The following is a 70225-nucleotide window of genomic DNA, read 5'->3' on the forward strand; positions in this document are numbered from 1 at the left end:
GGTTCTCCCACCTCAGCCTCCTGAGTAGCCGGGACTACAGGCATGTGCCACCACACCCCGCTAATTTTTGTATTTTTAGTAGAGACGGGTTTCACTATGTTGGCCAGGCTGGTCTCGAACTCCTGACCTCGTGATCCACCCGCCTCGGCCTCCCAAAGTGCTGGGATTACAAGCGTAAGCCACCGCGCCCGGCCTTAGTTTGATAATTTTTTTACACACATTGTCAGCATTCATCATTTTAGCAATTCTGGTGAATGTCAGGTTTAGATTTATTTATTTATTTATTTATTTATTTATTTATTTTTGAGACAGTGTTTTGCTCTTGTTGCCCAAGCTGGAGTGCAATGGTGTGATCTCGGCTCACTGCAACCTCCGCCTCCTGGGTTCAAGTGATTCTCCTGTCTCAGCCTCCCAAGTAGCTGGGATTCCAGGTGCACGCCACCACACCCAGCTATTTTTTTGTATTTTGAATAGAAACAGGGTTTCACCATTGTAGCCAGGCTGGTCTTGAACTCCTGACCTCAGGTGATCCACCCACCTCGGCCTCCCAAAGTGCTGGGATTACAGACGTGAGCCACCTTGCCCGGCCCAAGTTTAGGTTTTTAAAATCCAGCATGCTAGCCAAGCAAAACGGAATTGTGGGACCTGCAGGCAGCCAATGTGAAAACCTCACACCTAGGAGTTTTTCATTGCCTGTACAGGTGCCCACAGCACACACACATCTGGAAGTCAGGCCTCTCCTCCACTTCTCTGAACACTCAGGTGCAGTCCCTCCAGAGGGCAGGGCTCATTGCCCTTGCAGTGGATCCCATCTCTCCAGCCCATGTCTATCCAGTTTCAATATTCCCAAATTATCAATCACACAAGGTGATGGTGTGTATTAGGTTATTGTTATCATCATCATCATCACCACCACTGTTGGGATGCACAAATGCAAAAGGTACAAAATTCGAAAGACAGAACACGATGTATGAGTTATCCGTTGCTGCCTAACAAATTACCTCAAAATGTAGTGTCTTGAAGCCTGGGCAACATAGCAAGACACTGTCTCTACAAAAAATAAAACCAGCCAGGTGTGGGGGCATGCACCTGTCATCCCAGCTACTCAGGAGGCTGAGGTGGGAGGATCACTTGAGCCCAAGACTTTGAGGCTGCAGGTGAGCCATGAATGCACCACTACATTCCATCCTGGGTGACAAAGCAAAACCCTGTCTTTAAAAAAAAAAAAACTAGTTTGTGGCTTGAAAAATACATACTTATACGGTATCACAGGGCTTCCACAGGGCAGGAGCCAGGGAATGGCCCAGCTGGATGGCTCTGCCTCTAGGTCTCCCATGAGGTTGCAGCTAAGATGCTGGTCTAAGCCACGATCACCTCAAAGCTTTCTGGGGCTGAACAGTCTTCCAAGAGTCTTCCTCACCCCCAGCAAGGGGTTGGTCACTGTTGGCTGGAGGCCTCAGTGTCTCCCATGGGCCTCTCTGGAGGGCTGCACGGACCTCTTCATGACTCAGCAGCCAGCTTCCCCTGGAGTGAGTGATCCTAGGAAGCAAGGCAGAGGCCACGATGTTCTTTATGACCTAGACCTGGAAGCCATGCTCTGTCATTTCCACAGTCTCCTGTTGGTTATAGAGGTAAATCCTATTCCATGTGGAAGAGAACTATACCAGGGCGTGAATACCACAAGGGTGCCAGGCATGGTGGCTCACACATGCAATCTCAGCACTTTGGGAGGCCGAGGCGGGCAGATAGCTTGAGCCCAAGAGTTCCAGACCAGCCTGGACAACATGGTGAAACTCTGAATCTACTAAAAATACAAAAATTAGCCAGGTGTGGTGATGTGCACCTGTAATCCCAGCTACTTGGGGGGCTGAGGTGGGAGGATTGCTTGGGCCCAGGAGGTAGAGGTTGCAGTGAGCCATGATCGTGCCACTGCACTCCAACCAAGGCAACAGAGCAAGGCTCAGTCTCAAAAACAAAAAAACCACACACACACACGCATAACAAAACAACAGCAACAACAAAACAAACAAACAAACAAACAAAAATACCACAAGGGTATACAGTAAATGGGAATCTCCCTCCCACCCATTTTCCCTTCCAGAGGCAAACCCATGACCAGTTTATTGTGAATTCTGCCAGCAATACACACACACACACACACGCACACACACACACTCACACACTCACACTATACGTCCACTTGTATACCTTACTTTTTTTTACTCAGTATATCCTAGAAATCCTTGCATTTCAGAACATAAAGACCTGCCTTATTTCCTGAAACTGTGGGAAGCCATTCCATTGTATGAACGAATCATAATTTCTTTGGCCAGCCCTTGTCAGTGGATGTTTGGGCTGCTCCCTGCATTTCCCTATTGTAAGCAATGCCACAATAAATGAGTGAGTGTTTATATCCTTTTGCACAAGGACAGGAGTATTTAAGGATAAATTCTGGAAGTGGACCAGCTGGACAAAAAAGAGCCTGTGCTTTTTTTTTTTTCTTTTTGACAGAGTCTCACTCTGTCACCCAGGGTGGAGTGCAGTGGCACGATCTTGGCTCACCGCACCCTCCATCTCCTGAGTTCAAGCAATTCTTCTGCCTCGGCCTCCCAAGTAGCTGGGACTACAGGCACCCGCCACCATGCCCACCTCATTTTTTTTTTCTTTTTAAGACGTAGTCTTGCTCTGTTGCCCAGGCTGGAGTGCAGTGGTGCGATCTCGGCTCACTGCAACCTCCGCCTCCTGAGGTCAAGCAATTCTCCTGCCTTAGCCTCCCAAGCAACTGGAATTACAGGCATGCACCACCACGCCTGGCTAATTTTTGTATTCTTAGTAGAGACAGGGTTTCACCATGTTGGCCAGGCTGGTCTCGAACTCTTGACCTCATGATCTCCCTGCCTCGGTCTCCCAAAGTGCTGGGATTACGGCATGAGCCACCACACCTGGCCCTTGCCCAGCTAATTTTTGTATTTTTAGTAGAGACGGGGTTTCGCATGTTGGCCAGGCTGGTCTCGAACTCCTGACCTCAGGTGACCCACCTGCCTCAGCCTTCTGAAGTGCTGGAATTACAGGTGTGAGCCACTGTGTCCGGCCAAGCCTGTGCATTTTAAAATGTGATCAGTGTTGCCACATTGCCCCCCATGAAGTTTGGTTGTAAAAATTTATGCTCTCACCAGCAAGAAAATGGATTTATGAAGGCTTGGGTGGTAATGGCCAAAATGTAGGGCATTCCCTGGGCAGCTCAGTAAGTAATTAAAAATGGTATATCACCTGTCCGGGTGCAGTGGCTCATGTCTGTAATCCCAGCACTTTGGGAGCCCAAGGCAGGAGGATCACTTGAGGCCAGGAGTTTGAGACCAGCCTAGGCAACATAGCAAGACCTGTATCTCAACAAAAAATTTAAAAATTAGCTGGAGTAGTGGCGTGCACCTGAAGTCCCAACGACTCAAGAGGCTGAGGCAGGAGGATTACTTGAGCCCAGGAGTTCAAGACTGCAGTGAGCTATGATTGCACCACTATAAGCCAGCCTGAGCAACGGAGTGAGTCCCTGTCTCAATAAAATAAATTTTAAAAAGAATAAACAGTAACATGGAATATCACCCATCCCTGTCCTTTGAAGCCTTTCCCAGCCCCATTCCACAACCAGAGAGCCTCCCTGGCCCTCTCTCACGCCGTGTGCTGGACTTTTTCTCTCTCTGGCTTGCTTGTTCCTGGCCCCTGGAATTTCTGTTCTTGCCTTAAATGCAGCAATTGAGGAGGTATTTGCCAGCCAGGCCCCAAAGGCTGACACTGAAATGCCAAATGGTTCTCCAAGATATGTCATCCAACCAAGACAGCTTCTCCTGCACAGACCCCTGCTCTCTACTCGGGGTGGGCAGCCTTCTCTCCTCATGGATAAATATGACGTGTTCGTGGGTTTGCCCCAATGGACTGTGAGCTCCCCAAGGGTAGCGGCAGCGCCACATTCATCCCTGGATCCACTACCTGGGGAGTGGCACAAAGAGGGATCCAGTAATTGCTGAATGAATGAATGAATGACCCAGACAGAACTTTGTCAAACCAGTGCTGTCAAAAGCCTCTTGGATGTACTCCATTGACACTAGGTGGGTCTAATACACTCAGGTTATATTGGCATGCAACATTTATTTCACACCTCGAAGGCATTTTTCAAAAAGCATTGCTTCTGTTTTATTTATTTATTTTTAGAGACAAGGTCTTGCTCTGTTGCCCAGGCTGGAATGCAGTGGTGTGACCTTGGCTCACTGCAGCCTCAAACTCCCAGGCTCAAGCCATCCTCCCTCCTCAGCCTCCTGAGTAGCTGGGACTACAAACACGCACCACCATGCCCAGCCAATTTTTGGTATTTTTGTAGAGACGGGGTTTCACCATGTTGCCCAAGCTGGTCTCGAACCCCTGGGCTGAAGTGATCCACCCACCTCAACCTCCCATAGTGCTGGGATTCCAGGTGTGAGCCACCATGCCCTGCCTGCTTCTGTTTTCTTTTATTTCTTCTTTCCTCCTTTGGCCTGGTTGGAGCCTCAAGGGGAAAATCCATGCTGGGAAACAAACACAATAATGCCCGTAAACATGAAGTGGATGTGCAGACAGCTGGAATGATAAATGCAGGGCATACACACACACACACACACACACACACACACAGAGAGAGAGAGAGAGAGAGAAAGAAGAATAAACAGGCAGACGGGCAGGGCGAGTGGGTGCGGGGGCGTCAGTGTCGTCTCATGGTTCCGTAGAGTCGAGATTATCTCAGCTTCAAATCCAAGGCCACTTCAGCAAGCCCGCCCTCAAGATTTTCTTTTGAAGTCACAGTTTGCTAAACATCTCTGGGTTTCCTCCTTTAAAACTAATCTTCTTAACCATTTCAGTAAAAATCTTTTCAAAATGCCCCACATTTTATGGCTTTGAGACTCAGTGTCTTTAGTATGTTACGGTATCTGTAAAGAAAGCAGCATTTAGGCCGGGTGCAGTGGCTCACACCTGTAGTCCCAGCACTTTGGGAGACTGAGACAGGAGGATTACTTGAACCCAGGTGTTTGAGACCAGCCTGGCCAACATAGTGAGACCTGGTCTCTAAAAAAGATTTTTAAAATTAGCTAGGTGTGATGGTGTGTGCCTTTAGTTCCAGCACTTTAGGAGGTAAAGCTGGGAGGATCACAAGGTCAGGTGTTCAAGATGAGCCTGAGCAACATAGAGAGACCCCCCCCCCGCCTCTCTCCCCTACATCTCTACCCAAAATTTAAAAAGTTAGCTGGGCGAAGTCGCATGGGCCCATAGTCCCAGTTACTCAGGAGGCTGAGGCAAGAGGATCGCTTGAGCTCAGGAGGTAGAAGCTGCAGTGAGCCATGATTGTGCCACTGCACTCCAGCCTGAGTGACAAGTAAGACCTCATCTCTAATAAATAAATAAATTGAAATGAAATAAAAATAATTTTTTAAAAAGAACACAGCATGTAGTAGTTTGGGAATCAGACAAATTTAGGGTCAGTTTCAGGATCTGCCCAATCTAAACAGTAGGACCTCTGTTTCCTTTGTTTTTCTTTAATTTGTTATCCCAATTTTTTGTTTTGAAAACTTTCAAATCAATGGAACAGTTATAAGAAAAGTTCAACGAATAGCCAGAGATCAGGGATTGGTAAACTTCAGCCCACATCCTGGTTTTGTATGAGCTAAGAATGGTTTTTAACTTTTTTAAATGGTTGGAAAAAAATTTTAAAAGAATTTTTCATAACACATGAAAATTACATGAAATTCAAATATCAGGGTCCATGACGTTAACCCTCTTGTTTAAGTATTGTTTGTGGCTGCTTTTGCTTTGCAACGGTGAAGTTCAATAGTTGCCGTAGAGATCCTGGCTCTCAAAGCCCAAAGTACTTAACATTTGGCCCTTTACAGAAAAAGATTGGAGACTCCTGACCCCAATTTACCAATTGCTAATATTCTGCCTCCTTTGTTTTCTCTCTCTCTTGCTGGAATGTTTGTGTTCATCCTATTTCAGTGCCTATTTCAGTGCCTATTTCAGTTTCTTAAACTGAAAGCTGGGAATGACAGCTTTAGTGTGGGAAGAGGTAAGATAACATAAAATGTTTAGCACACAGTGCTTGGCATGTAGACAGAACTTAATAAACGATCCAAAAAAAATTCCTGGCTTTGAGCACAGAGGTGGTTGCCAGAATCCCTAACTTGAAAATCCCGAGCCCCACTGCTTTTCTGAAACCCGGGTTCCCGCAGTCTGGAAGCCAGCTTTTCCTCCGAAAGGGCTTCTTTCCTGAGAAGTAGCAAACGCCTCGGAGAAACTTCATTCTTTCCACAGCTTTGTGGCTTGGCTGACTCAACTTCTGCCTGCCCCTGAGTCACGAGTTTTTCCTCTCTTATTTGGAGGAGCGAGGCCCTCCACCCTCCACCCAGCTGTCCCCACGCACAGCCAGCCCCGCTGGGAAGTGGATGGACAGCTGGGAGACCAGTGTGTGCTGCCTCCAGGGCGTTTCTTGGAGCGCCATTCAGATCCATAGCTGGAAGGAAGGACAGAAGAGGAGACTGAGGTCCAAGTGGGCCCTGGACCACCAGCAGGACAAGGCTAGGAGGGGTCTCCTGATTGCAGGACCAACACATCCTCCCTCTAGTTTCCCAGTCATGAAAAGGCTTCCTTCTCCCGAGCCCTCCTCTGTACGGACAAGGTGTTAGATGCCAGGACACCGTTATAAAGAGACAGCCCTGCCTTCCCAGGGGACTGGCTCCCTTCCAAGTCTCACGGCCACCTCCACCCCAGCCAGGGCCTACCCTCCATGAGAAGCAACCCCTTGCTGGGGAGGTGGCGGAGCTGGCACTGAGCAGTCATGGATCTCAGCCGTGAAGGCTCAGCTTGAAGTCCCCCTCCACCCGCTGGTGACAAGCAGTGTGTACACTGGAGATGGTGTTTCTCAGCATCCCAATGGCCCCACTGACCCTCCTGATTATTACTCAGCCTGTGAGATCTCAGACCTTGTGTTTTCTGCTCTCTGTGGTATAGAGGCCTGGCTGCCCCTTCAGGACTTGTAAACCCAAACGTATATTCATCTGGAGGTGCGAAAGTGGGTAAAGTGCCCCAAGGGGGAAACCAGAGGGAGTGTGGGGACCATAGTGGAGGAGAGAACACAGGGCCCCTCTAAAGAGGACTCGCATTCTCAAACCTTCTGATTTAAGAGCAGCTGAAGATTCTGATTTTTATGTGAACTCTCCGCATATGAAATGTTCACAGCAATGCATTTTAAAAATGTTTAAACACTTTGAAAGCAAACGGACATTATTCGGGTCTTGTGGGGTTCAGCGTTACTTACCAGGCGGTGACTTCTGTCGAATGCTCATAAAAGCTGTCCTTGCTGATGAGGGCAATGGCAGTGGGTGGGCGCCATGAGGTGGTAGTGGGAAGGGGGCTCCCCAAGGCCACAGCTGGTGGCCCTCTCACTTGCCTGTCCCCTCTCCCTCCCCCTCCCTCACCCCCTTTCCCTTCCCTTCTCAGCTGGGAGAGACCCCTCTCCAGCACTGGGCCCACCTCACAGCCTCGCTCATAGCCCTCTGCCAAGAGAGCAGGCACCTCTTCTAGCTCCAGCCCCACGGCCCCACAGCCCATCAACCCTCCTCCCGCTGCTCCCGTCTCACCTGGTCCTGGCCCAGCAGGCCTGCCCCGGCCTGAGCCACCCCTCTCAGGGTGCCCAGGCAGCGTTCTATTTGGTAAGACAACCTGCATCTATGTGACAGGTAGGGACTGCGTTCCTCCTATGCGCTGCCCATTCTCAGCACTCGGGATGCAGGGGTGAACGAGAAGAAAGTCCTGTCTGAACACGAGAAGAAATTACCGTCTGGCCCGTGGGGCTCACAGCCTGGGTGGGAAGCAAGCCACCAGCATGACTTGTTTATGAGCATTCCACAGAAGCCACAGCCTGGTAGGCAGCCCTGAATCCCACCAGTGGCCTCAGGAGAGGACTCTGGGTTGGGAGATGCTTTGCAAAATTACAAACACGGGTGACTGTGGAGGGAGATGGGGTCGAGACAGGGAACCACTTTGAGTGGCCAGGGCAGCCTCCCTGAGGAGGTGACAGTTTGAGGCCTGATGGAGGTAGAAGCAAAGGCCTGGGGCTTTAAGGAACAGGAAGAAGCCCATTTGAGAGGACCTGTGGGGACGAGGCCAGGGAGGGCCAGGAAGGCCTCCAGGCACTGAGGCCTGGGAATTTCCTTCTGAGCCGCACAGGGGTCTCTCAGGTGCGGTTGAGCCAGGGGTGACATAACTTACCGCTAGTGTTGGACCTGGGTGACGGGCACCAGGGTCTCCTGGACTATTCTCTTTCCTTCAGTTTGAAATTTTCCACTATAAAAAGCTTAAAATAGGACAGGCGCGGTGGCTCACTACTGAAATCCCAGCACTTTAGGAGGTCAAGGCGAGAGGATCGCTTGAGCTCAGGGGTTCGAGACCAGCCTGGGCAGGCTGGGTTCAAGACCAGCCCGAGACCTCCGTCTGTACAAAAATACAAAAACTAGCTGGTCCTGGTGGGCTAATTCTTCTGGGGTCAGGATGATTTCTGTGCAGGCGTCAGTGAGCCGTGACCGCGCCATTGCACTCCAGCCTGGGCGACAGAGGGAGACCCCGTCTCAAAAAAAAAAAAGGTTATAAAGTGCTGCTGCATTTTCATATTACGATTATTGACCGCTGAGGGTGACTGTGCTGTGAGGCCCGCCGGAGGCACCAGAAGGCACAAGCCTCCCACTGCCCCTTTCCCCGCCAAGCCCCGCAGGTCTCGCAGTCGCGGGCGCCCCCACCCCCACCCCTGCCCAAGGCCAGGGTCGCAGTCCCAGCGGGTGACAGCAGTCGCGCTCCGCGTGGGGCAGCGGCGAGCGGAAAGGGAAGCCGGGCGGGGCCAGGGGGGTCAAACACGGGCGCCAGTCCCGCCCAGCCCCGGACCTGCAGCGCGCACGAGCTCGGGCGCCCTCCGATAGCCGCGCCCAAGCCCCGCCCCTCCCACTTCCCGGGCTCCGATTGGCCGAGCCACCGCGGGGGCGTGTCCGGCGGAGCTGGCGGGGACCTGGGCGGAGCGGGAGGGGACCCTGGCGGCTGCGGTGCAGACTCGGGGGTTGGGCGCGGGGCCGGCGCAGGAGGTGAGTCCCCTACCGTCCCCCGGCCGGGCTGCGGGTCGCGGGGCAGACGCATGAGGCGAGTCTCCCATCACCAACCCCCGGACAAGCGAGCTCCCTCGGGCCGCGCGGTCTTGGCGGCTCCTGGGCGGGCGGGGCGCAGTGCCGCGGACTCCAGCCCAAGAAGAGGCCGGGGAAGGGCGCTCCTGGGCGGCTTGCGGGGTGAACCTGCAGGGAGCCTGGGGAGAGCGAGGGAGAGCGGTCAGGGGTCAGAGGGTCCGAGGCGGAATCCCCGGGGAAACGCGCAGGTGTAAGCTGGTGGGGGTGAGGGGGTCGCGGGCCACCCGGGACTGCAGGGGTCTCAGCGCACCCGGTCGCTGGTGGTGTTTGCGGGATCCTGGCCTCGTGTGGCCGTCGGGACCTCTCTTCTCGGTCCCAGTCTGCAGTCTGGAGGCCTGGATGGGACCACTGTCCCCCTGGGCAGGGGCGCGTCGGGGGGCGCTGGGGTTCCAGTTCCTCTGGAGCAGTTAAGTTTGTGAATCTTAGTGGGAGCTGCCAAGGGAAACAGGGTCGGGCACTGCTCCCATCTCAGAGAGGAAACTATTGAGCAGGCCCGCAGAGAGAGGCGGCCTGGAATCTCCCTCCTTTCTCGTTTCCCCAACACCTGGCGGGCCGTGTAGGGCAGAGGTGTGGTCAGCCCCTTTGCAGGTGGGAAAGCGGAGGTTCCGAGCCACCCTGAAACTTGGTCTCTGCAGCCCAAGGGGAGCACTCCTTTGGAATTTGAACACCTCTGGTATCTCCCGGCCAGAGAGGGTCAGAGGCCAAGGAGGTGGGGAGGTAGTCCCCTAATGCCCTGGGATCGTCCCTCTGCACAGCGTCGTTCCCACTGGACTGTGTGAGCCGAGATGACTCTGACTTCGGCCTGCGTCCCTGCACACGTCAGCCCTCCGGGCTGCCAAGACACAGGCCAGGCGGCCCTGGGCGAGCTAGGGGACCTGCCCAACCCAGCCCACCCCGAGGAAGGAAGGGGGATTGGCCAGTGTGGCCTGGAGGGTGGGACAGCCCAGCCAAGCTGACGGACCTGCTCGGGATGGGGTGGGCATCAGGCATTTGGAGCGCAGGCAACACCCGCTGGACTCTGACTTCTGGAATTCTGATTTGGTCTCTGGTTGAGTGCAGCTTTCCACAGCTCATGGTTATTTTGGAGCCGAGCTTCCTGATCACTCAGCAAGGACCTTGGGCAGTGACTTTGATGTGGTGGAAGTGCCTTCCCCAAGGGGGCTTTTGTGAGGATTAAGTGAAATAATGCACGTAATATGCTTAACTTTGTGCCTGGTGAGCTCTAAGTGCTCAGTCGGCGGCACTTCCAGTTTTGTTTTGCTTTGTTTTTTATTACTGGTCTCTTCCCGGAGGAGGGCCTTCCAGGAATCACAGGGGTGGACAGAGCCCAGGGGCCGCCCCTGTGGAGGGAGAGGAGGCTTGGCGCCTGATGCTGCCGTCTCAATGCACATGGAGAAAACCTCACATCCTCACGCTGGCCTGGGAGCCTGCAGGATGGCCCCTGCCGGCACTGCAACCTCATCTGTCCTCCTTGCCCCATCGCTCCTTCCTCCGCAGCCTGACTTCACCCATTCCACCTTGAGCTGCTCCCCAGGTCCTGAGCTCTGCCCCTAGATCTTTGCACAGCTGACTTCAGGCTGGAGTGAGTTCACTTCCTCCCAAGGCCTTCCTCTACCTCCACCGTCCTCCCAGCCCCTGCCCTGCTGGGCGCACCAGTCTTTTTCTTCACAGTGTTTAGCACTGGCTCTCAGAAAAGACCCTGTGAATGTACTTCTAGTCTCACTGGAAAGAAGTGTGCATTCCTGACGGGCCTGGTCTCCAGCTCCCGGCTGTAACCTCGCAGTGTCTGGCACACAGTGGGACTCATAAATATTTGGAAAATGAAATCAGGCAGCCATGGAAGCAGGGTGGGTCTGCGTGCGGCCCAGGTCCCTGCAGGGAAGGAGGAGCCCCAATCTGGAAGTCAAGGGAAAGTCCAAAGGGCTGAGCTACCCCCAGAACTCTGATTCCCTTGGTGACCCTGGCCCCGCACGCCCCTGAGCAGGTTCTCCACGTGTAACCCGAGGCAGAGCAGTTACAGCCCCCACCCCATCCCGTGCTGCTGCTCAGCTCCTACTTTCCAGGGCTACCATATTGGGGCCCCACACATCTCTCATTTATCCAAAATGCTGTGACCCGAGTAGGGGAGAGGACAGGATGACTCCCGTCAGGACAGTACCTTGTGTAGCCTGTTCAGCGCGCCCTGCAGTGTGTGCATTATACATTTTACAACCTGCCGTGCTGTAGATCAGGGGTTGGCTAACCTTTCCGGTCAAGAGCTGGTAGCAAATAGTTTAGGTTTTGCCAGCCATTCAGCCTCTGTCCCACATGGCTGTGTTTGAATAAAACTGGATTTAGAAAAGCTGGCAGTGGCCCAGATTTGGTGTAGCTCTCCAGCCCCTGCTGTTGATCACGTATCACACCTGGGCTGCCACATACAGAACCTGGCTTCACAGCTTCTGCAGCCACGCGGTGGCTCTCAGGATGTGGCTCCCAAGCCGCAGTGCTCACGTGAGCACCTCCAGCCCCTGTGCAGGCAGCAGGATTGCTGAGCCTGAGAGCCCCCACCCCTCTGAACCCTCAAAGAAAGATGCAGGTCTGTTCGTTGCCTGGTCTCCCAGGCTTACTGAGCCTGCGCCACAGTCACCCCTCTACCAGCAGCCCTGGGGCCACACTGGGGCCAATACAGGCACTCAGGGCCCAGAGGCTGCCAGGAAGCTCTGTCACCAACATCTTCCCAAGGCAGGCCGGCCCCAAATGAGTAAGGACAGGGCTCAGCTTTTTCCTCCCCCGTGCTAAGCAAGGGAGGTTCACTTCCCTGGTGAGAACAATTAAAAAAAAAAAAAAAGGATTCCCAGCTGGGCTCAGTGGCTCATACCTGCGATCCCAGCACTTTGGGAGTCTGAGGAGGGAGGATTGCTTGAGGCCAGGAGTTCAAGACCTATCTAAGCAACATAGTGAACCCTCGCCTCTAAAACAAATTTAAAAATTAGCCAGGCATGCTGGTGCATGCCTGTGGTCCCAGCTACTCAGGAGGCTGAGGCGGGAGGCTTTCTTGAGCCCTGGAGTTCGAGGCTGCAGTTAGCCCTGATTGTGCCACTGTGCTTCAGCCTGGGCAACAAAGCAAGACAATGTCTCAGAAAAAAAAAAGAAAGAAAGAAAGAAAAAAGCATTCCCCGTCTAACTCAGGGCTGCTGTATTTGCCAAGAAAAACCTACAGGCCAAGTCAAACCAGGGTGTAAAGTTGTGGTCATGTAGAGAAGGTGCGCATGCAGGGGCAGCTCCCAGGAGGATGTTGTCTGCCCCGCCCCTCGCCCAACCTGGGACCCTCTGCAGGTTCACAAAACGGGGCATGTCTGCCCCAGTCAGTGTGTGGGGTCAGCTCTCAGCCCAGCCCCTTTCATCGCCACCAGATGCCCTTCCTAGCCCTTCCTGGTCCACATTTTACCATCAGCAGCTGGACACTAGCCCTAAGAGCCTGGAGAGGGTCTGTGAGTCACGGATGGGGGCAGAGCAGCAAGGGGGTCCCATGTGGAGTGTCCTGCACCCCCTCCAAGGGCTGCAGAGACAGTGTCATGGAATCTGCCCTCTGCTGGCCGGGTCCAGGGTGGATTGGGCACCCCTGCCTGCGGCTCTCTTCTGCCTGATGCTGCTCCTTCCCTTCCTCCATGCCGTCCACTTGGCTGGCCCAGTCTCCAGAGCTCAACAAGCCCCCAGGGTTGCGGGAGGGCTACCTGCTCTCTGGGCACAAAGCCCACCTGCCTCAGCTACTGAATATGGAGGCTTTGGTCTGCAGTCTCAGGATTGGGTTTTCATCCCGTTTCACCAGCGGCCTGACTTCTCAGCACACAGGTGGGCTGGGGGCACACGTGGCCTTGCTTCTTCGGGGCTCCTGACATCCCCTGCAGGTGCCCAGGCCTGGATGCCATGTGGTCACCCTATCAGGCCCAGCCAGGCATCCCATCATGAGACATGCTCAGCGGCCCCCAGCCCATGGAGCCCAGGACTCAATCCAGACACTGGCCTGTAATTCTTTTCTTTTTGAAGACCTTAAATTAGAAGAAGCAACACGTGTTCCCATTTCTTGAAACTGGCAGACATTCGGATTTCATCATGTTTGCTGTTGCCTTTTTAAAAAAAATTTTTTTTTTAAATGAAACCTTATAGAGGAAAGTGGAATCCAATCTGAGCCCTCCATTCCTGGTCACATCTACGTCCTCTCCCCAGGCTACTTACTCCTGACTTTCTCCTTCCTATCTTTTATTTTTACCATTCTAACTATTTTCAAGTGTACAATTCAGTAGTGTTAAGTATATTCCCATTGTTGTGCAACAGATCTCCAAAACTTTTTTTTTTTTTTTTTTTTTTTCTGAGATGGAACTCACTGTGATGCCCAGGCTGGAGTGCAGTGGTGCGATCTCGTCCTAGGTTCAAGTGATTCTCCTGCCTCAGCCTCCTCAGTAGCTGGGACTATAGGTACGCGCCACCATCCCTGGCTAATTTTTGTATTTTTAGTAGAGACAGGGTTTCACCATATTGGCCAGGCTGGTCTCAAACTCCTGACCTCAAGTGATCCGCCTGCCTTGGCCTCCCAAAATGCTGGGATTACAGGCATGAGCCACCACACCTGGCCTCTAAAACGTTTTAATCATTTAAAACTGAAACTCCATACCCAGACAACCTCCCCATTCCCCTTCCGGCAGCCCCTGGCAACCACCATTCTATTTTCTGTCTCTATGAATTTGATCAGTTTGTATATCTCATATAAGTTATTATAGTATTTGTCCTTTTGTGATGGGCCTGCTTTACTTAGCATGATGTCCTCAGGGCTCATTCGTGTTGTAGTGTGAGTCAGAATTACCTTCCTTTTTGAGGCTGAATAGTATTCCATGGTACGTATGTTCCACATTTTGTTCATCCGTTCTCCCATTGATAGACGTTTGAGTTGCTTCCACCTCTTGGCTATTGTGAATGATGCTGATATGAACATGGGAAAGCAGATATTTATTTTAGTTCCTGCTTTCAGTCTGGATATATATCCAGAAGTGGCATTGCTGGATCATATGGTAGTTCTGTTTTTAACCTTTTTTTTTTTTTTTTTGAGAAGGAGTCTCACTCACTCTGTCGCCCAGGCTGGAGCACAGTGGCGCGATCTCGGCTCACTGCAAGCTTCGCCTTCCGGGTTCATGCCATTCTCCTGCCTCAGCCTCCCGAGTAGCTGGGACTACAGGCACCCGCCACCACACCAGGCTAATTTTTTGTATTTTAAGAGACAGAGTTTCACCGTGTTGGCCAGGATGGTCTAGATCTCCTGACCTCGTGATCCCCCCTCCTCGGCCTCCCAAAGTGCTGGGATTACGGGCGTGAGTATTTTTAACTTTTTAAGGAACTTCCATACTGTTTTCCTTAGGGGCTGCACCAGTTCATATTCTCATCAGCAGTGCACAGGTTCCAGTTTCTCCACACCCTCACCAACACTTATTATTTATTTTTTGTTTTGTTTTTTTCCCCTCTTTTTTTTTTTTTTTTTTTTTTTGAGATGGAATCTCACTCTGTCACACAGGCTGGAGTGCGATGGCACCATCTTGGCTCACTGCAACCTCTGCCTCCTGGGTTCAAGCGATTCTTCTGCCTCAGCCTCCCGAGTAGCTGGAATTACAGGTGTGAGACACTGTGCCTGGCCTTCCTCCTACCTATTTTTATTCATAGATACAGTTCTTGAACACTTTCAGAATGTTATGTAATTCCTGCATAAGTGGTGTCACTTTACATACAACATTCTACAGGTTGTGTTTTTCCACTCTGTGTTTGTTGTTTGCCGTCAGACCACATTGATCTGTATCTCTCATTGCGTGAGTAGCCCCGGGTTTTTATCCTTTTCCCTGCTGGTAGGCATTTTGGTTGTCTCTGCTGGGCAGTCATTGCTCTTTGTGGAATGCAGTTCTGGTTTTGTCAGATTGTCCATCAGCCAGGTACTCGGTGATCAGTCATGGCGGGACAGGTCAGGTCTGTCACTGGTAATCCCCTAGGTTTGCAGTGTACAGCCAAGATCAGCAAGCTAAAAATAGCAGTTCTTACGTAAGGCAGTGTGGGCAGCCCTTCTCAGGACACTTGTGATCTGCAAGGGCAAGTGGAACGGGACTCGAGGGCCCAGCATCTTCTGTTGTGCAATGCATCTACCCTCACACTGGGGCCCCACTCTGGCTTTCTACTGGTGGCCAGGCTCAGAACTGCTGCTCAGTGACCCAGAAACACTATGGGTGTGATCAGCTCAGCCCCAGGTGTTCCATGTGTACCGGAATGCATGTGTGCACCTGGTGGTGGTGGGGGCCACCTCTCACCTCTTCCTCTGCAGAGGTAAGAGCTGAGTCATGCATGGTGGGCCTTGGGACCTGCTTGGAACCGTGCCAAGCTACTTATGAAGCATCTAGTATGTGCTTGGCATGGCTCCAAGAATTGTGGACACAATGAACAAGAAGAGGCTCCTGTTCTCATGGAGCTAAGAACTGAGCGGGGAAGCAGAAAACACACAAGCAATGAGTAGACGAGCAAACAGCAGGTCCTGTTAAATCCCACAAAGGAAAACGATTGAATCCCAGAGAAGTGGCCAGCAGACCCTTTCTACAAAGGGCCAGGTGGTGAATATTTTAGGTTTTGTCACCATGTAGTCCCTGTGACCAACACTCAACTCTCCCATTGCAGTGTGGAAGCCACCAGAGACAATAATAAATGAACGAATGTGGCTGTGTCCCAATAACTCTTTAACAAAAGCAGGCTGAGGGCCGGATTTGACTCTCAGACCATGGATTACCAATGCCTGTCCTGGGTGTGGGAAGAGGCTGCCTGAGCTGGGATTGTCAGGGAGAACCCTTTCGAAAAGGAACTGAGAACCCGTTGCAGGAAGGAGCCGACCCTGGGACAGCCTGTCTCAGGTCACAATGGCACCTTGCCACCGATATGGTGTCAGAGTTATGTGCTGAGAAATGGGCAGGCTAGATTTGAGAGGTAAAGATGATGAGATTTACTCATGGCTTGAATGTTAGAGGTACAGGAAGGGGGAGATTCAAAGATGTGTCCTAGGTCTGGGGTTTGAACTGCTGGGTGAATGGTGGTGTCACTGAAGGAGACGAAGAGGCGCAGGTCTGTGGAGGTTTGATGTTGGATGTGTTGAGTTTGAGGAGCTTATTAGACAAGCAGGTGAACATCTATGCTGAGAGCCCTCCTAGAGCTTGGAGAGGCCAAGACTGGAGGCTTGGAATGGGGAATCTATGGCATTTATGGGGTCTTCAAGGTCGTGAGTATGGTGGGCTGGTGTGTGTGTGGACCAAGAAGGGGGCGCCCGGCATGAGCTCTGAGTTAGTGCTTAGTGCTTGGGGCACCAACAGAGGGGCCTGTGTGGCCTCACACTCCACTCGGGAGGGCAGCATAGTGCGAGCTCCAGGGCCCCTGCCTCCTAGCATCGCCTCAGTTCCCCTCCTGTAAAGTGGGGATTCTGCCTTCTGGGGTTGGGTGAGGTCTAAATGAGATAGTCACGCTTGGCTGAGAGGAAACACTCGCCGCCTGTGCTTGTGATGGTGGTGGTGACTGCTGCACTCACTGGGTGGGTGCATGGGTTGCAGGGCCTGTGACAGCTTGGTTTGGTGGATGGCAGAGTCAGGGATGGGTTGGGGGTGGAGAAACCTAGGTCTCCTGGCACGGACCGTTCTGATGTCCTGTTGAGGCCTGTTCCGCCCTGTTTTTCAAGGCTCCCCAGCAGGGCTGAACCTCTGCCCTCTGCTGCCCACAGTGGTAGCCGGCTCAGTAGCACTTTTTCTTTTTTTAAGAGATAGACTCTACTCAGTCACCTAGCTAGAGTGTAGTGGCGTGATCATAGCTCACTGTAGCCTCAAACTCCTGGGCTCAAGCCTCCTCCTGCCTCAGCCTTCCAAAGCGCTGGAACCACAGGCGTGAACCGCTGCACCTGGCCTAAGTAGGACACTTTATGGCTGCCTTCCCATCCCTGTCTGGCCTCCACATCCCCTTTACTGGGGAATCCCCCTTCCCTCCCCGTAGTTCCCTGTACTCCCATCTAAGGGTCAGCTTCTGGGGTGGTGCCCCAGGGCAGGCCTGCAGGGTACTGTGGGCAGTCAGTGGGCTGCCTGGCATGGTGGGTTAGTGAGTTGGGGGTGGGCAGCGTGGTTCTGACACCCCCATGCCTGAGCCTGGACATACTCCTTGTCTGTCTTCTCCTACAGCCGGCAGCTGGAGACGATGGTGGACCACTTGGCCAACACGGAGATCAACAGCCAGCGCATCGCGGCGGTGGAAAGCTGCTTCGGGGCCTCGGGGCAGCCGCTGGCTCTGCCAGGCCGAGTGCTGCTGGGCGAGGGCGTGCTGACCAAGGAGTGCCGCAAGAAGGCCAAGCCGCGCATCTTCTTCCTCTTCAACGACATCCTGGTGTATGGCAGCATCGTGCTCAACAAGCGCAAGTACCGCAGCCAGCACATCATCCCCCTGGAGGAGGTCACACTGGAGCTGTTGCCGGAGACGCTGCAGGCCAAGAACCGCTGGATGATCAAGACAGCCAAGAAGTCCTTCGTGGTGTCGGCCGCCTCCGCCACGGAGCGCCAGGAATGGATTAGCCACATCGAGGAGTGCGTGCGGCGGCAACTGCGGGCCACGGGCCGCCCGCCCAGCACGGAGCACGCGGCACCCTGGATCCCGGACAAGGCCACGGACATCTGCATGCGCTGCACGCAGACGCGCTTCTCTGCCCTCACGAGGCGCCACCACTGCCGCAAGTGCGGCTTCGTGGTCTGTGCTGAGTGCTCGCGCCAGCGCTTCCTGCTCCCGCGCTTGTCCCCCAAGCCCGTGCGAGTCTGCAGCCTGTGCTACCGCGAACTGGCCGCCCAGCAGCAGCAGGAGGAGGCGGAGGAGCAGGGCGCGGGGTCCCCAGGGCAGCCAGCCCACCTGGCCCGGCCCATCTGCGGAGCGTCCAGTGGAGACGACGATGACTCCGACGAGGACAAGGAAGGCAGCAGGGACGGCGACTGGCCCAGCCGCGTGGAGTTCTACGCCTCGGGCGTGGCCTGGTCTGCCTTCCACAGCTGACCCCCGGCCTGCAGAACATCTGTCCCCAAGCCAGCTCCACTGCCCAGGCCCCCAAGAGGGCAGCTCCAGAAGCTGCCCAGGGCTCCGGGACCCCATCCCATGGTGGCAGGCGCAGCGGTGGGGAGTGGCTCTCTCTGGACTCCTAGTGCCTTTTTGCTGGACACTGTGTCCTTATGGCTTCACCTGTGTCCTTATGGGTTCACCGCAGGTAATGCCTTTCCCTTCAGGAAGCCCCAGAACACCCAGACCTCTTGGGAACAAACGCCACCTTACACTCTGCAGGCTGCAGCGGCAGCTCCAGATGGCCTCCTGAGCTGGACGACCCCAGGTCTCCAGACATCTAGAGACCAGAGCAGGTTTCGGAACATAGAGGGAAGACAGGAGGGGAGTGTAGCCACAGAACCCACCTGCACCCCGACAGGCACCTGAAGAGCCTGAGTCCCAGGAGGCCTCCTGGAAGCCCAGGCCTAGAAGCCCAGGCCTACCCACCCACCACGCTGGTACCCACAGCCTGGCCAGCCAAGCCCTGCCAATCAGACATGTGGGCTCCCCGAAGCCCAGCCAGAGACTGCCGTGCTGTGGGTGCCACCAGGCCTACGGACTGCAGCCTGAGCTCCCCGAGGCCTGGGGCAGCCGGGTGAGGACTCTGTCCTGTGTCACCTCTCTCCAGGTGTCCAGCTGTCTCATGCCTTTTTGTCCTGTCCTCAGCTCTCCCTGTGGTCAGTGAAACCAGTGTTTTCTGTCAGGACTCAGTTGCAAGAACAGAAACCCTGCCCCCACTTAATAATAAAAAAGAAAGTTTATTGATGGGTGGTTGCAAAACCCAGGAGTGTCCTTGCTTCAGACATGGCTCTGTCCCATGGTTGAAAATGTGCTAGGTGGCAAAAATCTACCACTGTCCCCCACACTGGGTGTTCTTGTGTATGCTGGCTGCCTGAAGGAGACAGACGTTCATGCTGTGCCTTGGCCGGACCCCCGCAGGACACAGGTCTGTCTGGGTGCCGTGACCGTGGCCCGATGCCTGCTGCCCTATTCACTTTGGTGTGGGGGATCTCAGTGGATGGAATTGAGGAAACAAATAGCCATTTGTATGGCTCTGCCGGGCCTCCCAGGCTGAGAGCTTCCCCGTGCAGTCCTGCCTGGCCCTGGGGCTGGTGCTATGGAGAGGGAAACTGGGCCCCAGGTACACCAGCCTTTCTCAGAGTGAGTGTGCATTGGGCCTGGGACTCGAGGTCGGCCTCCCAACACCTGGCCCCATGCTGGCCACGGAGCTGGAGGTCCTTTAACAGTGTCCCACGAGTGCTTCTGCACTAGTCTTTCCCAGCGCCTCAGCCTTGGCTGGACTGGGGCATGGACTGGGGTTGCTGTCAGCTAGAAGTGGTGACCGTGGGGCTGGGAGTCCCTTGCCCATGCAGTACAGCATCAGAAACCCCACCGACAGGGCCTTTCCCTGGCCTAGCACCATCCTCCTGGGGCCAGTTCTCAGAGGGTCACATGCAGACAGAACCCTGGAGGGTGCAGTTCGAGTGCAGATTCTGATTCGGCAGGTCGAAGCCCAGCTCCCAGGGTCTGCTGCCACCACCACCCACGGACCACCCTTGAGGTGACAAGGCCTGCTGGTGGCCTGTGGGCACCCTGTGAGGGAAGCGGAAGGGGTCAGTATTTTTTTTTTTTTTTTTTTTTGAGACAGAGTTTCACTCTGTTGCCCAGGCTGGAGTGCAGTAACGCGATCTTGGCTCACTGCAACCTTCGCCTCCCGAGTTCAAGCAATTCTCCTGCCTCACCCAAGTAGCTGGGATTACAGGCGCCCACAACCACGCCTGGCTAATTTTTGTATTTTTAGTAGAGATGAGTTTTCACCATGTTGGCCAGGCTGGTCTCGAACTCCTGACCTCAGGTGATCCGCCCGCCTCGGCCTCCCAAAGTGCTGGGATTATAGGCGTGAGCCACCACACTGGCCAAGGGGTCAGTATTAAAGTGCCTTCGACCTGCCATGCTTGGCAGAATGACCAGTGTGGGAGGCCCAGTGGCCTTCCAGGAAGGACCTATTTGTTTACAGTCCCTTTCTCTCCTTTGGCCTCCCTGAACCACACAAACTGGTTCAGGCTGGTTCTGCCTGGGCAGAGGACACACGGTGAGACAGGTCACGGAGCTGGGGGTGACTTCCTGGACAGATCTAGTGCCCTCTCCAAAACCCAGGCCGGGCAGCCCTGTCCCTGCACCCTGGGACTGAATCCAGGGCAGGGTGTGTTGGCTGCCACCGCTGGCCTCTTCTCACAGCACACTCCCCTGCCCGAACACCCTCAGAGCCTGAAAGGCAGCGTTCACTAAGATAGGAGAGGGGACCACGTGCAGCTGAGCCCGGCCACCACCAGCCTCCTCTACAGCTTCCTGCCAAGGGGGTCCATGCACAGGACCCCAGGCTGACTGAGTGCAGTGTCATCCTCTCCAGGGCATGGCGGGCAGCGCCCTGGGGTCGGGCTGAGTAGGTGATTCTCAGCCCTCAGCCCAGGACTCAGGTCTGTGTCCCTCTCCCCTGCAGGGCTGGAACAGAACTGCTGCTGCCCTGAGTCCCAAGGTGTTAGGGCCTGTAAGGGCCCACGGCTTGGGGTGGCCCAGGACCTTCGCAGAGCCTTCACACCTGCAGCCTTGCTCCGGCACCAGCTGGGCCATGCCAGCTGCTGGGGACACTGCTGGGAGTGAGACAAACAAGGCCCACACAGCATGGCGGGGGAGACACAGGTGCAGAAGCCAGGGTGGAGGGTGCTGTGATGGGGACAGGCTGAGAATGAGCGAGCGACGCATGCCCGGTGGGGAGAGGACATCCCAGCAGAGGGAACAGCCAGTACAAAAGCAGGAAAGGAACCCCTGTGACCTGAGCAGCGTGGCTGGAGCTGGGCCCCCAGAGGTGTGGGGCAGCCACCTCGGGTGCCCCAGAGCTGTGGGAGACTTCTGCGCGCAGCAAGGCTGATTTTGGCTTTTGAGAGCCTGTCCTGACTGCTGTGTGTGGGTGGCTGGTGTGGGGAGAGGGGGTCTGGCAGCCATGGAGGCCGGCAGCTGTCTGCTTCCCTGGGATCGCCAAGGGCAGACCTGCGCTTCACTAAGGCCACATCTGCCTCCAATTTTGGCTCTGGCTGTGGACTGGAAGCCTTAGCTGCCCTCCTTCCCGTCCTCAGCTCCTTCCAAGGGGCAGGCCCCTCCCCTGTTCTGCTGAGATGTTTTTTGTTTGTTTTTTTGAAACAGAGTCTTGCTCTGTCACCCAGGCTGAAGTACAGTGGCACAATCACGGCTCACTGCAGCCTCGACCTCCTAGGCTCAAGCCATCCTCCCACCTCAGCCTCCCAAGTAGCTGGGACCACAGGCACACACCATGGCACCCAGCTAATTTCTTATTTATTTATTTATTGAGACAGGATTTCCCTACGTTGCCCAGGCTGGTCTCGAACTTCTGGGCTCAAGCGATCCTCCCACTTCAGCCTCCCAAAGTGCTGGGATTATAGGCGGGAGCCACCGCACCCAGCCTATGCTGAGACATCCAACAGGCACTGAGTCTCAGCTTCCAGGCTGACAGCCGAGGGGGCGCCAGGAAGCAAGATGACCCCCAGGACTGCATGGTGTTCGGGGCCAGTGTGAGTTTGAATGAATCGGGGTCCCTGGCCACTGAGGCACAGAGGGGAGTATGCTGGGAGAGAGCAGAGCCACCCAAAATGGAAGATGTGGGCCTGGCCAGTGGGCCCGGGAAGGGAAGGCACTGCCCTGGAGGCCCTGTCTCCAACTCCTATCGGGTTTATTTTCCACCAGAGATGGCCTCCTGGGCCAGGCTCGGGTCGACAGGTGAAGCTAGGCCAGCTGCCCAGGCAGTCCCCGGAGAGGTCCCTGCCTCAAGGAGCAAGCACGGAAGGGGAAGGCCAGCCTGTAGAGCTTGCAGACGTCTCTCCTGTTTCGCCACAGTGCCACTGCCAGTCCCCTTCTTGGGTGGGGAAGCTCCTTGGAGGCTCTGGAAGTTGTCTTCAGTCCCAGCCATGCAGCTGAGATTTGCTCATGGCCTGCACTCCGCCCCCACGCCTGGGAAGGTCAGGAGGCCTGGGGCCGGGGCCTCTGCTGTTTGCAGATGCTCCCTTTCCCCAGAGCTGAGCCTGAGGTCTGGCAGGAGCACGGGGCTGCTGGGCCAGGGTCCAGCCTCACGCTCCTGCCTGGGGCTTTGCTTGCAAGGCCTGGCAAGGACACGGGAACCAACTGTCCTGCCAGCTGAGTGCTGCTGTCCACCTCTCAAATCTTCCTCCCAGCTGTGCCTGGACTCCATGTCCCTGCCGGAAGCCGATCCTTTGCACAGGCAGCATGGGATTCCTGGGTGGCGCCTGCCTCATCCCCTGCCTCTTCTTAGGAGATGCAGAGGGGTGAGGAGAGGGTCCGAGAACAGGCCCATGCATTTGAGGGGCATCAGAACCCCACCACCCCACCCACAGGGGCAGGACCAGAACTGCTCTTGCAGGAATCAGCCCGGAGCAGAGCAGCTGGAGATGGCAAGTACAGTCACAGCTGTGCCCCAGGGCTCTTTGGGACTGATGACAGCCCCTTTATTTTTTTTCTTTTTTTAATTTTTTTGAGACAGAATCTTGCTCTTGTCGCCCAGGCTGGAGTGCAGTGGTGTGATCTCGGCTCACTGCAACCTCTGCCTCCTGGGTTCTAAGCTATTCTTCTGCCTCAGACTGCCGAGTAGCTGGGATTACAGATGCATGCCACTACGCCTGGCTAATTTTTGTATTTTTAGTAGAGGTGGGTTTTCACCATGTTGGCCAGGCTGGTCTCGAACTCCTGACCTCAGGTGATCCACCCAACTCAGCCTCCCAAAGTGCTGGGATGACAGGTGTGAACCCCTGTACCCAGCCAGCTCTCCCTTTAGAGCTCTGCAGGGTGCAGTGCTCCCACGGGATCCAGAGGCTGCAGACACTAAGGAGACTTTCAGAAAGGTCAAGTAGCCCCTACCTGTGAGCTTTGGTGGTTGGGATTTTTCCATGCCAAGTTTTCTTAAAGATGGGCCAACCATCATGTATGCTGGTAGCATTGGGGCATTGTCTGCCAGAGGCCAGGGAGCCAGGCGGGGGGTTCACAGGTCCCCAAGAATTTTGTCCCTCCTTGATGATGATGAGGTGCAGGTGCTGATGGTGGCAGCGACTGCCACTTACTGAGGCCCATCTGTGCACTGGTTCCAAGGAGGCAGAGACAGGTCACATGAGGCCCTCCTAAGGCTAAAGGAGATATGTCATGAGTCCTGAGAGACGGATAGACAAAGCCAGAGAAAGGAACTCCCAAAACAGCTGGGCGGGCTTCCTGGAGGAGGCAGTGTTTGGTTGAGCCTCAGAGGATGGTAGGACTTTATCAGAGGATTGTAGTCTCCACAAGGACTGGGACTCTGGGCCTTTTTGGTAACTGTCTTTTCCTGTCCTTGACACTAAACATATGTTGAATGAATAAATGAGTCAGGTAGAAAATGGGGCTGGGGGCATCGGGGTAGAGAGGATGATAATGAAAGCAACCGAGCTTCACCCTGGAGCCTCCAGGCCAGGCTGTGGATGGGAACTGGTGTTCCTGGTGTATTTCTACAGGAGCAGGGCCAGCAGGAGGGCTCAGCCTGGCCCAGGGTTTAGGGAACAGTCCCCCTCCCAGACGCTAAATGTGAGTGGCCTTCTCAGGTGGGGACAGGAATGCCTACCCCATCCCACCCAAGCAGCGCTTTCTGGAGCCGGGTCTGACTTGATCGCAGGCTGGGCTCCAGGCTTCCATGGGGCTGTCGTCCAGGCTGGCACCAGAGGGTTTCCGCTGACCTGGCCACTTCCCTGCCCAGCCTGTTCTTTGAACAAGGCCAGAAAGAGGCCTAGGAGAAGGCAAAGCCGCTCCTGGGCTCAGCCCCTGGGATGGGGCCTGGAGGTGCCTCGAAGGCTGACCCAGTTCCCAGCCAGGATCCGCTGCCACCCGGGCCACATGCGCAAACCAAGGCGACCACTTCCTCTGGGGCCGTCTCTGAGGAGACGTGCAGGAAGTGAGCCTTCTGGGGCTGAGGGCAGGGGAGAGGCTGCCTCCTCACACCTCATGCCCGCAGGCCCAGGGCTGCCCCTCAGCCCTTGCTTGCTGGGAGAAGGGGGGTCCTCTGCCTCTGTCTGCATCTAGGCTCTTCACCTGGGAGGCGCCCACACCGTCCATGCCCGTGCTCTGCCTCTGCCCTCAGCAGACTTGATGGAACCGGTGCCCAGCAGCAAAACCTCAGGCAACGCAGTGGCCCAGAGTGGGCAGAGGGAGGGGTCTGCCTCGATGGCCCAGCAGATCTGGGCTCCGGCCTGTCCTGGGCTGCTTGCTGACCCCATACCCACCATTTTCCCAGTCTGCCTGTGAACATTGGCCCAGCTGTCCCTGTGAACCACAGAAGCCACCTCCTCTCTGAAGCCTTCCTGGCTTGCCCCAGGTAGTGTGGATCGCCCATCTGTGCCCCCAGAGGCCCGGTAGCCCCTGCTTCAGCTCTCCCACCTCCACTCTCTACAAGGAGCCTCAGGCAGCCCATGCCGCCTAAACCTGGCCTTGGCATCTGAGCTCCTTGAAAGCACAGGTGCTTCTCATTTGTTTTTGGCCTCCATGGCCCCCAGCCCACGGTCCTGCACCATTAGGCATTGTACAGGTGCTTCCCTTGCAAGGAGGAATTGTCACCTTCCCTAGCTCCTGGAGGACACTGGGAAGATGTCACAGGGGTCTCAAAGCCCATGTGTCCCAAAATGACACCATTGGCTTTGCCCAACCCGCTTGTCCTGCCTCTGCCAACACCTACACCTGGGCAACCCAGCCAGACCCTAAGGTGTCTCTCGACCCTTACTTGCTCCTTCCACCTCCTCCCCGAAGACTTCCAGGGCCCTAGGCCCAGAATGGAGGCATCTGTGGTGCATTCAGGCACCTGAAGGAGTAGCCCTGCAGGAGTAGCTCAGGCGAGGCCACAGAGGCAGGTGTGGGCCAGTGTAGAAGGGAGGAACAGGGAGTGACCCCAGGGAGACTCCAGCCTCCTCCCCATCATCCCCTTTGGCGTCAGGGCTGGAAACTGGGCCCAGAGGGAGGGCGCACCCTGCGCTTGTGTGTCAGGGTCGGGCCAAGAGCAGAGCTGCGGCCAGCTGTGTGGCCTCTGGCCTCCCAAGCCCCCTCTCCTGCTGGCTTCCATCACCACCACCAAGTCCAGCTCCGAATGGAATGTTCCAGCGCTCAGAGCAGAGCAGCAGGCAGGGAAGGAATGGGGATGTGGGCAGGCAGAGCCAGACATTTCTGGGCAACAACAAGGGGAAATTTCAATCCTTGGAGCATCAGCTCAGGGTTCCTGCCAGACATTCTGACCCTGAAACACAGGGTTTCTGGAGAAGAGGGCCTGCCCACTGTGGTCCCAGGCTGGGAAGGAGAGAGCCTGGGGCCTGGGGCTGGTCATCTGGGCTGCCCAGAAGCGCCCCAAGGCGGTCCCTGTCTCCCACAACAGCACAGCTGTGCCCATCATGCTTCCTCTAGCTGCCCACGGCAACACCCGGGCTATGGGGACCTGGGCTCCGGGATTCTGGAGCAGCACACTGGGACACTTCGTGCAGTTTGCAAATTACCAATACCCTTAAAATACCAAAATGCCTTTGGATTTCAGCAGCCACCAGACTTCCTGGGGGCCCCCACCAGGAAGCAGAGGTCTTTGAATCTTGCCTGCCCTGGCCATAACCACTTGCTGGGACAACCCAATCCCTGAGGGTTTCTTTCCCCCACGCCAGAGCTGGAGTTGGTACAGAGAGAGCAAGAGTCAAAGCAGAACTGCTCAGCAAGTTGTGGGGGTCGGGGGCGGCGGGGGAGGCTGGGCTTCTGACAAGTTGGTTTCGTGGGGGCCGGGGATGCTGGTCATACACCCTGCGGCAGGCCACAGGCTCCCCAAGCCCCCTCTATTCTGCGTTCATGCTATTTCTGCACCTTGAAACCCGGCACACTCACAGCTCCATGCCCACGTGTGGCTGGGAGTGAGCTCCCAGGGTGGCGGCTGCCAGTGGCACAGCGCTTCTCCACCCGGAACCTCCTCTTCCTCACCTTCTGCTGCACAGCCTGATACGGCTGACCCCACCCACATCCTGGCTCTAGAGATGGGCACAGGACAGGGGTCTAAGCAGCCAGTGCACCCATCCCCCGACTATAGTCTTTGAGGGTCAAAAGCCTCTACTCCCACTGTGCAGAGGGAGGGGTGGTCCCTGGAGCACACCAGCAGGTGAGTCACGGTGCAGGGCTCTCAGGAGAGTCCAGGGAAAGGAATGGAGGTGAGGATCTTGGGGTCTAGATTCACTCCCAGAATGAACCTGTCCATAGTTGGGGAGCACTGTGGGGTTTTAAATCAGTTACAGAGAAATCCACCCAGCAATGAGCAACTCCAAGATGTGAAGGGGAGCATTCAGTAGCACAATGGACGCAGTGACTGGCGCCTTTGTGCAAACCCAAAACAATGGACTCTCACTAAGCAGGTCTCCCCCTCACGGCTGATGATCACATGAGTCAAAGCCGGAGGAGGCAACAGAATTCAGAGACAAACCTCAACTTAGAGGACACTGACGCGGAAGGACCCAGCGGCTTCCAGGGCTGACTCTGTTAAAGCACCCGTGTCCCTACTACTAGGTCCAAGGTATTTCTGCATATTGGTGTCCTCTCCAAAGGTCAAGGAGCAAGCAGTTAGGGAAATCAGTAAGTCCTCAAAGGAGTACTGGGAGAAATTAGCATGGGGGCCGGACACACAGTTCAGAGAGTGGGGACAGCCAACCATGTGGCAATGGGTCATCCCTGCCTTGGGACTTTTGTTTTCTTTTCTTTTTGTTTTGTTTTTTTTTGTTTGTTTTTTTTTTTTTTTTGAGACAGGGTCTTGCTCTGTCACCCAGGCTGGAGTGTAGTGGTATGATCACAGCTCACTGCAGCCTCGACCTCCTGGGCTCAAGCGATCCTCCCAAGTAGCTGGGACTACAGGTGTGCACCACCATGCCTGGCTAACTTTTTAATTTTTGGAAAGCTGGGGTCTTGCTCTTGCCCAGGCTGGCTTCAAGCCATCCTCTCACCTCAGCGTCCCAAAATGTTGGCAGTACAGCCTTTTCTTTCTTTTTTAAATCGAGGTAAAACCTATATCCAGTAAAGTGCACAGATCTTAAGTGTGCACCTCAGTGAGATTTTGCACAAACACGTAAGTGCGTAAGGCACCATCCAGATCTCCAGCAGTCCCAGAAGGCTCCCTCTAGCCCCTCCCCATGGTACCTGCCTCCAAAGGTTACTTGGTGTTCTGATTTCTATCACGAGTTTTTCCTGGTGTTTTGTTTTGTTTTGTTTAGAGACAAGGTCTTGTCACCCAGGCTGGAGTGCAGTGGTGCAGTCTTGGCTCATTGTAGCCTCCCAGGCTCAAGCGATCCTCCCTACTCCTCCTGAGTAGCTGGGACTACAGGCATGTGCTACCATGCCTGGCTAACTTTTTTTCTAAAGACGAGATTTCGGTTTGTTGTCCAGGCTGGTCTCAAACTTCTGGCCTCAAGTGATCCTTCTGCCTTGGCCTCCCAAAGTGCTGGGCTTATAGGTGTGCACCACCCTGCCTGGCCCTGTTTTTTGTTGTTGTTGTTGTTTTTTGTTTTGTTTTGTTTTGAGATGAAGTTTCACTCTCGTTGCCAAGGCTGGAGTGCAATGGCGCTATCTTAGCTCATCACAATCTCCGCCTCCCTGGTTCAAGTGATTCTCCTGCCTCAGCCTCCTGAGTCCACACCTGGCTAATTTTGTATTTTTAGTAGAAACTAGATTTCTCCATGTTGGTCAGGCTGGTCTTGAACTCCCGACCTCAGGTAATCCACCTGCCTCGGCCTCCCAAAGTGCTGGGATTACAGGCATGAGCCACCGTGCCCGGCAACCTGGCCCTGTTTTTAAAAAACATCATATAAATAGAATCACACTGTGTGCATTGTGCTGACTTCTTTTTTTTTTGAGACGGAATTTTGCTTTTGTCACCTAGGCTGGAGTTCAGTGGCACGATCTTGGCTCACTGCAACCTCTGCCTCCTGGGTTCAAGGGATTCGCCTGCCTTAGCCTCCCAAGTAGCTGGGACTACAGGCATGTGCCACCACACCTGGCTAATTTTTGTATTTTTAGTAGAGATGGGGTTTTACCGTGTTGTCCAGGCTGGTCTCGAACTCCTGACCTCATGTGATCCACCTGCTTCGGCCTCCCAAAGTGCTGGGAGTACAGGCGTGAGCCACCGTGCCCAGCTATGCTGACTTCTTTTGCTCAAACTTATGCCTGTGAGATTCCTCCATATTGTTGTGGGCATCTGTCATTTGTTCTTTTGCATCATGGTAAAGTATCCTGTTTTATGAACCTTCCACCGTTTCTTACCCACGCACTGTTGATGGACATCCAGGTGGTTTCCAGTTTGGGGTTGTTATGAATAAAGCTGCTACAGGCATTTCTGTAGATGTCTTTTGGTGGACAGAAACACTAGGTACATAACTAGGAGTGGAACTGGCCCACCGGGTATATGCATAATTGATTGAGTAGAGGCCACCAGTTTTCTGTGGTAGTTACATGAATCTGCACTCCACTGGTGTGTATGAGGGTTCCAGTTGCTCCACGCCCTCACCAGCACTTGGTGTTATCAGTCCTTTCACTGTGATCATTCTGGTAGGTTACTTGGAATACAGGTCTCAGACACTGTCCTGGAATCAGAGCTTGCCTCACCAGTTTCGTGGGGTCAGTTTGGGGACGGGGGAGGCAGCCATTCCTCCAGCATTCAGGCAGAGCGGGTGCCTGAGACTGACATCGTGTGGGTGTTAGGCCCAGTTCCAAACCAAAGAGGCAGTCAGCATATTTATGGCATGCACAGGTTGGCATTGGTGCAAAAAATGAAAGAGGAGAAAACTGCCCACCAGCTTTTAAATATTTTATTTATTCAGTCAACAAATATTTAAGTACCTACAAGCACTGGGGCTACAACGGTGAATAAGACAAAAATCTCTCCCCTCTGGGAGTCCACTCTAGTGAGGGGAGACAGTAACTACAACTGAAAGTGTGTTAGAGTGGCCAGGCACGGTGGCTCAGGCCTGTAATCCCAGCACTTTGGAGGCCGAGGTGGGTGGATTATGAGGTCAGGAGTTCGAGACCAGCCTGACCAACATGGTGAAACCCTGTCTCTACTAAAAATACAAAAATTAGTTGGGTGTGGTGGCGCATGTCTATAATCCCAGCTACTCAGGAGGCTAAGGCAGGAGAATCGCTTGAACCTGGGAGGCGAAGGTTGCATTGAGTCAAGATCGTGCCACTGCACTCCAGCCTGGGCGATAGAGCAAGATTCCATCTCAACAAAAAAAAAAAAAAAAAAAAGTGTGTTAGAGTCTCTCATATCTGTAGCATCTGCATCTTTTCCAGCACTAGGAAGATTCCCAGCAAAGAGGGGCCACACCGTTTGGAAATACACGTGCCTGCCCTTTTTAGTTCAGCTCTGCTGATGGGCTTGTTTGTTTGCTGAAAAGATTATCTCAACATTCTTCCCCTTGCTATAGATTGTCTCATTTGGGGAAAAAAACATATAATAGAGTGTATTAGCAAGTAGTAAGTGCTATGGGTAATGACAGAGAAGGGGAGAGACGGTGAGGGCTGGGTGGCTATGGTTTCAGATGCAGCAGCCAGACATGGCATCACTGAAAAGGTGAAATTGAGTCAAGACCTAAAGGAAGGGAGGCAGAGGGCTATGCAGCTACTTGGGAGAAGAACATTCCAGGCAGAGGGAGGAGCAGCTGCAAATGTCCTGGGGTAGGAACCTCCTGAGCCTGGAGGGGCCTAGAGCAGTGAATGAGGGGGAGGTTGCCAAGATGACTGCAGAGAGGTGAGGGGGAGAGGAGATGGCGGAGGGCCTGGGATGTGCCAGGAGCCACAGCGTGTGGCACACACAGTCTGACTTAGCTTTTTTTTTGTAAGACAGGGGCTTGCTCTGTCACCCAGGCTGGAGTGGAGTGCAGTGGTGCCATCATAGCTCACTGTAGCCTCAACCTCCTGGGCTCAAGGAAACCCCTTGCCTCAGCCTCCAGAGTAGCTGGGACTACAGGTGCACCACCATGCCCGGCTAATTTATTTTTTATTTTTTTGTACAGGTCTGGCTATGTTGCCCAGGTGGGTCTAGAAATCCCAGGCTCAAGCGATCCTCCTGCCATGTCCTCCCAAGCAGCTGGTACTACAGGTGCACCACCATGCCCAGCTAATTTATTTTTTATTTTTTTGTAGAGGTCTAGCTGTGTTGCCCAGGTGGGTCTAGAACTCCTGGGCTCAAGTGATCCTTCTGCCTTGGCCTCCCAAATTGCTGGGATTACAGCTGTGAGCCACCACGCTGGGCAGAAACTTTGTTTTTTAATGACAAGGTGGAGATTCCTACTAGATATGGAGAGGCTGAGTGGGCCAGAGGAAAATCCAGGCTGCCAAACACATTTGGGAGTCACCAGTGAGTAGGCAAGTCAGGGGCTGGGTGAGTGTGGATAGGAAGAGAAGGCTCCAAGAAATGAGCCCTGGGACACCCCAGGGTCTGCAGGTCAGCTATCGGAGGTTGGAGCAGCAGAGGAGATGGAGAAGGAGCAGCCAGTCCCGCTGCAAGGGGAAGGCCGGGAGAGCCTGGGGCCAGAGGCGCAGCCAGGAGGGAGGGGCCAAGGAAGGGGAGGACTGGAATCTGACCTCGGGCTTAGGAACACGGAGGTCAATGGTGCCCTTGATGAAGGATCTTAGTGGGGTGGTCGGAGCAGATGCCTGCGGGAAAGGAACGAGAGGACGGAAGAGACAGATTAGCAGTGGGGAGCACAGAAACTCACCGGAGGAATGCTGATGCAAAGGGAGAGAGAAGTGGAGCCAAAGCGAGTTTGGGGTTTTGAAAAAATAGCATTTTTGAGATATTGTTCACATCCCATAAAATCCACCCCCTCTTTGGAGTATCCAACTCAGTGGTTTTTAGTAGTCACAAGATTGTGCAGCCATCACCAATTTCAGAACATTTTCATCACCCCACAGAGAAACCCTACACCCATGACGAGTCACTCCTGGTTTCTCCCACCTCCCAGCCCCTGGCAACCGCGAACCTACTTTCCAGCTCTGTGGATTTGCGTTTTCTGCACATTTCATGTAAATGGAATTATACAATACATGGTCTTTTGTGACTAGTTTCTTTCACTCGGTATTTTTTTTTTTTTTTTTTTTTTTGATGGAGTCTCACTGTGTTACCCAGGCTGGAGTACAGTGGCACGATCTCGGCTCACTGCAACCTCCACCTCCTGGGTTCAAGCGATTCTTCTGCCTCAGCCTCCCGAGGAGCTGGGATTACAGGCATGCGTCACCGTGCCCAGCTAATTTTTGTATTTTCAGTAGAGACAGAGTTTCACCATGTTGTCCGGGCTGGTCTCGAACTCTTGACCTCAAGTGATTCACCCACCTTGGTCTCCCAAAGTGCTGGGATAACAGGTGTGAGCCACCGTGCCTGGCCTTAGTATAATATTCAAGATTCATCCATGTTTAGCGTGGATCAGTATGTAATTCCTTTTTATGGCTGAGTAGTAGCCCATCGTATGGTCTACACATTTTGTTATTATTCACCAGATGATGGACATTTAGGTTGTAACGCTTTTTGGCTATTGTGAGTAATGTTGCCGGTGAACAGAGGTGTGTGTGTGTTTTTGTCTGGACATATGTTTTCCACTCTCTCGGGTATATGCCTAGGGGTGGAATTGCTGGGTCATGTGGTCACTCTGTTTAACATTTTGAGGAGCTGTCAAACTGTTTTCCAAAGCAGCTACATCATTTTACATTCCCACCAGCAATGTACAAAGGTTCTGATTTCTCCCCAACCTCATCAATACTTGTTATTCTCTTTATTTTAACCATCCTAGTAGGGAAGAAGTGGTATATTGTAGTTTTGACAGCTGATGGTGTTGAGCCTCTTCTCATGCGTTTAGTGTCCACTTTTAAATTAGGACATTTGCCTCTTTTTTTGTAGCGATGGAGTCTCATTATGTTGCCCAGTCTGGTCTCGAACTCCTGGGCTCAAGCAATCTTCCTGCTTCTGCCACCCAAAATACTGGTATTATAGACATGAGCCACCAAGCCCAGCCACGCTTGTCTTTTTATTGCTTAGTTGCGAGCATTCTTTATACATTCTAGATACTAGTCCTTTATCAGATCCATGATTTGCAGTTATTTTCTCCCATTCCATGGTTTGTTTTTTTCACTTTCTTGACAGTGCCCGATGCACATAAGTTTTAAATTTTTGATGAAATCCCATTAACCTATTTTTTCATTTGCCACTTGTGTTTTTATGTCATATCTAAGAAGCCACTGCCTAATCCAAGGTCATAAAGAGTTATTCCTATGTTTTCATCTAAGGGTTTTATAGTTTTAGTTCTTACATTTAAGTCTGTTTAGACTTAATGTTTTTTTTTTTTTTTCTAACAGAAAAAAAAGGAGGATTGCTGGATTATCCTCTCACCTCAGCCACCCAAGTAGCTGGGACTACAGGTGCATGCCACCACACCTGGCTAATTTTTCTATTTTTTGTAGATTCAGGGTCTCACTATGTTGCCCAGGCTGGTCTTGAACTCTTGGCCTCAAGTAATCCTCCCAACTTTGGGTCCCAAAATGCTGGGATTACAAGTGTAAGCCACTGCACCTGGCTTTGACATAATTTTTTTACATGGTATAAGGTAGGCAGTAGACTTCATTATTTTGCATGTAGTCATGCAGTAGCCCTAGCACTACTGGTTGAAAAGACAATTATTCCCCAACAAAATTGTCCTAATACTCATTGACATTTTGGTTGTTTTTAATATTGGAGAACGAATGTGCATGTTCATGCTGATGAACCTGTGGAGCCTGTGGAGAGAGGGAATTGGTGACACAGGGAGGAAGAGGAGAATGGCTAGAGTGGCATCCCCTGGTGGGAGAGGGGGTGGACCTGGTGTCCAGTGGAGGAGATGGCCTTAAAGCAAGGTCAGTTCACAGTAACAGGAAGAAAGATGGTTGCCTGTATGCAGATGGAGGTGGTGGGCATTCTCTTCTGGAGGCTTCATCTTTCCTAGGGAAATGGGAAGCAAGGTCACCACTGGAAAGGACAGAAGAGGAAGGGTTGGGAGCCTGAGAGAAGAGGTTAGAGGGAGAGGAAATGAACTCAGAGGGGGCTGCCGTGTTGCTGGCAATTATCCCAGGAAAATATGGGATAATTGCCAGCAACACGGCAGCCCCCTCTGAGCTTAGTGATGAAGAATTGAAAGTGAGAGAAGGTGGGGCGTGGTGGCTCACACATGTAATCTCAGCACTTTGGGAGGCCGAGGCAGGTAGATCATCTGAGATGAGGAGTTCAAGACCAGCCTGGCAAACATGTTGAAACCCTGTCTCTACCAAAAATATAAAAATTAGTTGGGTGTGGCAGCGGGCACCTGTAATCCCAGCTAGTAGGGAAGCTGAGGCAGGAGAATCACTTGAACTCAGGAGGCAGAGGTTGCAATGAGCCGAGGTCTTGCCACTGCACTCCAGCCTGGGCAACAGAGCGAGACTCCGTTTCAAAAAAAAAAAAAAAAAAAGGCCAGGCACAGTGGCTCATGCCTGTAATCTCAGGACTTTGGGAGGCCGAGGCGGGGGGATCACATGAGGTCAGGAGTTCAAGACCAGCCTGGCCAACATGGTGAAACCCCATCTCTATTAAAAATACAAAAATAAAAATTAAAAAATTAGTGGAGCGTGGTGGCAGATGCCTGTAATCCCAGATACTTGGGAGGCTAAGGCAGGAGAATCGCTTGAACCTGGGAGGTAGAGGTTGCAGTGAGCCGAGATCACTCCACTGAAATCCAGCCTGGGTGACAGAGCGAGACTCCATCTCAAAAAAAAAAAAAAAAAAAAAAAGTGAGAGCAGTCAATGTGGTCAGGTGTTTTTCTTCAGCCATATCTGACGAGGCAGTTGGAGGGAGAGGGGATAGGGACTTGGGGATGCCATCATCCAAGGCCTCCACAGCAGGGCTGCCTGTTCCTGGAGCAGGACAAGGCTGGTGCCCAGTGGCTGCAGTAAGTGACCCTCTCACTGGCGATGCTTGAAGTCACTCAGGTAGGTGGTCTTCACCCACACACCAGGTCTATTTGACATCTCAAGGGAGGGGGAAATGCCCCTGTCTTAGGTCTGGTTAGAGAGCACAGATTAGGGAAGCCACCAGTAAGCCCTCAACTCTCCCAACTCCAACCTGTCAGCTTGGGCTGCCGTGACAAAATGTCATAGACTGGGCAGCTTAAATTTATTTTCTCACAGTTCAGGAGGCTGGAAGTCCAAGATCTGGGAGCCAGCGTGGTTGGGTTCTGGGGAGGGCTCTCTTCCTGGCTTACAGACGGCCACCTTCTTGCTGAGTCATCACATGGAGGAGAGAGAGCAACAGAGCCCTCTGGTGTCTCTTCTTATGAGGACACCAATCCCAAGATGAAGGCCCCACCCTTATGGCCATATCTAAACCCCCTTACCTCCTGCATCAAGTCTGCTTTCATGCTGCTAATAAAGACATACTTGAGACTGGGTAATTTACAAAAGAAAAAGGTTTAATGCACTTGCAGTTCCACATGGCTAGGGAGGCGTCACAATCATGGGGCAAAACAAGGAGGAGCAAGTCACATTTTATGTGGATGGCAGCAGGCAAATAAAAAAGACCCTGTGCAGGGAAATTCCCATTTTTAAAACCATCAGATTGGCCGGGCACGGTGGCTCATGCCTGTAATCCAACCACTTTTGGAGGTCAAGACGGGTGGATTACCTGAGGCCAGGAGTTTGAGACCAGTCTGGCCAACACGGTGAAATCCCATCTCTCCTGAAAATACAGAAAAGAAAAATTAGCTGGGCATGGTGGTAGGCACCTGTAATCACAGCTACTCAGGAGGCTGAGGCAGGAGAATCACTTGAACCCAGGAGGCAGAGTTAGCAGTGAGCCAAGATCAGACCACTGCACTCCAGCCTGGGCAACAAGAGTGAAACTCCGTCAAAAAAAAAAAAAAATCCGATCTCGTGAAACTTATTCACTATCACGAAAACAGCACAGGAATGATCCCCCCCACCCATGATTCAATTATTTCCCACCAGGTCCCTCCCACAACACGTGGGAATTATGGGAGCTACAAGATGAAATTTGGATGGGGACACAGAGCCAAACCATATCACCTCCCTAAGGTCCCACCTCCAAACACCATCACTCTGGGGGTTGGGGCTTCAACACAGGAATTTTAAGGGGGACACAATTCAGTCTACAGCACCTCCCAACTTGCTCTTGACCTCTAACAAGGATCTCAAACAAGCCCAGATGCTGAATTTCAGAACAGAGGAGAGACAGAAAAAAAAAGTGGTTCCTGGCTCTGAAAGGAATGTCTATCACTGGCAACCTGAGTGGAAAAGAAAAAAGAAATCTTTCATTTTTATACTTTCTATTGTGTATTTTATAGAGTCGTGATTCCCAATATGCTAGCCACTGGCCACATGTGACTAGTCAGAATTGAGATGTGCTAGCAAGTGTAAAATAGACACTAGGTTTCGAAGGCTTAATATGAAAAAAATGGAAATCATCTCAATAATCTTTTATATTGATTACATGTTGAAATGATAATATGTTGGATATCAGGTTAAATAAAGCATATTAGTAAATTAATTTCTTCTGTTTGTTCCTAGTTTTTAAAAGTGTGGGTTACGAGAAAATCTCAAGTTACATGTGACTCACTGTGGAGGCCAAAGAAGCTCCATCTTGGATACTAATCTGCCAAGTTGGCTTCTGATGAACCCCCATTCCAGGAAGGCCTCTAAGATCCCAATTTCTCTATCATTTCCTGTAAAATTGCAGGTACTTACCATAAATCCTTAGGTCAAACAACCTTGATGTTATCCTACTTCAACTGTCTACACATCCCTTCTGAACCACCCTCCCCTCTGGTATACAAGTCCTGGGTCTTGGGGGTGATGGCGCGGGGTCCGCCATCTTGTCTTGCCACTGCCAAGACACAGACATGGCTTCTGTCCGTAAGTCCCTACTGAATGTTTCTCTCTAAGGAACTAGATATGCCAGCCTCTTTCTTCAGCCTCTCAGTTTCCTCAGATGTTGGGGTAGGTTTGTATACACCTGCCCATGGTAAAACACTCACATGTTTGGCTTGTATTCTATTCATGTTGGATAGCGCTGACATAGAAGAACCCAAAACAGCCCCCAGCACAGCCGGCCCTCCTGCCTTGGTCAGTGGGCACAAGCACATCAGATCAAGCTCTCATGGGTCCCAGGATCTGGGATGGTGCTTTGGAACTGAATGTTATGGTGGGACCACTTCTCTAAGGAGGGCAGGATCCAAGGTGGGCTGTGAGCACTCTTCCTGAGTGATGGCCTTTAACGGTCCCCAGAGGCAGCCCCAGGGAGATGAGGACCTGGCTGACTGTCCAAAAATCTGATCAGGCTGGCTCTTGTTTGGTTTAGGGATACATAAATAACTCACATTTTAAACACTAGAATTCCTCAGGCATGAGGCGCCCATGCCTGCCCGTCTGTTCCCTCTGAGCCATGCCTTCACCGGGTGGGAGACCCACTAGGATCACAGCACCATCTGCAATCCCTCTTTTTTTTTTTTTTTTTTTTTTTTTGAGATGGAGTCTTGCTCTGTCACCCAGGGTGGAGTGAAGTAGTGTGACCTCGGCTCACTGCAACCTCCGCCTCCTGGGTTCAAGCAATTCTCCTGCCTCAGCCTCCCAAGTAGCTGGGATTACAGGCACCCACCACCACGCCCAGCTAATTTTTGAATTTTTAGTAGAGATGGGGTTTCGCCATATTGGCCAGGCTGGTCTCGAACTCCTGACCTCAGGTGATCTGCCCTCCTCGGCCTACCAAAGTGCTGGCATTACAGATGTGAGCCACTGCGCCCAGCCTGCAAGCCCTCTTTCTTATTCCCTCCAAGCACTGAAGCATGAATTTGTGGTAAGGTAAATAAACGTGTGCGTGTGGCAGGGTGCGGGGATACATCCACAGAATGTCACATGCCCAGCCCTGTTCTCTATTTGTTACACTTGACTATTAGGATTCCAGCCTCTTGCTCACATACATAGTCTAACTATTTCCTTTTTGTTCAGAATTGGAATTCTTCCCCTTTTTTTCTTTCCTGCTATTATAAACAGCAGTGCTATGAATATCTTTATTGTTTTCCACTTGAATTATTTTATTGGAATGTTTTCCCTGAAGTGAAATTGGTTGGCTGGGAGGTATATATGGTTTTATAGTTCCTGTGATTTTTCTTTTCATCAAATCACTCTCCCAAAAGACTGCATTGCTATGTATCGCCTTCTGCATGTACGTGTGTGTGTGTGTGTTTGCACGTGTGTGTGTGGACGTATGTGTACATCGTTTTCCCTCAGCCCTGCCAGCTGTGGGTTGATCATTTGTATTTGTTTTTACTAATTAACTGATATATAACAGATATCTCCTGGATATTATATTTGCATTTGCTTACTTGCTAACAAGAATGAGTAAAGTCCTTCTCTTAAAACCCAGAAAAATGAAATAAACAGCCACCACATCCATGGCTTAGAAAAACACTTCTCAGCTCCCTCCTTTGCCAGGACTTGGGGGCACCCACAGCTGACGCCAAGGCTGCCACACGGCTGGCCAGGCCCGAGCTTGGCCTGCTGACCTGTGGCTGTCATCATGGTCCTAGAGGCCTCCTCCAGCTAATAAACCATTTCTCTCCTCCAGCCAACTGAAGGCACATCAGGCAATGCCCCCTTCTGCATGGCTTAGATGAGTCCTGCATTTCTTAATTCCCATATGTTTGTTGTTGGGATTGAGAGACATTCTGTTTTACATGCAAAAAAGGTTGCAGGAGATGCAGCTGGTGTCCTGTCCACAGCTTATGAAAACCTCAGGGCAGCCTCCGCATCCTCCCCCCAGGGAAGTTACAAAACAGCATCCTCTGAGAGCCACTGTCTGGGCCTGGCCTGGCCAGGACCTGGGGAGAGGAGGAGGAAGGCCTTGCCTGGCTGGCCCGCCAGAGGGCGCCTCCCACCGAAGATGCCAGGCTGTGTCCCCAGCCCTGCGGCCTCCTGGCTCTGCACACCACAGCCAGGCCTGCATCCCTCCAGCCAGACATCTCAGCCCAGAGACACAAAGCAGTCATCCAGCTAAAACGTACCATCTGCCTGGGAATGGCAACACTGAAGCAGGTTAATAGCTGGCCCAGAGCAGATGGTTTATTCCAGCGATGACTGGGTCCCTGTACTCAGGCGTCCTCCTTAGTGCTGCCTCACCCACCGGCAGCCCGCAGCTCTCCCTGGGCCAGGCCCCACTGGAAGGGCCAGCCCTGCTGCCCAGAAATCCTGCCACTCTGCCACCCAGACACCGAACACCCAGACACCCAGACACCTAACACGCAGACACCTGACATCCAGACACCCAGACACCTGACACCCGGACACCCAGACACCTGACACCCGGACACCTGGACACCCGATCACCCAGACACCTGATACCCAGATACCCGGACACTCAGACACCCGGACACCTGACACCCAGACACTGAGACACCTGACACCGAGACACTCAGACATCTGACACCCAGACACCCAGACACCTGACATCCAGAAACCTGACACCCAGACACCTGGACATCTGGACACACAGACACCTGACACCCGGATACTGAGACACCTGACATCCAGACACCTAGACACCTGACACTCAGACACCCAGACACCTGACACCCAGACACCTGCACACCCAACACCCAGAAACCTGACACCCAGACACCTGACACCCGGACACCTGACACCCAGACACCCAGACATCCAGACACCTGGACACCCAGACACCTGACAGCCGGACACCCAGACACCTGACACCCAGGCACCTGGGGACACCCAGGCACCTGGGGGCACCCAGACACCCACACACCCAAAAACCTGACACCTAAACACCTGGACACCCAACACCTAGAAACCTGACACCCAGACACCTGACAACCGGACACCTGACACCCAGATACACTGACACCCAGACACTTGACACCCAGATACTTGGACACCCAGACAACAGGCACCCAGACACCCAGACACCTGGCACCCAGACACCCAGATACCCAGACACCCAGACACCTGACACACAGACACCTGGACAACTGGACACTCAGACACCTGACACTTAGACACCCATATACCCAGACACCCGGAAACCCAAACACCAGACACCCAGCCACCCAGACATCTGACACCCGGACACCCAGCACCTGACATCCAGACAACCAGATACCCGGACACCCAGATGCCCAGACACCCAGACACCTGACATCTGGCACCCAGACACCCAGACACCTGACACCTGACACCCAGACACCCAAATACCTGGACACCCAGACACCTGACACATGACCCCCAGACATTCGACACCCAGATACCCAGACACTCGGACACCCAGACACCTGACCCCCAGACACCCAGACACCTGACCTCCAGACACACAGACACCCAGACACCCAGATACCCAGACACCCAGACATCTGACACCCAGACACCTGACACCCAGATGCCTGACACCCAAACACTCAGATGCCTGACACTCAGGCACCTGGACATCCAGACACTCAGACACCTGGACACTCAAACACCAGACACCCAGACACTCAAACATCAGACACCCAGACACCCAGACACCTGATACCTGGACACCCAGACAACCTGACATCCAGACACCTGGACACCCAGATACCCAGACATGCAGACACCTGATACCTGACACCCAGACACCCAGACACCTGACACCTGGACACTTGGACACCCAGACACCTGGACACCCAGACACCCAAACACTAGACACCCAGACACCCAGCCACCTGACATCCAGATACCCAGACACCCAGACAGCTAACACCCAGACACCCAGACACCTGACACCTGGACCCCCAGACGCCTGACACCCAGACACCCAGACACCTGGTGGGGTGTCTGGGTGTCTTGGTATCAAGTGTCTGGGTGTCTCAGTGTCAGGTGTCTGGGTGTCTGGGTGTACGCGTGTCTGGGTGTCAGCTGTCTGGGTGTCTGGGTGGTGAGGTTTCTGAGTGTCTGGGTGTCTGGGTGTCCAGGTGTCCAGGTGGTGGGGTGTCTAGGTGTCTGAGTGGCAGGGTGTCTGGGTGGCGGAGGGTCTGGGTGTTTGGGTGTCCAGGTGTCCAGGTGGTGGGTTGTCCAGGTGTCCAGGTAGTGGAGTGTCTGGGTGTCTGGGGGTTGGGGTGTCTGGATATTCGAGCGGCAGGGTGTCTGGATGGTGGGGTGGCTGAGTATCCAGGTATCCAAGTGACACTCGGACACCCAGGCACCTGACACCCAGACACCTGGACACCCAACACTCAGACACCCAGACACCCAGATACCCAGACACCCAGAAACCTGACACCCAGACATCCGGATACCCAGACACCCGACAACCAGACATCTGACACCCAGACACCCAGACACCTGACACCCAGGTACCTGGACACCCAGACACCTGACACCCAGATACCCAGACACTCAGACACCCAGACACTCAGACACCCAGACATCCAGACACCTGACACCCAGAAACCTGACACCCCACCACCCGGACACCCAGACACTCTGCCACCTGAACACCCTGCCACTCAGTCACTTGGACACCTGGATACTCAGCCACCCCACCATCCAGATACCCTGCCACTCCAATACACAGACACCCCAACCCCCAGACACGCAGACACCCAGACACTCCACTACCTGGACACCTGGACACCCCGCCATCTGGACACCTGGACACCCAAACACCCAGACCCTCTGCCACCCAGACACCCCACCACCTGGACACCTGGACACCCAGACACCCGGACACTCAGACACCTCACCACCCAGACACCGAGAAACCTGACAGCCAGAAACCTGGACACCTGGACACCCAGACACCTGACACCAAGACACCCAGACACTTGACACCAAGCTACCCGGACACCCCACCACCCAGACACCTGGACACGCTGCCACTCAGCCACTTGGACACCTGGGCACTCAGCCACCCCACCACCTAGACACCCTGCCACTTGGATACCCAGAGACCCTGTTCCCCAGACACCAAGACACCCAGATACCCCACCACCTGGAAAACCTTCCACCCAGACACCCTGCCACCTGGACACCTGGAGACCCCTCCACCCACAGACCCCACCACCAGGATACCCTATCACCCAGACACACAGACACCCAAACACCCTGCCATCCCACCACCCAGACACTCTGTCACCTGGACACGCAGACACCACCACCCAGACATGCAACCATCTGGACACCCACCCTGCCACCCTGCCACCTGGACATGCCGCCATCTGGACACCCAGACACCCTGCCACTCAGCCACCTGGACACCATGCCACCCAGCCACCCGGACACCCAGCCACCCAGCTGCCCCGCCAGCCACATGTGGCTGACTCCCTGCTCACCCTCCCAACTGCATCAGCCACAGGGAACTGGGGTGGGGTCTCAGCACCCCTGGGCAGGCAGTTCCATAGGGGATTACCTCCAGCTGTCTTTCACAGAGAGACAGCCAAGCTACAGATCAATCAACCCCATTCACAATCAAAGGAAAATGAATCAAACCAGATGTCAGTAGTCACCCATGAAATTAATCAAGGCATAAGACACTAGCACTCTGCTCCTTGGTGGGGATGCAATGAGATGTGTGCCCCCTTGTTGGGAGAGTAAGTTAATGATACCACCTCTCCAGAAAGGATTCTGACCTAATAAAACAACCAACCTTAAAAAATGTTGCATACTTCGCGGGACACAGTGGCTCACGCCCGTAATCCCAGCACTTTGGGAGGCCAAGGTGGGCAGATCACTTGAGGTCAGGAGTTTGAGACAAGTCTGGCCAACATGGCGAAAGCCAGTCTCTACTAAAAAATACACAAATTAGCCAGGCGTTGGGGCAGGCTCCTGTAATCTCGGGTACTTGGAAGGCTGAGGCAAGAGAATCATTTGAACCAAGGAGGCAGAGGTTGCAGTGAGCTGAGATCACACCGCTGCACTCTGGCCTGGGCAACAGAGCAAGACTCTGTCTCAAAAAAAAAAAAAAAAAAAAAAATGCTGCGTACTTTTAAATCCAGCAATTTCACTTTGAGGAATGAATCCTAAAGACTATATACCAGAATTCAATAAAGAGAATATTAACACAGTATTACTGTAATACTTCAGCATTACAGTAGTAAAAATCCACAAATGGAATTCACACCAGGCACGTGGTTAGGCACAGTGGACTATTATGCAGCCATTACAAATATTTACAAGGAATTTTAAATTACATCAAAAATATTTAACATACATTGATACAGGTGTTCAAAGGGGTATATAGGATAAGAAGGCAAGTACATTAGAAATATACATACATAGGCCGGGTACGGTGGCTCATGCCTGTAATCCCAGCACTTTGGGAGGCTGAGGTGGGCAGATCACGAGGTCAGGAGATTGAGACCATCCTGGCTAATATGGTGAAACCCCGTGTCTACTAAAAATAAAAAAATAAAAAAATAAAAATTAGCCGGGCATGGTGGCAGGCGACTGTAGTCGAAGCTACTCGGGAGGCTGAAGCAGGAGAATGGCTTGAACCCGGGAGGCAGAGCTTGCAGTGAACCAAGATCGCGCTACTGCACTCCAGCCTGGGTGACAGTGCGAGACTCCATCTCAAAAAAAAAGAAAAAAAGAGAAAAAAAAATATATATACATACATAGCATTAAAACAATTGCAGGAAAGACACCAAATCTGTTACCAGCAGTTTTCTGTGTGGTGAAATTTGTAGTTTTTATTTCATTATACTTTTCTGGGTTTTTCTAGGCTTTCAGCAAGAAATACTGGCAAAAGGAAATGAACAGTTTTCAGAGACTTACTTTAAAACAGAGTTAAAGGAACACACATGAAATTGGTAACAGTGGCTGCCTCTGGGGTCGGCATGGGAGAAGGCCTTCCCTTATAGCTTGCACCCTCCCATACCTTTTAAATTTTGTACCAGGCAGGTATTACTTATTCAAAAATAAATAAATTTCTACAAAGAAGATACAGATATATTAATACTAAAACTACAGGAGCTGAGAAGCAGCGCTTGATTTCCTGGGAGAAATAAAGAAAAGTGCTTTTGGCTCCTGGGGGAGATGAGACTCCAGGTTCAGGCTGCCCTTTTAGGCCCAAAGCCTCCAAGTCACCCCAGGACCCAGCTAGTTCCAGCGTCTTCACTCAGCAAGGCCTGCTCCATCAGACATGAAACTGGTCAGGAGTTGGACCATCTCCTCCCTGGGCATTTTTCCCTGCGGTAGGGGTGGGAGGCTGTGGGAGGGGCTGCAGTAGACACTGGGCCTCTGAGCTGGGACCACCTGTGTTCCCTGGGCCTGACACAGACCAGGACCTGATGCACGAGTAAGAATGAATGGTGCCCAATTGCCTAACAAAGGGAACTCAATTTCAGCCCCGATTGTTCCAGAAGGATTTGCTGTAAGCAACCGGAGAAGTTGGCATTTGTTCAACGTGGAAAAAGTGTCCCCCAACTTTGAAGCACTGAACCAAACATCTTTGTTGAGGTTTCACTCTCATGATATCTGCAAATCAACGTTTTTTCCTTCACACTAAAAACGGGCAACTTTAGAGCCCACTAAAGCTATACAAAATTGGGAGGGGGCATGCTCTGATTTTCCATTTTTAGTTCCAGGGACCGTATGAAGGACTTATTTGCAGGAAGAGCAGGAATGATCAGTTCAACAAGAAAAGCCACACTCAGTTTTCACAGACAGACAACCCCTCCTTCCCACCCCTGCCCTGTCCCGCATCAACTTAAGTGGCACATAAATGATTAAAGTGGCTTCATTAACTCCAGGAGTGTGGCCTGTGCTAGGGCACCTGATTTGTGCTAGACAAGGCCAGAGGAAGAGCAATTGCTCTACAAGAGAAAGGCTCGGCCCTTCCTTAATCACCATGGGTTATAATTCACCCTGACGTCCTTACACACATGGAGGTGCCAGGATACTGAGCTTTCCTCTAAGCGGGGCCTCAGCAGAAGTGCCTCTCTCCGAGCCTCCACGGGCTGAGAGGAGAGCCCCAAGTCCCTGCCCTGCCCCAGGACCTGGGGACCAAGGAATAACACTTTTTGTAGAGATGGAGGTCTCACTATATTGCCCAGGCGAGTTTCAAACTCTTGGCCTCAAGCAATCCTCCCACTTTGGCCTCCAAAAGTGCTGGGATTAGCATGAGCCACCTCGCCTGACCTACTCTTGCATTCTTTAAAGCCACAAATCTGGTACCTTCCCTCTTGTTTCATTTGTAAGACTTTGAATGTTAGAGATATTTTACACATAATATGTGGGAAAATGGCTTTTTAGAAAAACATTTATTGTAATCGATCACATTCAAGTTGTAGTTCTGAAAGTGAAGTGAAAACACACAGTACAACTATGCCTCAGTATCCATGGGGGATGGGTTCCAGGACTGCAACCTCAACCCTCAGACACCAACATCTGAGGATGCTCAAGTCCCTGATGGGCAATGGCGCAGCGTTTGCATATAACCTACACACACCTTCCTGTATAATTTAAATCACCCCTAGATTTCCTATAATACCAAATACACTATAAATGCTATGTAAATATGCTACACCATATTGTTTAGGGAATAATGGCAAGAAAAAAAGGTCTGTACATGTTCAGTACAGATGCAATTTTTTTTTTCAAATATTTTCTATCCAAGGCTGGTTGGATCTAAATGTGGAGCCCACAGTTACAGAGAGCTGACTGTACTGGGGAAATCTTTAGGGTAGAAACATTTCTTAGAGATGGTTTATATCACACCACTTCAGAAAGAGCAATACAGGCATACCTCATTCTACTATGCTTTGTGGATACTGTGTTTTTTTTTAAATTGAAGGTTTGTAGCAGCCTGGCGTCAGGCAAGTCTATTTGGCACCATTTTCCAATAGCATGTGCTCACTTTGTGTTTCTGTGTCAGCATTTTGAACAATAAATATTTTTAAATTAAGGTTTCTACATTTTTTAGACATAATGCTATTGCACATTTAATGGACTGCAATATGCGGTAAATATGACTTTTAGATGCACTGGGAAACTAAAACAATGTGCTTCCTTGCTTTATTGTGATGTTGGCTTTACCGAGGTGGTCTGGAACTGAACCCACAATATCTCCGAGATATGCCTGTACTTTTTACTAAAAATATCTCATTTGAGAAGTAAACCTCAAGAACTACCATGACTTTTCAGATGGGAAGAGCGAGGCCCTGGCAGGGCGAGTCTAGGTGTGCAGCCTAGCGGGGGCCGGGTTCAAGTCCACTCGGTATTTGAGGCTTCACTCAGCAGGCCGCCCGTCCCCTCCATGGGGCCATTCGGCAGTCCTTGGGTAGGGGAGGGCTGCACTACGAGGTAAACATGATTCCAGCATGGGCTGCTCCAAGGCCCTGAGACCCCAGGGCCTGCAGGGGGTGGGATCCAGTCCTGCAGCAGGTGCTCGGAAGAGGAATCATCTCCCAAGATGAGAAGTCCCCGGGGAGAGGATGAAGTGTGGTCAGACCGTCGGGTGAGCGTGATCACTTCCCCAGACCCACGCGGGTGAGAGGACTCAGCAGACGCCTCTGAAGCCTGCGGCAGGCAGGCCTTTACTCTTCGCTGGGGGGCCAGTCAGAGGGCTGTCATGGCACGCCAGTGCACATGCCACCAACACATACTGCTTCATCAGTAATTTCTGGAACATGACACTGCACAGAGGTGGCCTCTCCAGCAGGACGTTACTAGTAATACACTGATGATGTGGAGATTCCCCAGGGGCATCCACTGGGCTTCTCCCAACTCCCAAGCCACCTCTTCAGAGTCACAGAGTCATCTAAAGGGGCCCCCCCACCTCCCCGAAGGCATGGCCTAGTCATCATACTGGATCTCGGCCCGCAGCTCCTTGGTGACGTAGTTCACCAGCATGGCCAGCAGCTGCTGCTGCAGGGCCTCGCTGCCCATGACCAGGGCGGTCAGCTGCACAGCGTCCGTCCACTCCAGGTGCCTGATGATGGCTGCGGCTTCGTTAAAGAGCCTCTGTTGCTCAGTAGGGGGCAGCTCCATTAGGATCTGAGGAACCGGCTTAAACTGTCCACTTGTCATCCAGGCACCTAACAGCCCCCCGACAGCCCCCCCTAGAAAACATGGAATCATTCAATTAGTGGGTTTTATTCATAAGCAATGGCCTTACTTAAGTTCCCACTGAGTGCACACCACCATCACCATGAGCAGGCACATTCATGAGCAGGCCGCAGCGGGCTCAGCCGGTGCCACGCCTGCTCCGCCAGCCCGTGTGGAGGGCAAAGGTTTATGCGGTCTTCTGTCCATTTGGCTCAGATAATCGACACCCAACATGCATTCCCTGGGCTTTGCATTTAAGGATGCGAAATGAAGCCTGCCTGCCCCATCTCCTACCTCAGTGCTGGGCCCACTAAGATCTTCTTCATGAGCTGACGGAGGTGTCTGGGCTTACTGTAAAAATCCCTCTCTAATCACAAAGGAGAATGCTGAGAAACAAATGCATTTTCTTTTTTTCTTTTCTTTTTTTTTTGAGATGGAGTCTCGCTCTGTTGCCCAGGCTGGAGTGCAATGGCATGATCTCGGCTCGCTGCAACCTCTGCCTCCCAGGTTCAAGCAATTCTCCCACCTCAGCCTCCCAAGTAGCTGGGATTACAGGCGCACGCCACCACACCTGGCTAATTTTTGTATTTTTGTAGAAACAGGGTTTCACCATGTTGGCCAGGCTGGTCTTGAACTCCTGACCTCAGGTGATCTGCCTACCTCGGCCCCGCAAAGTGCTGGGATTATAGGCATGAGCCACCGCAACCAGCCACAAATGCATTTTCAAGAGAAACCATCTTAGGCTGGGTGCGGTGGCTCACGCCTGTAATATCAGCACTTTGGGAGGCCAAGGCAGGTGGATCACCTGAGGTCAGGAGTTCGACACCAGCCTGGCCAACATGGTGAAACACCATCTCTACTAAAAATACAAAAATTAGCTGGGCTTGGGGGCACATGCCTGTAATCCCAGATACTTGGAATCTGAGGCAGGAGAATCACTTGAATCCGGGAGGTGGAGGTTGCAGTGAGCTGAGATCACACCACTACACTCCAGCCTGGGTGGCAGAGCAAGACTCTGTCTCCAAAAAAGAAACCATCTCAGTGGTGAGACTGAATTTCCTCCACCAGGCAGCTGATATGCTCCTTGCCCCTGAACTTACAAAATCTTCAGTGAACCCATGTGGTTAAAGGACCTGGGGACAGATAAGGAGGCTCTTTCCTCTTGAAGCAGTGCTTTTCATAGAACCCCTCCAAGTTGTACAATCGATAAATAACAAACTGGCCAGGCGCGGTGGCTCACGCCTGTAATCCCAGCACTTTGAGAGGCCGAGGTGGGCGAATCACGAGGTCAGGAGTTGGAGACTAGCCTGGCCAACATGGTGAAACTCCATCTCTACTAAAAATACAAAAAATTAGCCAGGCATAGTGGCGGGTGCCTGTAATCCCAGCTACTGGCTGAGGCAGGAGAATCACTTGAACCCGGGAGGCAGAAGTTGCAGTGAGCCAAGATTGTGCCACTGCACTCCAGCCCGGGCAAGAGAGTGAGACTCCATCTCAAAAAACTAAAAATAAATATCAAATCTAAGGTAGTTTACTATTTCTCCTTCTGCCACCCTAAAAGGGCAGAAACATTATTTTTTAAATGTAAACTCATTGCCAAGGCTATGTCATGCTATTCTGGGACTTAAAGACCTTGTATCCACTGAAAGTTCTACCTGAAGAGGCCACGTGCAGAATATGGTGCAGAGGAAGGGAAGGTGCCCTAGGGAAGAGGTCCAAAGTCAAGTGCCTCCAAGAGCCAGGGAGGAACTAAGAAGAGTGAAGGGGCGGTTGGGCCTTACCCGGCCTCTCCCCTGCTGAGGTTGGATGGATGGCAGGCTCTGACTTCATCCCAATCTATAGTCTGGGCCAACCAAGCCTTGAATTGCATGGACCTTCTGAGGCCCAGGACACAGAAGAGCTGGACAGCTTGGTTCCTATTGAGTGGCAGTGGCTACTTCACGCCAGTTCATTGCTACCACACAAAATACCAGATTTGTAGCTTTAAAACGTCTCACGATTTTTAAATATCACCAATCAGATATTTAAAGATGAAGCCCACTAGACTTAGTGACTCACTTTCAACAGACAGAGTATGGAAAGGGAAACAGAAACTTTGCAGTGGAAAAACCCAGCAAACACGCCCTTAACCAAGTGTTCAAGGTCAACATCACTGACGTCATGTGAATATCACATACCCCCAGAATTAATGCAAGACAAGGGAAAGGGGCACGTCACCTCCCAGGCATGCCTCCCAAAGACTCCTAAGTCCAGTACCATCCTAAACACATCTGGCAAATTCAAAGTGAGAGATGTTCTACGAAATACCTGCCCAGTACTCCTCAAAACTATCAAGGTTGTGAACAAGGAAAGTCTGAGAAAGTGTTAAAGGCCAGAGGAGACTAAGAAAGCAGGCGATTCAATGCAATGTGGTGTCTTAGACTGGATCCTGAAACCAAAAAAAAAAAAAAAAAAGGCCATTAATGCAGAAACTGGTGAAACCCAAATCAAGTCAAGTCTGGAGAATGGTTAATAGTAACATATTCATTGGTGTTGCTTTCTTAGGTTTTTTTTGTTTTGTTTTGTTTTCCTTAGAATCTCACTCTGTTGCCCAGTTTGGAGTGCAGTGGTGTGATCATACCTCACTGCAGCCTCAAACTCCTAGGCTCAAGCAGTCCTCCCACCTTGGCCTCCCAAGTAGCTGGGATTACAGGCATGAACCACCACGCCTGGCTAATTTTTTTTTTTTTTTTCGTAGAGACGGGGTCTCATTATGTTGCCCAGTCTGGTCTCGAACTGCTGGGCTCAAGCGATCTTTCAGTCTCAAGCTTCCCAAAGTGCTGAGACTACAGAGGCATGGGCCACTGCACCCAGCCCATTTTAGTTTTGACAAGCACACAGTAATACATGTGAACGCTAGGAGAACTGAAACTGGATGGAGGATATACAGGAATCCTTTGTACTATCTTCGCAACTTCTCTGTAAACCTAATATTATTGTGAAATGAAAAGTTTCTTTCAAAAATGCAACCCAGGCCAGAGAGAACCCACTGGCAGGCTGGACTTAGACAACAGGCAGCAAAACCAGTGCTTGCTTCCTCTGGAAGTCAAGCACTGAGGCCCCTAGAGCAGACACTACCCCAGGTACTGAGCAGGGGCCAGCCCCATACCCCAGAAGCTGAATGCCACACGCAGACAGGGTTCACCTCCTCTGCAAAAGAAAGGCACATTCTGGGGAGGGAAAACCAGCTAATTTACAAGTTTTACTGAACTTCTCCCCATGACACCAGTGAAATGCTCCGAGTGGACAAGAGTTGCACTCATGTGCACTAAACCTTTATGAGAACATCAATATTTGATTTAGAGCAGCACTTAATGCAAAAAGTCGCCAGGAATATCGACCAGCAAATTACTGGCTCTTCGGAGAGGAGAAAACTCCTTTGTTTTCAGGGTAAAATGATGCTCCCGCCCATGCCCAGGGACTGGAAGTAGTGAATCCCCCGGGCTCTCTTAGTGGACATCCTGTTCTCCACCAGCTTTTACTCAATCTGAATAAAATATGTGCTCCCAAAATAGCATCTGGGCGCAGCTATATGATAAAATGATCCCCAAAGCCTTCCCCTGAGCACTGAGATGGAGGTGGGGGCACAGATGCAGAGTGTCATCGAGGAAGAAGGAAACAGCCTTGTCTCCCCCATCTCCGGTTCCTTCCCGGATGGCAAGATGCTGAAGTCAGGCCTCACTAATTCATGGAGTTTGGAAAGGAAAATACGGAAAGGGAAGGTCTGGGGCCACCCACACATTTATTTTTCTCCTCAGTGTGAGCCTCAGCTTAACGAAATGTCCTTGAATGTCAATCCCACTGCAGAAGGGAAGAACAGGGCAGGAACGCGGCCAGCGAGCTGGGGAACGGAAGCCAACCTCAGCAGAAAAGCGCTTCTCTCTCTCACCTGTGAGCATGGAGACTGCATGCTACACAGAAAGGATCTCCACCAGACGGTAAGCTCTCCAGGCCCCATGTCCCCAGCTCAGGCTGGCCAGCACAGAGCAGGCATGTGGCAAGTATCTGCCACGCCCGATACGACAAATGAAGCCATCATAAGAATCCCTGTTAAACTGCAGCAGGTCCCTGCAGCCACCTAGAGGGAGGCCTCGCCTGGCCCCTGCCTAGCTCAGGTCTGAAGAACGTTCAGCTCTCTGACTCCATCTATGGTTTGGGCCACAGCCCCAGGCCAGGTAGACCTTCTGAGGCTCAGGACACAGGAATTCTTCCTTCCCCAAGCCAAATAAAGTAACTTCATCCTAGCTCCAAGGAACAGTGGAAAAATTAGCCAAACTTTCATTCATTGCCTGAAATTGATTCTCAAATAGAAGCAGGTGGTAAATGGCCAGGCACGGTGGCTCATGCCTGTAATCCTAGCACTTTGGGAGGCCCAGGCAGGTGGATCACTTGTGGCCAGGAGTTTGAGACCAGCCTGGCCAAAAGGACAAAACCCTGTCTCTACTAAAAATACAAAAATTAGCCGGTGTGGTGGCACACACCTGTAGTCCCAGCTACTCAGGAGGCTGAGGCAGGAGAATCACTCGAACCCGCGAGGCAGAGGTTGCGGTGAGCCGAGATCATGCCACTGCACTCCAGTCTGGGCGACAGAGCAAGACTCTGTCTCAAAAAGGAAAGAAAAAAAGCAGGTGGTAAAGGAGGTGGGCAGGCCCTCTAGGGGTGAAAGGCAGTTCTTTTGGTGGTCTCTTTCAGAACAAGGGAGATCTCTCAGAGTGAGCTGGCTCACATGAAATGGCCACACCACATGTGCTGAGAAGGCGCATGGCCCCTCCCAGCTTCCTCCCTGGTTTCCTTTCTGCAGGGACCTGGCAGTCATGATCAGGGTGAGGGAGGCCACCATGGGATCCAGGACACCCTGGTATCTTCAGAGGCCTGTTGCTCTGATACTTATTCTGGGATCCCAGCACTGGGGGAAAGATGCCTCTAGGCCCAAATGACACAGATGCCATTTACAAGAGTGCCCCACACTTCTAAGACATTCACATAGAAGCTTGCATTTTCCAATGGGACAAATTATATCTGCAAAGATCATTTCGCAGAGGCAACCTTAACTCCACCAACTTCTCCCACGAGACGCATGGCACCACTTGTACAAGTTCATTTCTCCCTGTGTTTCTTTTCTTTTTTCTTTTTCCTTTTTTTTGAGATAGAGTCTTGTTCTGTCACCCAGGCTGGAGTGCAATGGCACGATCTTGGCTCACTGCAATCTTTGCCTCCCAGGTTTAAGCGATTCTCCTGCCTCAGCCTCCCGAGTAGCTGGGATTACAGACACCCAGACAACCTGCCACCACGCCCAGCTATTTTTTGTATTTTTAGTAGAGACGGGGTTTCACCATGTTGGCCAGGCTAGTCTCAAACTCCTGACCTCAGGTGATCCGCCCGCCTCAGCCTCCCAAAGTGCTGGGATTACAGGCATGAGCCACTGCGCCTGGCCTTCTCCCTGTGTTTCAACGGCCCTTTTATGACATCCCCGAGGCTGGCTATCTCTGTGAGACAACTGCACTTACCAACGGCGAGTCCCGGTGGGCCGCCCACCAAACCCCCAACGAAGGCGACGGCCCCTGTGACCAGGGCACCCTTCCCAGAGTGCTTGACAGCTGCCTTCATCTTCCTCTCCCCAGAAAGGGAGCACAGCAGCTTCATGATGTCCTCCACCATGATGGTCATCGTGGCGGGCCTTCGAGGGAGAAGTTCAGAGGGACAGTTTTAACGAGCGTAAGAGTATTTCCATCCCAATGCCACTCTAGTTCCTAGAGTTTTAAGGAAGGGTCCCCCTTTTCAGGAGAGCACAGCAGCTCCAAGCGCCTGTATGACAGACAGCATCCAGACGGTGTTAAGTTCCCACAGACAGGGCAGGCAGCAGTTAGTGAATAAGCAAATAGCAGCAGCTGAGTGGATGAAAGGTCTTCTTTGCCCTCTGATTAACTTCTGACTTACGACAGATTAAGGAGCAACCCGGCCACATGTTCTGCTGCTTCATCACGAGGGAGGTGGTCTGACCCTTCTGGCATCAGTGGCCTTTGCACTGGCCCGGGGCATGCCCTGCACACAAAGCCCAGCAGAGACCAGGAAGTCCCAGCGTGAGGCATCTGAACCGAGGCCAACCCAGAGCCAGGGAAGGGACGGGATCCTGTGAGCACACGGGCACTGACCTGCGGTGGGCCCTGAGCAGAGGGTCAGATACCTCCCTTCTATGACGGAGACAGTCCCTACAGGCTGGATTCTCAGACAGTGCCAGCAGGATGAGCAGGAAGTGCCTGGCATAAGTCTGGAAGCCTGCAGGCTCCCGACCCAGGATGGCTCTGAACGAACACTGTTACTCACACACACACTGGGCTGCCTTAAACAACTGTTCTTAAAAATCAACACAGTTGTACCCATGGGACACTAGAAGCAAGGACAAGATAAAGCAGGGAGACAAAGCAACTGGAGAAAAAATACATGAAATCATTCCCAGGCTTTGCGATACATATGGATAGACAGACGGACGGGCGAGTGGACCTTTAGCACAACGACTTTTAGCACAATCCTCCGGGGTAGGGAAAATGTGTGCCATGCTGGAGCCAGGGCAGGGAGCAGCGGGCTCTGGAGAGACCAAAGGCTGAGAAAATCAAAGACCCCCACAAGGTGGGGGGTCTCCTCAGAGCTCTGGCTGAGCCCAAGGCTCCAGCAGTACTTCCCTTTCTCACCAGCACTTCCCATTTCATTCTAGGTGGAAATATTGAAACAGGTACTACAGCAATTTGACTGAGGAAGTTATGGATAGATTCTATTGCTTATTATCTTTTTTCTTTTTTTTTTTTTTTTTTTTTGAGATGCGGTCTTGCTTTGTTGCCCAGGCTGGAGTGCAGTGGCACGATCACAACTCACTGCAGCCTCGACCTCCTGGGCTCAAGCGATCCTCCCACCTCAGCCTCCTGAGTAGATGGGACTACAGGTGTGCAATCACCACGCCCAGCTAATTTTATTTTTATTTTTATTTTTAGTAGAGATGACTACTATGTTGCCCAGGCTGGTCTTGAACTCCTGGGCTCAAGAGATCCTCCTACCTTAGCCTCTCAAAGTGTTAGGATTACAAGCATGAGCCACTACATTTGGCCTTAATATCTTTGGGTTATATGTTATGTGAGGTTTTTTTGTTTTGTTTGTTGTTGTTTGTTTGTTTGTTTTTAAGAGACAGTGTCTCTTGTTGCCCAAGCTGGTGTGCAGTGGTGCGATCATGGCTCACTGCAGCCTTGAACTCCTGGGCTACAGTGATCCTCCCACCTCAGTCTCCTGACTAGCTGGGGCTAAAGGCCCACTAAAGTGTTGCTAAAGGCAACACTACACTCAGCTAATTTTTTGTTTTCATAGAGACAGGGTCTCGCAATGTTGCCCAGCCTGGTCTTGACTTCCTGAGCTCAAGCAATCTTCCTGCCTCAGCCTCCCAGAGTGCTGGGATTACAGGTGTGGGCCACCGTACCCAGACATGTATGCTTTTCTGACCCAACAATGATCCAGAAGCAGAAGTCCCTACTGTAAAATTACTCTCCCAATCCTGGGATATAATTTTGAGCCCAGAGAACAAACCCATGAATCCATGAGAGGACCACAGAGTCAGGTCCTCAGAACTTCTCTGCAGTCCCAGGAGAACATCCTGCGCTCCTGCCCCTGTAAATTTCCCTTCTTTTTCCCCGTTGGTACACATTAGACCTGTGATTCTCCACAAGTGCACGGGAATCACTGAAAACCTTGTCAGATACAGCCAATATGAGAGGGTAAGATTCTGCATTTCCAACAAGCCCCCAGAGTGCTCCTCTGATCTCACTTTGGGCAGCAAGACCCCAAAAGGGCATAACGCAGGACTCTGACATTCGTTACTCAGTCTTCAAATTCAGAAATTGCAAACAAGCACCCCTAGATATGTCTTTTTGGCTCCATGGAGTATGAGAGGCAGTGGGAGAGCAGGCCTTGTAAGCCCTGCTCACATAAGGGACTGGAGGAGCACTCAGGCCTGTGGGTCCCTGCTCTGGCTACCCTGTGCCCTGGGTCTCCCAAAACCTGGTCTCCTGGTTTCCAGGCCCTGCCCAGCTCCTTTGCTTGCTGACAGGTTGAATGCCTCCTCCTTCTCCCCAGAAGAGAACCCCCTTCCACTATTCCAGTGGTCAAGATTTGTTTACATACAAATGTCTAAACAATAAAATGGTATTATAACAGTGTCAGGACTGAACAGGCAGAACCCACCCAGAAATGGGGACAAGGAGCGCAGAACCTGATGTATCCAGTCACCATGGTCCTGAAAAGCTATCACACAAACAAAATGACATAGATAGCTAGATAGAGATATCTAGAGAGGTTTTTTTTTTTTTTTTTTTTTTTTGAGACAGAGTCTGCTCCGTCACCTAGGCTGGAGTGTAGTGGCGCGATCTTGGCTCACTGCAGCCTCCGCCTCCCACGTTCAAGCGATTCTCCTGCCTCAACCTCCCGAATAGCTGGGATTACAGACATGCACCACCACACCTGGCTAATTTTTGTATTTTTAGTAGAGATGGGGTTTCACCATGTTGGCCAGGCTGGTCTTGAACTTCTGGCCTCAGGTGATCTGCCTGCCTTGGCCTCTCAAAGTGCTGGGATTACAGGCGTGAGCCACCGCGTCCAGCACAAAATGAGATATATTTCAAGTACATATTAAGGTAACCAAAGGAAATAATTTTACAGTAAAATCTTACAAAAAGCTCAAAATCCTGGTGTAAAATATCTAATCACCTTTGAGCTTAGTTCTGGTTTATATCCAGCTTTTCATCTGTCAATTATATTGGAAAAAGAGGCACTGCCCAGGTCTCAGGAGGGCCCCTTTGGAGGCTGCAAGGAACCTCCCTTTCCCAGGGTGTGAAGACCCTGAGCCCTGCCATGCTTGGTCTGCAAGGCTGGCTTCCAGGCCAGTGCCCAGACACCACTCCCAAAACAGGTTTTCTGCAGTTTTGGGTCTGCACTCTCAAAACAGTTTCTGCACAGCAAGAAAATGCATGTAGAAGCGGAAAGAAGGAAGGCAGGAAACAGATACATAACCACTTTAGCTCTACTGGCTACCACCAAAAAAAAAAAACCTATCTTCCCACCTGCTCCGAATGACTTTAAGTGAAAATCTACAGAGGCTAAAGAGATGTCCTTGCAAAAATGCTACTTCCAACTCTACCTGCTCCAGCCAGGCCGGCATCAGTGGAGAGGAGAGAGAGAAATCAATTAGGCAAATAGTTAGGGCAAGGGTCCTTGGCAGAATTCCCTTCTAACAAAAAGCAGCCTAAGAGGTTGTTTCCCTTTCAGGAAACACAGATAAGGAAGGCAAGCTCTAACAGAGAAAGGGGGTCCCCTGTGTGACATACAGACATATGGTGGGCCCCAGTAAGCACAGTCCTCTCCCTTCTTAGAAATACTCAAGACACGGCCGGGCGCGGTGGCTCACGCTTGTAATTCCAGCACTTTGGGAGGCCGAGGTGGGCAGATCAGGAGGTCAAGAGATCGAGACTATCCTGGCCAACATGGTGAAAACCCATCTCTACTAAAAAAATACAAAAATTAGCCAGGTGTCGTGGTGCTCGCCTGTAATCCCAGCTACTTGGGAGGCTGAGGCAGGAGAACCACTTGAACCCGGGAGGCGGAGGTTGCAGTGAGCTGAGATCACGCCACTGCACTCCAGCCTGGCGGCAGAGGAGCGGGACTCCATCTCAAAAAAAAAGAAAAAAGAAATACTCAGACACAGAGGCTTGCATGGCACTGATAAGAAGAGCTACCCTGGACCAGGCATGTCTACCTTGGAGGGTTCTACCCCCTACCCCCCAACCTTTTTCACACATACACAGTAGGAAGAAATAAGCAACATGGAGTAGTAACACAGGCTAAGAAGCCCACATGTGCACTAGAAAGGGTGGGGTGAGGACTCAGAAATTCGTACCTTATGTAAATGAAGCACCCCTCCCACCAGCTTTTCTATAAAAACCCTTGCATTTCACTGTAAAATGGCAACCCATCTTTCTGGGACCCCTCTCCGATCCAGAGAGCTTTCTTTCTTTCGCTTATTAAACTTCTGCTCTAACCTACCCTCTGGAGTGTCTGCGTCCTTGATTCCTTGGCCATGAGACCAAGAACTTCGGTGACATCTCAGACAATGAGGCAGGTTTCACTGAGACACAAGCCCAAGGTTCTGCAGAATGGGAGGGCCAGCAGCTATCACTGTGTGTGTGAGGGCAGGCAGAGGAAGTCACTGTGTTTTAATAGTCCCCGCACCACGGGTAGAGATGTTGTGGCTGACTCGATCCAAGGTTTAATTTCTTTGCAGTAATCATTTCAGAAGTTAGAGCATTAACAGGCTCTTGTTGGGGAAGAAAGGTAACTCCATCTCCTGAGCCCTTGCTAAAAAGCTCAGCTTCCTGAATTCTCCAGGCTCGCCAGATTGAGAGGGAAGCCCACCCTGCTCCTTCTCCCACCACAAGGCTGCCTTTGTCTGTAAATGACAGGGAAGTGGGTGAGGAGGGAGGATGGGGACAGACCTCAGGGGGTGGGAGTGTGGCTCCCCACCCTCCACTGTATCACGCCTATTTCACACTCAGATTTGTCCACACACCAGGCCCTGATCACAGGAAGCCCATCTGCCAGCCACAGGGAAGGCAAACGCCAACTTGAAGCCCCAGTTTCTCGCAGGTGCCCGGGCTGCTCTGAGAGATACAAAGCGATGGAGACAAGCCCATCTCACCGAGAGCAGCCTAGCTTTCTGAGTTTGGACCAGATTGTAAGAGATAAGGGAGAGGAAGGCTTCAGATAGCTCTGAAGAGAGCTATCTGACCTCCAAGTACCCTGTTCTTTAACAAAAAATTAGATCTGGCTCTTGTCAACATTGACCTCCCACCTCTCCATACCCCAGCGCAAAGGCAGTAGGTGGATCCCACCAGCAAACATTTTTGGATTAGCTCATAGTTGTTTTTTTAAAACAAATTAGTTGCCAATATTTAAAAATCAGGAGATTTTGCATGCACCTCAGATTCCTGATTTCTCCTGAAAAATCAGAAGACCAGATCACATTGGACCTGCCATTCTGTGTAGCAATGGAGGCCAGGGCTGAGCAGGGGCCATCCCCTGCCCATCCGCATACAGCAGGGCCCTGCCCTCTCTACCCCAGCCTCTCCTGGCAGCATCCACCTTACCTATCTACTTGATCAATAAACAGATCACTTCAAAGCTTCTCAAAGTATCCCTCTTTCTTTTTTTTTCTTTCCTTCCTTCCTTTTCTCTTTCTCTTTCTTTCTCTCTTTCTTTCCCTCTCCCCTTCCTTCCTGCTTTTTTTGTTGTTGTTGTTGTTGTTGTTTCCAGAAACGCAGTCTCCCTATGTTGCCTAGGCTGGTCGGGAACTGGCCTCAAGCAATTCTTCAGCCTCGGCCTCCCGAGTAGCTGGAACTACAGGTGCTCTTCCAAGATGGTGAAACCCCGTCTCTACTTAAAAATACAAAAATTGGTCGGGGCGGCTCACGTCTGTAATCCCAGCACTGTAGAAGGCTGAGGCAGGTGGATCGCAAGGTCAGGAGTTTGAGACTAGCCTGGCCAATATGGCGAAACTCCGTCTCTACTAAAAAAAAAAATTAGCCAGGCTTGGTGGTGTCGCCTGTTATCCCAGCTACTAGGGAGGCTGAGGCAGGGGAATTGCTTGAACGAGGGAGGTGAGGTTGCAGTGAGCCAAGATCGCGCCATTGCATTCCAGCCTGGACAACAGAGCAAGACTGCATTAAAAAAAAAAAAAAAAAAAAAAAAAAAAAAAGCTCAACAAACTACCTGTCACCCCCAAAACTAATCTCACCGCCTAAATCATTAACGACCCTTCCTGACCAAATCTAAACTAGCGCCCAGATCTTCTTCCCAAATGGCTCAGCCAGCTCCGCTGCCCCACAGGTGTCCTGTCAGGATCCGCTTCACATTTATAATACCTAGCACCCCACCCCAGCCCCGCCCCGCCCCTGCCCCACAGCCACCCCCACTCTACCCCACCCCTACCCATCACATTCCGCACCCCACCCCCGCCAAACCCACATCCCCCACCCCACTCACTCCCCACCCAACCTCACCCACTCCCACCACGTCCACCACCCGCACCCCACCCCCACCCACCACACCCATGCCTACACCACTCCTGAGTGACAGCCAGCCAGGGCCCGGGACTCTAGTTCCAGCTCTGCTGCTTACTTGTGTGACTTCAGCCTCTCCGTGCCTCAGTTTCTCCATCGGGACAATGACTACACTAACAGTGTCCACCCCGGCACCTGGAGGGCCGGGCTCCCGGCAGGGCGGGGACCCCCTCCCCAAGGCGCTCCCGGGCTTCCAGGCCTGCTCTTGGGGTGCCCCCTCCTCTCGCGGGGCGCGGCCTGGGAGGCGCCCCGCCCCGGCTCCGGGCGCACCTTTACCTGTGGGGAGCGGAGGCCTGCGGGGCGCCCTCGGCGATCAGAGGCGGCTGCGGCCCGGGCCTGGCTGGCCCCAGGCTCCCAGCCCAGCTCCCCGGCCCCGGCCCCAGCCCCGCGGAGGGTCGCGCAGACCTTGGTGGCGGCCCCGGCGCTGGCCCCGCCCTCTGTCCCGCCTTCCGGCTGCGCCGGGCCTTCCGGGAAGCCACGCGCTGGGCCAGCTCCTGGCTCCGAGCTGCGCCCGGCCTTAGGGGGACCCGGGGGTCGCTGCTGGGCACCCCCTCCCCGGTCCTGGCCCACCCCGCCGCTGACACCAGGGCCCTGGCTTGGGTTGCGGGTGGCGCGCCGAGACGAGGCTCCCGGAGAGGAGTCCTGGGGACCGCAAGGCCGCGCTCCCACAGACCCAGCCCTGCCCTTCTCCCACGCGCACGCACGATCACATCCGGGCCCCGTGCACCTGCCTCCAGGACCGCGGGGACCTCCCGGAGACCTCCCTCCCTTTGGCCTGGAGGACCCCTCCCCGCAGTCTGGGCGCGGAAGAGAGCACAGGGGCATCTGGAGGTCAAGGGTGCTGCGTCCGTATTTGGTGAATGTGTGGGCCGGATCCAGATTTCCGCTGTTCCAGAGCCTGCTCTGGAGCCTCTGGGTCTGGGGGTTGCAAAAGGAGAAGCAGACTGGGTGGGACCCGTAATCCCAGCTGCCAGTGAGGCTGAGGAGGGAGGATTGCTTGAGCCCAGCAGTTGGAGCGTGGGCAACACAGTGACATCCCATCTCTACAAATAATAATAAAAATTAGGCCGGGTGGGTGAGTCATACCTGTGACCTACAGCATTTTGGGAGGCTGAAGCAGGAGGATTGCTTGAGCCCAGGAGTTCGAGGCTGCAGTGAACTATGATCGCACCACTGCACTTCAGCCTGGGTGACAGAGTGAGACCGTCTCTTAAAAAAAGAAAAAAAAAGGAAAAGAACTGGCTTTACTCTTAGGACTCTTGGATGGGGGCCAAAGCTGAGGCAAGGCAGCCTCTTAGGAAGGTGCAAAGGGCATGAGGCTGGGGTTGCAGAACTGCCCGGGAATACTACTGTATTGAGGCCTGTGGGAAGCTGTCCCCACTGTTGTCATGCAAGGTCTGGCCTTGAACCATCTCAAATCCAAAAGTGACTTCTGAGGGGCTCTCTATAGAGAATTAATCCTAACAGGAACCCTGCAAAGCAGGCATGGTTGTCATTGCTATATTACAGATGGGAAGCTCTAAACACAGGCTACTCTGCCCAAGGCCACCCTGGTTAGAAAGTTTCAGGGCCCAGACTCCAGCCGGGGTCTCAGTAGCTCAAAGCCTCCGCCTGTGACCAGCACTCTGCTTGCTTTCCAGGGTGCTATGGGCACCCAGAGGACGGACCCTTTTCCATTCTTAAAAGAATGGGACAAAAGCTCTTAATACCAAGCTTTCCCAGGCCTTGGCTGGGATAAAACAACCCCATTTATTCCTGAATCGGAGGTTTCGCTTGAGTTTGGGTGACTTTCAAGAGGGAAAGTGAACCGAGGCCAGGGGAACTCAGCTTGCTGCCTTCTTGGGGCCTGAGTGTGGCGCTCCCTTTTCTCTGCGGGCAGCTCCCTCTGGCGGCACATTGCAGAACTGGCCTGCAGACTCCTCTCCCAGAGATAGTGGGGAGAGGACCTGCATAGGGAAAGACGCTGGGAGTGAAAGAAGCTTCAAAGTCCAGGCCCTCCAGAGAAGGCAAGCATGTAAGAAGTTCATGCAGCCGAGCGCGGCGGCTCACACCTGTAATCCCAGCACTGTGGGAGGCCAAGGCGGGCAGATCACCTGAGGCCAGGACTTTGAGACCAGCCTGGGCAACATGGTGAAACCCCATCTCCGCTAAACATGGAAAAATGAGCCAGACATGGTGGTGCACGCCTGTAGTCCCAGCTACTCGGGAGGTTGAGGCAGGAGAATCGCTTGGACCCGGGAGATGGAGGTTGCAGTGAGCCGAGATCGCGCCATTGCATGCAAATCTGCAACCCATCAGCCTCCTGGGCCTCATTCTGATACGAATGCAGGCATAATATGACTGTACACTCTGAACCCCAGAGATGGAGCACATGGTGCCTCATGCTCCTAAAGGCAACTGGAGCCTCCTGCACAGTGAGCAAGGCGTGCCGTGGGGTCTCGGTGGTGGCGCGGAAATGGCACTGGCCCAGCACACAGGGATGCTTTATGCTGCTTACAGTGACCCAGGGAAAGTTCTTCCACGTCTCCGTGCCTCAGTTTCCTCATCTGGGAAATGGCAACAAGAGTAGTGCTTATCCTATAGGGTTGTTCTGAACATAAAAGGAGGTAATATATATGAATCTAGATTATTCTTGTTTACATTACAGAATGTGAAAATGAGCGGCTTCTCCAAAGTCCCAAATATGAGCCTCATGGGCCCAAGGTAGTGGGAAATCCAGTTCTATCCCCACCTTGACAAAACATTCTCTTGCTGATGGGCCCACCGATGCCCTAGGGTGCTAGGTGGTGTTCACACGGCCAGCCAGAGTCAAAACTCAGACGGGGCCCCTAAGGCCAGCGGTCTATGCCCTCACTTTCTCCCAAAGCTGAGTGCACCAGCTCCTAAAACTTCCATGGCTCCTTCAGGCTAAAGCCACCCACCTAGACCAGGGCTGAATGATCCGCCATGTGGGCCACACCCAAAAACCCTGTAGCTTCTTTTGTTGTTTCTTTTTGTTGTTGTTTTGAGACAGGAGTCTCCTCTGTTGCCTAGGCTGGAATACAGTGGTGTAATCTCGGCTCACTGCAACCCCCACCTCCCGAGTTCAAGCGATTCTCATGCCTTAGTCACCCGAGTAGCTGGGATTACAAGTGTGCACCACCATGCCTGGTTAATTTTTGTATTTTTAGTAGAGACAGGGTTTCACCATGTTAGTAAGGCTGGTCTCGAACTCCTGACCTCAGGTGATCCGCCCACCTTAGCCTCCCAAAGTGTTGGGATTATAGGCGTGAGCCACTGCACCCAGCCCAAACTTCTCTCTCCTAATAGTCATATTGGATTAACAGCCCTCCCTAATACTTCATTTTAACTTGATTACATCTGGGAAGACCCTATTTCCAAATAAGGTCACATTCCCAGTGATGGGGTTAGGACTTCAACACATCTTTATACAATTCGACCTTTAATGCCAGGTGTCTTAATCTGTTTTCTACTGCTATAACAGAATGCCACTGACTGAGTAATTTATAAAGAGAAGATATTTATTTGGCTCATAGTTCTGGAGGCTGGAAATTCCAAGATCTAGGGGCCACATCTGGTGAGGGCCTTCTTGCTACATGATAAGATGGCAGAAGTTATCCATAAAGAGGGAGCATGAGAGAGGGAAGAGGGCCACCCTTATCCCTTTATCAAGAGCCCACTCCTGTGATCACAGCATTAATCCACTCATGAGGGCAAAGCCCTCATGACCTCATCACTGCTGAAAGGTTCTCCTAGCAATTTGGGAGGCCAAGGCCAGCAGATCACCTGAGGTCAGGAGTTTGAGACCAGCCAGGCCAACATGGCAAAACCCCATCTCTATTAAAAATAAAAGAATTAGCCGGACATGGAAGCACATGCCTGTAATCCCACCTACTCGGGAGGCTGAGGCAGGAGAGTCTCTTGAACTCGGGAGGTGGAGGTTGCAGTAAGCCAAGAAAGCACCATTGCACCCCAGCTTGGGTAACAGAGTAGACTCCATCTCAAAAATATATATATATATAATATATATAAATTGTATATTATATATAATATATATAACACACGTTATATATATTATATATAATATATGTGATATATATTATATATAATATATAAAATACATAAGTTTGGACAAAGATATATAATATATAATATATTATATATTATATATAACATAATATATTATATATAATATATTATATATTATATTACATAATATATTATATATAATATATTATATATTACATAATATATTATATATAACATAATATATTATATAGAATATATAATTATATATTGTATATTATATACTATATATAATAATATATATTATAATAATTATATATAATATTTAATATATATATATCACCACAATGGCCATTGAATTTCAACGTGAGTTTTAAAGGAAACATGCAAACCCTAACATGAAGTATTCACCAGATGCCAGCTGTGATTATTATAATCTGAGCATGTGCATAGTACATACATGTCCACCCATGGCACAATAAAAATAACAGCCTTGGGCCGAGCATGGTGGCTCATGCCAGTAATCCCAGCACTTTGGGAGGCCGAGGCAGGCAGATCACGAGGTCAAGAGATCGAGACAATCCTGGCCAACATGCTGAAACCCCGTCTCTTCTAAAAGTACAAAAATTAGCTGGGTGTGCTGTCGTGCGCCTGTAGTCTCAGCTACTCAGGAGGCTGAGGCGAGAGAATCGCTTGAATCTGGGAGGCAGAGGTTGCAGTGAGCTGAGATGGCGCCACTGCACTCCGCACACCAGCCTGGGCAACAGAGCGAGATCTCGTCTCAAAAAAATAAAAATTACAGCCTCGTGTTAGGCGCGGTGGCTCACGAGTGTAATTCCAGCAGTTTGGGAGGTCAAGGTGGGAGACTTACTTCAGAGCAGTAGTTCAAGACCAGCCTGGGCAACATAGCAATACCTCATCTTTACAAAAAAATTTAAAAATTAATCGGGCATGGTGGCATGAGTCTGTAGTCCCAGCTACTCAGGAGGCTGAGGTGGAAGGATCGCTTGAGCCCAGGAGACTTGAGGCTGCAGTGAGCTCTGATCGTACCGCTGCACTTCGGCCTGGGCAACAGAGTGAGATCTTGTCTCAAAAAAATAATAACAGCCTCGGGCAGTGCCTATGTCAAGACTGTTGTGTGCAGGGAACCATCCTGCCACCTCCCTTCAGTCTTGGGAGAGCTTCATTCTGAAAGGGCTATGGAAGGACAAGGTGGCTTGGGGACTGGTAATGATCTCCTCCCAGGCTTCACTGTTCTTTTAAATAATTAATTCATCTTCTTCCTTGGTGTTTACATCCTTCAAATATTTGTAGATGGTTATCATGTCCCTTTAGTCACCACTTAGCACCACTCTGCATATTTGCTGTCATGTTGAGTGTGTGTTATCATCATTGTCATTATTATTATTATTTCCTCCCAGCTCCCTCCCTCAGTCCCTCAGCCACCATCATCACTCGATGAATTTCCTCCAGGTTCCCAACCTTTCAAGTACCAAGTTACCCAAGATGGGACATTAAAAGTCAGTAGTGGTGACAAGCCCTACTTGTCACAGAGGGCTTACAGGCCCTCTGGTTCCTCACTAATTCTCATCAGTTTCCCCAAAGCCACAGCAAAAAAAAAAAAAAAAAAAAAGACAAACGAAGTAAAAACAGCATGCTTACACTGCAAACACAGCTTCCAGACAAATCCCCCAGCCCCTGCTCCCAAACAGATAATCCTCAATCTCCTCAAATACAAAATCAGGATGAGAATCCCTGCTCTCAACAACCTGGGATTATTGTGAGGATTCAAAGAGGAAAAAAACTGAAAGGTGCTTTGTAAACTAAAAAACAGGGAGGGTGGTAATATCAGCAATGCCTTCCACATAGGATGGGATTTCTACAAAATGTTCCAGAGGTCAACTGTTCTAAAAAGCTAAAAATTCTAAGTTAGAATTTACAAATGAACTCGACAGAGCTGAGATTCACCCTAAAATCTGTCTATTGAAAGAATATAAAGAGATGCCCTACTTAAAAATCTACTCATAGATGTTAGTATTCCAAATAAAGTGTAGAACTCAGAGCTGGTGGCTGGTGGGGCCTTGGACAAGTTTACAGATGGCCCTGACGAGACTTAAGAAGGTCAAGCTGCTATAAAAGACTTAAAAAAAAATCCACCTTGTCTTGCATTTCAGATCTCACTGAAGAGTTCTTCTGTGCCTGGAAGACTTATTTTCAGTCTGAGAAGAATGATTTTTCAATGGTTCTGTTGAACATGCAATTCTCACGCAAGTATTTCTATAATTATCCTGTTTCAGTTATAATACAGTTTTTGGAACAATAGGACTTTTATTGTATTGCCATATCTGTTATAATAGATGTTTTATTACAGAAAATTATGGTAGAGTCACTATTATGATTCTGAAGTTTTTATTTCAAATTGCTCAGAGGATGGAAATTCTTTCTCCCACTAGTTGTACTTTAAGGCAGCTTTGAATTTGGGGTGGGGGTGGTTTGTCTTTTCTTCTATCGGAGCTTTGGTCTGTTTGAGGTTTTGTTCTATAGCAGAATGTTCTCTTTCGCTCCAGTGTACATAAATGAAGCCACCCTTGGTATTTGCTTGTTTGTCAGCCTGTGGTGCATGCAATTTTAAAAAGATTGTCACCTAGATTGTCTCTATATATCTGCAAAATTTCTTTCATTATTGCTGGAGAGGTCTCCATAACCCTGGTATTAATTTTTTTTGAGATGGAGTCTCACTTTGTCTCCCAGGCTGGAGTGCAGTGGTGCAGTCTCAGCTCACTGCAACCTCCGCCTCCCAGGTTCAAGCAATTCTCTTGCCTCAGCCTCCCTAGTAGCTGAGACTACAGGTGTGTACCACCATGCCAGGCTAACTTTCTATTTTTTATTTTTTTAGACGAAGTCTCACTCTGTCACCCAGGCTGGAGTGCAGTGGTGCAATCTTGGCTCACTGCAACCTCTGCCTCCCAAGTTCAAGCAATTTCTGGCTAATTTTTGTATTTTTAATAGGGACAGGGTTTCGCCATGTTGGCCAGGCTGGTCTTGAACTCCTGACCTCAAACGATTTGCCCTCAAGTGATCCACCCACCTTGGCCTCCCAAAGTGCTGGGATTACAGGTGTGAGCCACTGCACATGGCTGATAAACTATATTTTGAGAAGGTAAATACTAGTGATCATGAAACACTAATACTAGTGATCATGAAAACAGAGGAGCTGAAACTTCTAGGCGTATTCAGGCTAGGTCACATCCTATTTCAGGTGGTAACTCCACCTTGAAGAGCAGGGGTTTGGAGATTTTCTTGGTTAAATTAGAGGCTGCAGACACCCCAGCTGCTAGAGGCAGAGCTGGGATTCAGGAGCGGGCTTGCTGACTCCAACAGTGAAGATCTTCCCCTCCAAGAAGACCCCACCAGTGGGGAAGGGTGATCCTCTAATCTTGAACATCAGGTCCAGCTTTCGGCCCAGTTGACTTTTCCACAATGGAAGGATTTCAGGGCTATGAGAAGTCCCAGAATATCTGCCCACAGCCCTCTAGCATCATCAGAGCCCACCTTCACATGTAGCCACAGTGTCTCCATGCTCCTGGTAATGCACGCTCCCAGGCTCAGAGTCTGGAACTGCTGTTGGAGGGGCAGGTTCTGGGCCCTGCAAAGAACCGAGGTTCCCCAGTCACAGTCTTCAATTAGACAGAGCCCCTCCAGTTCTCAGATGATATCTTAGGCTACCCCGAAAATAGAGAGAGGAAGGGACCTGCTCTTGGTCACACTGTCAGTAACAGAATCAGAACAGAAATCCAGGGCTCTTGGCCTTCCAGCCTCTGTTCTTCCCTTAATACAAGGCTGGCAGAGATGGGGAGACCCCAGAGGACCCTGAGGGTGAGGGCATTTGCAGTGGGTGCAGAGCATCTTTGGAAGGCAGGGAAGCCCAGGAAGGTAAACACACACACACGCGTTGTAAATATGGCGAAAATCAGAGAGGAGGAAATGTCAGGGACTCCTCCAGCACGGAAAACATCCTGATAGTTTGGAGCACCTGAAATAGTAGGCGCCTTGGAATCTGCAAGGCGTTCTTTTGCGTTTCACCTGCAGTGGGGTGGGGTCTCTGGGGTTTGCCCTCCTACTCTACATGCATTACCCATCTTATAGCCGGGCCGTCCCTGCAAAATTCCAGCTGCATTGGGGGACCACACTTCTGACTTCAGAATGAAACCAGTGTTTTGCACACATTCGTTCCTCAGTCCCCTTGCTGGGATCCTTCTCTGTTATGAAAGCAGAGATCCCACCCGAATAGGGTGACTTTGGGGCGATGGATTACCTTTGGCAGGTCCTTTGGGTCAGGAATTTAGGGGTGCAGCGTGGGCCCACAGCACACCCAGTAGCCAAGGAAGCCCCTCCCTTACCCGAGGCTCAAGCAGGCGCCGGGCCCCAAACGCTCTCTCCTCTCTGGTCTAAATCCCCGCCGTAGGATTTTATTTTTCGGTGCTGCGGTGCTTTGCTGGAGGAGCTGCCAGGGGGAGCTGCGCGGGGCAGGCCCGGGGGATCAGAGGCCCTTGCTTTAGCGGCGGCCCTGCGGGTGCCAGAGGCTTGCAGAGTGATCTGAGCGCGCCAAGAGATTGCTGTCAAGTAAGCTCCTCCACAAATCTGCAGAAACCTCAAAGATTACAGCGCTCGCACGGCGGGAGCGCAGCGGCTTCCCATACGCCGGCAGACAATGGGGCGCGGGAAGGAAGGGGACGGAGGCCTGGGGACCCCCGCGCCCGCAGCACGTGCACCGGGCCTGCAGCGCCCGCTTTACAGATCGTGTCGCTCCACCCCTAAAACAAAGGCCCCGGGGCCCCATCTGTGCCGGGCGCGGGGGAGGGCGCCGCACTTGCTGCCCGCCGCGTGCAAAGCGAGCTAGACAAAGGGCTCAGCCCTGTAGACGCGAGCAGTGGGGAAATAATTAAGCACTAAGGAAATATTGTATGTGGATTTGAGACCAACGGAAAACGCGCTCCCAAACAATGCCCGTTGTTTGCACCGAGCCGCTTTTCTGCTAAGTTTCATCAAGTAATTTGCATGCCATTTCAATAAAATTAACGAATTATGGTCGAGTTTTTTGTTTTATTGACATAAAATAAAAATCTTCCTTTCCTTTATTATTGAAATAATTCCCCCCCCCCGCCCCCCGCCCCGGCCCCCGCCCCGGCCCCCATCCTCTGGGCAGTCTGCACAGCGCGCCAAGGAAATCTGTCCTCCCAGCCAGACCCCAGCAGCCTTTCTGCTGCGCTCCACAGCTAACTCCCCGGAAACCCTGCGTTTGTTCTGGCTGCCCCCTTTGACTGTGGCAATAACTAGGACCTCAACCCTCTCACTTTCTTATGCCTGCTTTTCTTACAGCTAACTCCCCGGAAACCCTGCGTTTGTTCTGGCTGCCCCCTTTGACTGTGGCAATAACTAGGACCTCAACCCTCTCACTTTCTTGTGCCTGCTTTTCTTACAGTGAAAGCACCAGAATTTCCGCGTAGGAGCTGTATATTACAGTAGGAGGGGCAACGATGCAATTGGAAGGCGCTGGAAGGTAAGGGGCTTCTCTTAAAGCTGCATTTGCAAAGCGAGCACACTGTTTGCTAAGGTTTTATATTGCATCTTTTAAAAAAGGTAATGTGGGGCCTGGCTTCGTGGCTCACACCTGTAATCCCAGCACTTTGGAAGGCCTAGGAGTTCAAGACCAACCTGGGTAACATAGTGAGACCTCGTCTCTACAACAGATTTAAAAATTAGCAGGGTGTGGTAGGCTGTGCCTGTAGTCCCAGCTACTTGGGAGGTTGAGGCAGGAGGATCACTTGAGCCCAGGAGTTTGAGGCTGCAGTGAGCTATGATTGCATCACTCCCCTCCAGCCTAGGAGACATAGCAAGACCCCATTTCTTAAAAAAAAAAAAAAAAAAAAAAGACTAAGAAATCATCACTAATTGGTATTATTAAGGAACAACATCAGTATCACTGTAGTTGTTATTTATTGCTGCATATCAAATGCAAAACTTAGTGGCTTAAGACCAGTATCCTCTCTTACAGTTCCCAAGGGTCAGGAATTTGAGAGTGCTGTAGCTGGGCGGTTCTAGATTGGGCCGTCTCTTGAGGCTGTAGTCATCTGAAAGGGTGCTTCGGCCTGGTGATGTGCTTCCCAGAGGACCACTTTCTCATGTGGCAGAGCTCTTGGCCATGAGGCCTGAGTGCCTCAGCAGGTGGGGCTCTCCACAGGCTGTTCCAATGTCCTCTTGATGAGGAAGCTGGCATCCTCCAGAGGGAAGGATCCAAACAACCAAGCAGAAGCCACAGCATCTTCATAATCTAGCTTAAAGGTTGCACACCATCACTGCAACACCCCTGCACATTCATCTATGCGGCTGGGACTGCACAGAGGCATGAAGGCTGGTAGGCATGAATCACTGGGGCCAGCTCAGAGACTGGTTACCACAAGTGATTATCATTAATATGATTTGGTAGGGCTGTTTCAAGTGTCTGGAGGAGAGTATTATACAGCTAAAGCTGTTATTTCTTGTCTTTCTAGTCAATGCAAACAAAAGTGGTCAGTTACCTTTAATGGTATTCCCAGACAACAAACATGGACTCAGGGCCTTCCCAGTGCCAGCTCCCCTTTCAGACTGGGGAGTAGAAGAGTAACCAAGAGAGATAAGGTCCCCTTCTGGCATCCCTGACTTTCCAGAGAAAGAAAACGTAAGTGTGCGCATGAACGCAGCAACCAGAGCTACAATACTATCGAGACAGTGCTGCCAAATGGGAAGTACAGGCCAGGTGTGGTGGCTTAAGCCTGTGATCCCACCACTTTGGGAAGCTGGGGTGGGAGGATCGCTTAAGGCCAGGAGTTCAAGACCAGCCTGGGCAACATAGAGAGCCGTCACTACAAAAATAAAAAATTAGCTGGTTGTGGTGGCACACATCTGTAGTCCCAGCTACTCAGGAGGCTGGGGCAGGAGGATCGCTTGAGTCCAGGAGCTCAAGGCTGTGATGGGGTATGATCGTGCCACTGCACTCCAGCCTGGATGACAAAGCAATTTCAAAAAAAAGAGGGAAATTCAGGCAGGAGACTAGGCTCTGAGTGCCAAGGTTGGAGGTCTGTACACCCTGGTCCTCCCTAAATTGCAAATCTGAAATGTCCCAGGCATTGCAGATTTCCTGCAAGCCAAACCTTTTAGTAGAACAACAGACAAAAAATAAGATGAATTTTTTGAGAAGGAGTCTCACTCTGTCGCCCAGGCTGGAGTGCAATGGCCGCAATCTCAGCTCACTGCAATCTCCGCCTCCCGGGTTCAAGCAATTGTCCTGCCTCAGCCTCCTAAGTAGCTGGGATTACAGGCGCCCGCCACCATGCCAGACTAATTTTTTGTATTTTTAGTAGAGATGGGATTTCACCGTGTTGGTCAGGCTGGTCTCAAACTCCTGACCTCAAGTGATTCACTCGCCT

The 70225-nt window shown here is 51.8% G+C and overlaps 2 protein-coding genes and 1 long non-coding RNA gene across 10 annotated transcripts; 1 reads left to right on the forward strand and 2 right to left on the reverse strand.

Annotated features, from left to right (window-relative positions):
• Positions 1-4163: 4163 nt before the first annotated feature.
• On the reverse strand, positions 4164-8985 carry LOC134738882 (uncharacterized). Its single transcript, XR_010125099.1, has 3 exons — positions 8287-8985; positions 7656-7831; positions 4164-6529 (listed from the first exon to the last, which is right to left on the reverse strand). It is a non-coding gene; the product is annotated as an uncharacterized LOC134738882 (long non-coding RNA).
• A 70-nt stretch (positions 8986-9055) lies between these two features.
• On the forward strand, positions 9056-19133 carry PLEKHF1 (pleckstrin homology and FYVE domain containing 1). Of its 4 annotated transcripts, none has more exons than XM_054465799.2 (2): positions 9056-9146; positions 17456-19133. In XM_054465799.2, exon 2 carries the CDS (start codon positions 17472-17474, stop codon positions 18309-18311), a length of 840 nt encoding a protein of 279 aa, XP_054321774.1. In that variant the 5' UTR covers positions 9056-9146; positions 17456-17471; the 3' UTR covers positions 18312-19133. The 4 variants fall into 4 exon arrangements, with proteins under 4 accessions (XP_054321774.1, XP_063513273.1, XP_063513274.1 ...); XM_063657203.1 differs by lacking the exon at positions 9056-9146 and adding an exon at positions 13327-13697; XM_063657204.1 differs by lacking the exon at positions 9056-9146 and adding an exon at positions 14334-14584.
• A 25611-nt stretch (positions 19134-44744) lies between these two features.
• On the reverse strand, positions 44745-59352 carry C20H19orf12 (chromosome 20 C19orf12 homolog). 5 transcript variants are annotated; one of them, XM_054465267.2, is made up of 4 exons: positions 58792-58996; positions 56662-57064; positions 52092-52261; positions 44745-46559 (listed from the first exon to the last, which is right to left on the reverse strand). In XM_054465267.2, exons 2-4 carry the CDS (start codon positions 56718-56720, stop codon positions 46294-46296), a joined length of 495 nt encoding a protein of 164 aa, XP_054321242.2. In that variant the 5' UTR covers positions 56721-57064; positions 58792-58996; the 3' UTR covers positions 44745-46293. The 5 variants fall into 5 exon arrangements, with proteins under 5 accessions (XP_054321242.2, XP_054321243.2, XP_054321244.2 ...); XM_054465268.2 differs by lacking the exons at positions 56662-57064; positions 58792-58996 and adding an exon at positions 59010-59352; XM_054465269.2 differs by lacking the exon at positions 56662-57064.
• Positions 59353-70225: the final 10873 nt, after the last annotated feature.

Source organism: Pongo pygmaeus, chromosome 20, assembly GCF_028885625.2.
Source record: "Pongo pygmaeus isolate AG05252 chromosome 20, NHGRI_mPonPyg2-v2.0_pri, whole genome shotgun sequence".
In the NCBI taxonomy this organism is placed as follows: Eukaryota; Metazoa; Chordata; class Mammalia; order Primates; family Hominidae; genus Pongo; species Pongo pygmaeus.

Bases quoted from the DNA above. Each gene is read 5' to 3' on its own strand.
- PLEKHF1 (XM_054465799.2), top strand. From the start codon at position 17,472: ATGGTGGACCACTTGGCCAACACGGAGATCAACAGCCAGCGCATCGCG.
- C20H19orf12 (XM_054465267.2), bottom strand. From the start codon at position 56,720: ATGTCACCGAAGTTCTTGGTCTCATGGCCAAGGAATCAAGGACGCAGA. The intron at 52,262-56,661 runs GTAGGTTAGAGC...TCTCCCTCGAAG, and splicing joins GGACGCAGACACTCCAGAGG to GCCCGCCACGATGACCATCA. The intron at 46,560-52,091 runs GTAAGTGCAGTT...CATGTTTTCTAG, and splicing joins CCCACCGGGACTCGCCGTTG to GGGGGGCTGTCGGGGGGCTG.